General features: G+C 38.0%; 7 protein-coding genes across 9 annotated transcripts in view; 4 read left to right on the top strand and 3 right to left on the bottom strand.

The window, feature by feature from the left end:
- The first annotated feature begins 11,995 nt into the window (after window positions 1-11,995).
- LOC122092036 (protein ELC-like) lies at window positions 11,996-13,474 on the top strand. Its single transcript, XM_042662328.1, has one exon. The coding sequence runs from the start codon at window positions 12,242-12,244 to the stop codon at window positions 13,232-13,234; it is 993 nt and encodes a 330-aa protein (XP_042518262.1). The 5' UTR covers window positions 11,996-12,241; the 3' UTR covers window positions 13,235-13,474.
- Window positions 13,475-17,578: 4,104 nt separating this feature from the next.
- On the bottom strand, window positions 17,579-20,691 carry LOC122092035 (GDP-mannose 3,5-epimerase 2). The gene is made up of 7 exons (XM_042662327.1): window positions 20,534-20,691; window positions 19,351-19,761; window positions 19,036-19,129; window positions 18,819-18,948; window positions 18,596-18,728; window positions 18,072-18,279; window positions 17,579-17,972 (listed from the first exon to the last, which is right to left on the bottom strand). Exons 2-7 carry the CDS (start codon window positions 19,758-19,760, stop codon window positions 17,817-17,819), a joined length of 1,131 nt encoding a protein of 376 aa, XP_042518261.1. The 5' UTR covers window position 19,761; window positions 20,534-20,691; the 3' UTR covers window positions 17,579-17,816.
- Window positions 20,692-26,032: 5,341 nt separating this feature from the next.
- Window positions 26,033-30,782, bottom strand: LOC122092031 (probable serine/threonine-protein kinase PBL3). 2 transcript variants are annotated; one of them, XM_042662321.1, is made up of 7 exons: window positions 30,465-30,782; window positions 29,280-29,459; window positions 28,809-29,155; window positions 28,587-28,722; window positions 27,491-27,627; window positions 27,243-27,366; window positions 26,033-26,839 (listed from the first exon to the last, which is right to left on the bottom strand). In XM_042662321.1, exons 1-7 carry the CDS (start codon window positions 30,538-30,540, stop codon window positions 26,385-26,387), a joined length of 1,455 nt encoding a protein of 484 aa, XP_042518255.1. In that variant the 5' UTR covers window positions 30,541-30,782; the 3' UTR covers window positions 26,033-26,384. The 2 variants fall into 2 exon arrangements, with proteins under 2 accessions (XP_042518255.1, XP_042518256.1); XM_042662322.1 differs by having other exon boundaries at window positions 28,809-29,149; window positions 30,465-30,781.
- A 3,029-nt stretch (window positions 30,783-33,811) lies between these two features.
- On the top strand, window positions 33,812-41,638 carry LOC122092032 (armadillo repeat-containing protein LFR). Its single transcript, XM_042662323.1, has 8 exons — window positions 33,812-34,064; window positions 34,766-34,935; window positions 35,163-35,305; window positions 35,429-35,685; window positions 40,381-40,486; window positions 40,564-40,702; window positions 40,845-40,972; window positions 41,119-41,638. The coding sequence occupies exons 1-8, from the start codon at window positions 33,884-33,886 to the stop codon at window positions 41,378-41,380; spliced, it is 1,386 nt and encodes a 461-aa protein (XP_042518257.1). The 5' UTR covers window positions 33,812-33,883; the 3' UTR covers window positions 41,381-41,638.
- A 1,190-nt stretch (window positions 41,639-42,828) lies between these two features.
- LOC122092030 (guanylate-binding protein 4) lies at window positions 42,829-60,354 on the top strand. The gene is made up of 17 exons (XM_042662320.1): window positions 42,829-43,772; window positions 47,078-47,180; window positions 48,890-48,959; window positions 49,098-49,136; window positions 49,285-49,402; window positions 49,494-49,551; window positions 49,680-49,744; window positions 49,862-49,868; window positions 49,974-50,034; window positions 53,683-53,742; window positions 53,845-53,864; window positions 53,941-54,006; window positions 55,804-55,971; window positions 56,196-56,453; window positions 58,992-59,204; window positions 59,417-59,688; window positions 59,829-60,354. Exons 1-17 carry the CDS (start codon window positions 43,684-43,686, stop codon window positions 59,968-59,970), a joined length of 1,809 nt encoding a protein of 602 aa, XP_042518254.1. The 5' UTR covers window positions 42,829-43,683; the 3' UTR covers window positions 59,971-60,354.
- Window positions 60,355-63,539: 3,185 nt separating this feature from the next.
- On the top strand, window positions 63,540-65,410 carry LOC122092034 (DJ-1 protein homolog E). Its single transcript, XM_042662325.1, has 4 exons — window positions 63,540-63,939; window positions 64,038-64,481; window positions 64,597-64,971; window positions 65,068-65,410. The coding sequence occupies exons 1-4, from the start codon at window positions 63,769-63,771 to the stop codon at window positions 65,242-65,244; spliced, it is 1,167 nt and encodes a 388-aa protein (XP_042518259.1). The 5' UTR covers window positions 63,540-63,768; the 3' UTR covers window positions 65,245-65,410.
- Window positions 65,411-66,143: 733 nt separating this feature from the next.
- The window catches only part of LOC122092028 (U-box domain-containing protein 43-like), a 4,965-nt gene continuing 698 nt past the window's right edge, over window positions 66,144-70,410 (bottom strand). For both annotated transcript variants that reach the window (XM_042662317.1, XM_042662319.1), the window contains exons 2-4: window positions 69,193-70,410; window positions 67,911-68,229; window positions 66,144-67,762 (exon numbers count right to left, since the gene is read on the bottom strand). The exon at window positions 69,193-70,410 is cut by the window's right edge and continues 71 nt beyond it. In XM_042662317.1, coding sequence (XP_042518251.1) covers window positions 66,279-67,762; window positions 67,911-68,229; window positions 69,193-70,410 — 3,021 coding nt within the window. In that variant the 3' untranslated portion in view covers window positions 66,144-66,278. The remainder of the gene's footprint in view (window positions 67,763-67,910; window positions 68,230-69,192) is intronic.

Below are 70,410 nucleotides of genomic sequence, written 5' to 3'. Positions count from 1 at the left end.
GCATAAGAGGGCAGTGAATTCATTTCATATGAGTACGAGAGATAGACATAAAGATACTAGCATAACCTAGCCTAGCGGCTGAGAAAGAACCTTCTACCAAACCTTAATTATTGATAATAAAAATTTTTGTTAGGTAGTTGAAAAATTTTTATTTTCATTAAAATAATAGAAAATCACGTAGATTATAGTAACTTTTCTTTTATAAGTTAGGAAAGCTATGTTTATAAATACAAATTTATGTAAAGGTTTGTTTTGGGGGGGGAGAGAGAGAGAGAGAGGGAAGTGTAGAGGTTTAATTTTATTAAATAATAAAAAAATATATTCTTAGCAAACTGCTTAGCTTGCGCCTTACGCTTCTTTACCTGATTTTTTTTTTTTTTTAAGATATCTTACATGGAAATGAAAAGAAACAAAAAAAAACTACGTACTAGGCAGCTGCTTCGTGCAATTGATAATTCAGAGTATTGTCATTTGTGCTTGAAATGCTTAACTCTCTGAGTATTATTCCACATGTCTCTCTACCTTCATTATCCCCTTACATTGTAACGGAAAAAAAAAAAATAGATAAGTGTTTTTTATTCGAGAGTAGCTTTTGCGCCTAGACACAAAAGAACATGTTCCCAGGAGGAGGGGCATGGTGGTCATTATGCACCCCCGTATTGTGTGATACATGGCCACTCTTAGACAGAAAACTTGATCCCAAAAAAAAAAAAAAGAGAGAAGTTTGAGATTTACACCATCATATCCTTCTATATCAACTTAATTTTTTATTGGATAATGTCATTCTAGTGGCTCCATACTAATACTAAAAGTGGTATGTTGAAAATATTTAAAAAAAAATCTGAAAGGAATAATGATTTGTACATAAATATTTAAAAAAAATATCCTAGATTATATAAGTCAATTAATTGTTTCTACTAAAATAAAAAAAGAAAATCAAAGATGCTTATAATGTAGGCCTTGTATATTATATTCAAAAAAAAGAAAGATAGAGTCGATGATCATAAAACTGGTCAATGGGTCTGGCCCTTTTTTTTTTTTTTTTCGTTGCCCAACAAAAATATATAACAATGGTTCTGAGTATATCCAACATGCTATTTGATCATTTGCCGTGATCCAACATTTGTGATACATTCCCACCCATGATCCAAGAAAACATTAGGATAGACACATATTACCAACAGACTAGATTATTTTATTTTATTTTTAGGGTGCACCCTTGAGAGATCAGCCATGATATTGCATCAGGTTTTTTGTTTTAAAAGAGCCATAGGGAGAGCAAAAAAAGTTGGCAATAAAAGTTGTTAATTTGTTACTCATGTCACAAGGGTTTGTGATGTTTTTCAAAATCATAAGATAATTTGAGCTGTCTTGGTTCTTGGTTTTTCTAATCTTAATATCTATTTTTACTTAAAGTCGGGAGAATGTATGATAATGGCTAAATCACCAACATATACGGATGTGTGTATATGGGAATATATTGGAGAATTTGATTGAATTAAACTTTGAAATTTGACATATAACTAATTTTCACAGTTTTTAAGAAAATTATTATTAAAGTAGATCAATTTTTTTATTTTGAATTTTCAAATAAATAAATTTCTGCTATCTAGTCAACCAAAAATTTTCCACACGACATTTCAGATGTGGACCCAAAACATATTGAGAGACACTGTAAAATAATTAACCAATCATCACCAAAATATTAGAAAATCAAATCTAACAATGAATCAAAATCCAAAAAGAAAAGAACGAAAGGATGAAATCTATCAACGGATCATGAAAATTAGATTAAAAATAGCAAGCCATCAGAAAATCCCGAAAATCACAAATGAAAGCTAAAAGAGTTCATAATCATATTATACAAAAGTCCTATAGAAAACTACATGGACATACTCCAATTCATTGCATCCCAAAAAGCTAAAGAACCCACAAATTTCTTTATTTGGGAAACGAGGGAGAGGGGAGGAGGTGGTGCCTTACGACACAAGCAACTCACCATTAATTGTGCTAGCAATTGTCTTCGTTGGTTCATATTGTAGGCCTCATATGTTATATTCAAAAAAAAAAAAAAAAAAAGATAGAGTCGATGATCATAAAACCAGTCAAGATTTTGGCCCTTTTTTGTCCCTTGTCCAACAAAAATATATTCCAATGGTTCTGATCATATCCAAAGTAGACAGTTAGATGTTTGATGAGGTCCAACATTTGTGATACATTTCCACCCATGATCCAGGAAAACCTTAGGATAGACATATATTACTAATAGACTAGATTTTTTATTTTATTTCTAGGGTGCACCCTTGAGAGATCAGCAATGACATTGCATTGCATCAGGTATTTGTTTTAAAGGAGCCATAAGGATACCAATAAAAGTTGTTAATTTGTTATTCATGTCACAAGGGTTTGAGATGTTTTCAAAAATCATAAGACAATTTGAACTGTCTTGATTGTTGGTTTTTCTAATCTTAATGTCTATTGTTTCTTAAAGTCGGGAGAATGTATAATAATGGATAAATTACTAACTTATATGCATGGGTGTATATGAGAATATATGGGAGAATTTAATTGAATTAAACTTTCAAATTTGACATATGATTAATTTTTTACAGTTTTCAGAAATTTGTTATTAAAGTTGATCAAATTTTTTTATTTTGAATTTTTAAATAAATAAGTTTCCGACTTAATATAAATCCAATTAGAATAGCTATCTAGTCAACAAAAAAAAAATTCAACATGACATGTCAGATGTGGACCCAAAACTAGACAATCATTACCAAAATATTAGAAAATCAAATCTAACAACGAATCAAAATTCAAAAAACAAAGAAAACGGAAGGTTGAAATCTATAAACGTATAATGCAAATTAGATTAAAAATAGCGAAGCCACTGGAAAATCTTGAAAAACACAAATGAAAGCTAAAGAAATCCATAAGCAACTCACCACTAATTGTGCTAGCAATTGTCTTCGGTGGTCTATATAGGATTCAATTTTTTCTGACTTGTGCTTCTTGATTTGCTGTTGCTATGACAAGTGAAAATGAATAAATAAGAAAAGACCAAGGCTGTGTATGGTAATGTTTCTGGAGTTTTTTCATTCTATTGGAACGAAAAAACAGAATAAAGTGTTTGGTGCATTTATGGTGTGTTTCATTTTTATTTTTTTTAACAATATAAATATAAATATATATATATATATATATATATATATAAACGAGAATTGATAGAACAACAAAAAGTATTTCCATCGTCCAGTTTTGTTAAAAAAAAAAAAAAGGCATTTTGATACAGAAACTGAAATTTTAGTTTTTGACATAAAACATCATTTCTAGAACAGAAAAAACTATTATAATTCGGCAGTCACTGAGAGAGGGCGAATCAATGATCCGAGTGGGTGAATCAGTGAGTCCAATTTCGATCCCCAAAACCTGTCCAATAACTGACACGAAAAACCTTGATACACCTGTCCTTATACCTATCCCTGTTTGCACACAGTCATATGCACACTCAGCCACTCATAGGCACTTCCAAGTGTGCACATCCATTCGGTATTCCACGCACTTCAATAAATATAATGCAAACAATAAGCACACCCACAACATAGGGTTTTTATTAAGTTCAGCAATTTGCCTACGTCCCTGGAATAATGCCATTAAAGGCTTCTTACCTACTCAATACGCTACTTTTGACTGCACCCATAGTCGGGCACACCCACACCCTTTTCTCAAGTCGAAGCTGAGATGATACTTACAGTGCCAGTACAATGTGTAGCACTCACTCCCAGTGTTTAGTACACACTAAACACTCAATAAAGAATACAATAAATTGGGGCTTATATCAATATTCTACAGTTAAACTCTGCCTAGCATATATATCCACAACTAGCTAGCATGCTTGCAGTTCATCCACAACTAACTTAATATGTATACAATTCATCCACAACTAACTCTAATATACATATATACATATAATATAAATCAAAGGTTAGGGAATCTCACAACCGGTTGCCTGGAATGACTGGGAACTTACACTGCTCACACCTTTTCTTTCCTTGGCTTCTTGCTCTTCAAAGTAACAATAAGTGAACCCATCCTTGCTTTCTTCTCTTTCTCTTTGGCTTTGAGTTAATGTATCATCAACACACCTCAACCACCTCTTTTACCTCCTTCAATGGCCTAAGAACAATTATCATCAAATATTCATGTTTATTCAAGAACCAACAAAGAGGGGGAAGTTTCTCTTGCCAAAATCGTAGTGTCACGCCCGTTCTCTTAGAATTAAACGGGTGATTAGGTTCCCTCCAGGTAACCCAAAACTACCAAGATCATCTGATACAGTAACCATAGCACAACAAGCCACACTTGTTCACTGGATTGTAATAACATAATACAATGAAAGTCTTGTCATCATTAATAACCTGAAATTCTCATATACTCTTGATACCCAAATTATTATACATAACAAATTTACATGTGGGCCCATAGGTATGTTATTTAACAAGAAATAACAATTTAAATATTGAGAGCGCAAAAGAAAAATATACAAATATAATCAAAATGTACAGCAAATCGAATCTATCATTGTTGCCTAGCAACACAACTCTCACACGGGCAACCTTCACCATGTTCAAATCCTTTGGGAACCCACCAATCCCCACTGGGGTTTCGTCGATAGAACCCAATATGGGTTTTTCTACTGAATAGCCTGCAAAATCATCTAAAAAGATGTGTATAAGAAGGGTGAGCTCACTAGCTTTGTAAATGAAAAGAAAGATGCACACAAGCAATCGTAAGTCAAATGATCCTATATGCATAAGATTCATTTTATTCCTATTCACCTAAACAAACATACTAGGTCATAAGTAACGTGTTACTCACAACCACAGTGCACGTATGCCCCGGATCCGAGATACTTTCTCTATCCAGTAATACGCCCATAGGGTTGTTAGAGAAGGCCCACCATGAGCACTAAAAAAAATAAATCGTAGACGAACCACAATAGAAAATAAATCATGGTCGAACCACAGTAGAAAAGTAAATCGTAATCGAACCACAACAGAAATTAAAAGCGATACGATTAGCCCTCTGAATATATCACCAAGGTTTTCAACTGTCCTAATGATCAGCCACGCGTACATCTAACCACCATGGGGGTCTACGAGCGATGCTTCCCCCTAATGATAACCCAATACGATTAGCCCTCTGAATATAGCACGAGGGTTTATGAAATCCTAACCATATACTCTTACATTAGATAATACAATTGCATAGTTCTTCCGTGTACCATTCCACGATGAACCAATGCATTTGTTTCTAAGCCGACTATGGCATCTATTCTAGAAATCCCACATATGTTCGGTAATCTGACATCATAAATATCACATGATAAATCCATTCACAAGATGCAACATATAACAAGGCATATGGAATTTAAGATATACAGGTTCAGTTCTAGATGCAACATTTGTTCATCAATCATATGCATGAGTATGGCAATTAGAATGTCAATATAGTCCATGAATGCAAACGATGCTAAAAACATTTCAAAATTAAGAATCAAAGTCCTTTCCCCACTTACCTTTTCTTGTGGAAGAATCAGCACTCATGACATGGGTAAGATCTAGAGTGAAAATATGAGTTTTCTCAAAACTTAGCACAAATAATGGATTTAGAAATGCGTCCAATCGGGACTAAAATCGACGTAGGATATAGACATGACGATTATAATAGTGTGAGGAAGGTCGTCGGTGAGTTTGAGCTCAATTGGAGTTTATTTGAGGCACAGTGGGTCATACAAGTGGGTAGGAGAACCCACCTGTGATTTTTGCCTAGAACGGCAGGTCATACAAGCAGGTCAGAAACCCACTGATCTTACCTTCCGGTAGAACTAGAGGTGCAAGAATAACTAGTAGGTCACACAGGTGAGTCAAGCACCTACCGGTCTTACCCGCTATTAGAACCCGAGGGGATTGGTGTGACTAGTAAGTCACACCAGTGGGTCAGGTACCCGCCTGTGGAACCCGAGGGTGCAAGTGTCACTGGTAGGTCTCACCAGTGGGTCAGGCACCTGCGGATCATACCCATCGATTCTCTTGGACTGTTGTTTTTCTTCTTTCTTCCATTCCAACTCTTGAGACCCCAATAGGGTGATTCCCACACGTTCTAAACTTCATTTACTTGATTATACCATGGATCTAAGACAACAACAAGATTTGGGGGAAGAAATCATATCTTTACTTATAAAACCCCAAATCTTGGAAATCTTCTTCTCAGCCTCTAATGTCACCTCAAAATCCTTAACCATTTGTTTCCCTTATCAAATACATCAAGGAAATCACACATTGGCTTCATCATCCTCTAGATTCAAACGTATACAAAGAGGGTTTTATCAAATCACGAGGTTCATAGTATTCCTTACCTCAAAACGAAGACTCAAGTCACCGATCACTATTCTGACGACGGACAAGCAAGATGAGGGAGAGAGATCAAGGGTGAGCCTCCTTTCTCCCCTTCTCTCATCCTTCCTCTTTCTCCCTCCTTTTTACTCCTCTCACCCACTTTTGCTAGAAACCATAAATGAGGGAGAGAGAGAGAGAGAGTTATAGCTATTTATACCCTAGTGTTATAAATATCTACTAGGGTTCATTTGGTATTGCCCATTTATGGACCTAATCGCATTAAATTGTGTTTCTGGTAAGATAGCCAACATCATCGGGCATACAAGATCTCATTACGACAAAGAGGCCGAGACACACGTGCTCATCCAAGCCAGGTATGCTGAGGTTCACAAAACCCCAATAGGTGGGTCACACTGGTGGGTCTCACATCTACCAGCGATACCCATCAGTTGGCCAAACAAGCCAATCTTGTTGTATTTTAGAGGAAAATGGAGTCTTAACACGCATTTCTCTTTCCCCACATGTTGTGGATCAAGTCCCAACCATTCAAATACGGTAATGTACCTTTCCTACTCATATGTAGCCTTGTGATATGTGCAATGGCATGGCTTAGGCGTGCGGATCATCTGGGGTACTGGCTCAATCTCATCCGACCACCCCGAATTTGACGTCACCCTTGCCATTATGTACCACAAAGCACGGGTATCAACCCATTTCGATTCAGACCTTGCAAGACCAAACCGAACCAACCAATCAATAAATCGGGTTTAAAGAGCAGGGCTCTACACATAGCCTTCCTTCACTCAAAACTCTTTTTTCTTCCTTCCATTGTGTAGAGCTCAAAAAAAATGAAGAGATAGCAACTGGGATGGACTCATTTGGAGTTAGGGTTAGAAAGTTATGGCATTTTCAAGTTGGGCCAACCAAAACACTCAAAATCGAATCTTTGAAAGAATAGTGTAGGCTACGCCGGTGGCGTGCTCAAAGAGGGTGAAATCTGAGCTATAAGATTCACTCTAAATCAAATTTTAATCTGAATCGTTAAATATTTGAAACAGCTAATACATTTCCACCACAGGATCAGAATAAGGGAATTAACTGATGATGTCAACGTGACATAGGCACTGACATCATCAAACACGTTGTCGACACGCCATTGGCCGCGTCAGCGCAAAACAATGAGGCTTGTCGGCTTACTCTCATAAATCTGAAACGACTTTCAGCCATTGGATTGGCTTCAATTAAACCAGATCTAATCAGATCTAAGAAAAGAGAATCAAGTATGGTGCACCATGCACATGCGCCACACTCTAGCTATACCTGATCCAGTGAAGCGCCATCCATTATATGTAATACACTCCACCAATGAGAAGCCTCATGTAAGCATCTTCAATGCTAGCTCTTGCACGAAACGTCAGATCTGAATCTGACTGATATGCTTCAATCTGAGCCATGTATTAATAATCCTTCTGATTCTTTTATATACACATAAGCCCCCTGCTTATATGTTTCTAATGTTAAACCCTTATCAACTCAAACTTTTAAAACCTTAAAATTACGCAAAAACCCTAGAAATTAAAATCTGAAAAATCCTCCCAACACCGAGAGCAAATTGGGATTTTTTGGTATCGAATTTTGAATCGACTTCACGAAAACACGTGTAATATTTTCATATGATTTCCAATTGAGACAAAACAAAGTGTGTTGGAACCATGATTGGATGCTCTAAAACTTTTCAAAAGACCTGATCATCTGAATCAACCATGTAAAAAGACCAAAATGTCCCTGAATATTTTTAATTATGCATCTTCCTTATACAGAATCGAAATATGATGAAATTAGAACCGTTGGAAAGATATGATTTTTTTCGTATCGTTACATGGAGAAAACTTCTTCCAAAAAAGTCATCTTCAATGTCAGAATTGCTCTTGACTATCATAAACGTTGTAACTTCTTCATACGGTATCGGAACGCGATGAAATTAGAGGCACTGAATTAGATAAATTACAATCTATATTTTTCAGGAAGAAACGGTCTTCCAAAAATGTCATTTTCACTGCCAAAAATTCCCCCAAGTGTAAATAGGCTAATTTTGTCCCAAAAACCCATACCACCTTCCATGGATGAATCAAACCATTCCATGCACACAATGTGGCTATGTTATTTCATCGATGACACTGAACGCTGTCATGTCATCACTTTCAGCTACGTCACCCAAACTGGCAATATCATCAGCACCACATGGTCAGGTTGTCAACAAGGACAACCGTAAAACAACAAAAAAGGATAAAGCGTTTGGTGCATTTTTGGTGTGTTTCGTTTTTTTTTTTTTTTTTAACAAAAAAAATGTTGAAACGAATTGACAGAACACAGAAAACAAAGGTATTGCCATCGTCCCAGTTTTGTTAAAAAAAAAAAAAAAAAGAAGGTCATTTTGACACAAAAACTGAAATTTCCGTTTTTAACATGAAACATCGTTTCTTGAATAGAATCATTATCAAATGTAGCCCAGGTTTTCCTAAGGTTACAAAATCCTTTCACTTTGACACTTCAATTGGGCACGAAGTAAGGGTATTAAGAGAGTTTTTTTTTTTTTTTTTTTTAATACTGATATAGGGGTTTTTGAAACCTAGGATTATAATAAATAAATAAATAAAAAGTATTTTTTAATATTAAATTTTAAAAACGATAATTCACGTAGTTGAATGGAATATCAGTTTTTTTTTGTTTTTTTTTTCAATTGGACCATAAAGCTTGAAATTAGCATAAAAATATCCAATCTCCTACCTCTCACTCATTTCACTAGTTAAGTTTTAATATTAAATAAATATAGAAAATGATTAAAAAGCAACTTAAATTTTTGTAAAATTACAAGATTGCCATTTCACTGTGAATGAAATCTAGAAGCACCTTAATAAGTATGGGATGAAATCCCCAATTGATTGGGAATTTGGATTCTCCTCCAGCCCGTTGAATCCTCCAATCCCATCTCACACCAATCTATAAGCATTTTAATAATTTTGTGATGGAAATTCTCCAATTGATTGGGAATTTGGATCCTCTCCAATCCCATAGGGTTCAGCAGGCTGGAGAGGATCCGGGCTCATAGGTTGGAGCTGAAGCTTGACGATTAAGATGCCATATCTGTGGCATCCCAAGCTTGTGATGGAAAGACACAGTCCACAATCAAACGTCCCTTGTAACATCACAATTTATGGCTTTTTAATGGAGCAAGGCCTTCATGTCTATCGAAAACCCGGGGGTTTTGGCTGGCCTAATGTTTTATTTGATGCGGGCATGCCTGAACCATCAGACCTACACATATGGACTTATTGTTCCATCCCCAAGCCTATCCTAGGCTTTTGATCCAGCCCAGTAAAATAGATCAAGGAATCCCACATATAATTAGTTCACATTTCTAAAATGAGTTCTCTATCTATCCAATTTTTCATCACTCATGGTAAAGAGAGAATCTCCTCTCTAAGCTTGTGTTTGGTATGCATTCTTGAAATACTTTTTAGGCCAATTTCGTATTCTAAGATGATAAAAACAACATAGAATGCGTCGACCAATAATGCATACCAAACGCAGCCTAAATATAGCTCTTCATCAGATGAAGAAATTTTCTTTATCTTTTGGGAGAAAGAATGTTTCTCGATCTTGTGGCATGTTTCTTGATCTTGTGTGTTTCTCAATCTTGTGGCCCTTGCACCAGTGTGGAGACCAATGAGAATGTACGCTCAGGCATACAATAGGATCATTTCACCTCCTATGTCTGGGTGCAAAAGAACAGGACTAGACATCATTCTTTCTACCTTATTTTGTTTATGGGTAAATGTTCCCCACGCTGCTGGTGTGAGGAAATCTCCCATGCCATACCAATCAAAATGTGTGAATATGTTTCATTAATCAAAACAGGCCCACATAGTCAGGAAGTGGAGTGTGTGTTAAGTGAGAGGATGTGGAAAGAATCTCAATACCACACCGTTGGCGTGGAGATCTTTTTCCATTTTTTACATAAAAGATAAATGGGAAAAGAACAGTCTCCAGTTGCATGGCCCCTATGCTGATGTGGAGGCCAATGAGAAAACACATATCAGTATAGCCGGGGGGTGTTTTGGATTTTATAGGGGTGGGGATGTCTTTTTCCCACCCTCAGTATCTGGGCGCGAAAAAAAAAATGAAGAAGAAGAAGAAGATGGATAATTGAAAACAGCCTATTGGGCCCAGAGCTCTGCATTCAAGGGTGGCCCAGGAAAACATTTCCAGCCCAAAATTGACATCTGGGCTATAGTTTGGGCTTGCCTTGCTCAAAGTCATGAGATGCTAGCTTACTCTCCCCATGCAGCTCAGAGAATTTGTTCCCATTGTCTTATACGCAAAACCCTTTCAGTTTTATCTCCAACATGTAAAAGGTGGTAAGTTTACTTGCTTATAAGGAAATATGGAAGTGCTCACTATGGGGTAGCGCAACCTCCGCCATCTCCCTCACAATCTCTTTCCGCTCCATGTGAAATGACTTATATGAATAGAGAAGACAGATAACCTATAGGAGATAGCACATGGAAGTACTAATAAAGGCTGCGCTCTCCTCCAAAGAACATTTATCCAAAGGAAAATAACTCATGTTGGATTGCATTTATTTTTCTGGAAAAAAAGTTTCTCACAACGACATCGTGATATTGTACTATCACCAGCCTCCACATCCTCTATAGCCACTGCATGGGTACAATAAGCATCCAGTGGTTGGGAGTCCCTTGGGGTATGCACCCAAATGCCACCCGATGCTCACTGCAATGTGGGTCCTATGAAAATGGGGTGGCCTTCTTCAACCTAAAAGAAAGAAAAATCCAAGATGGGGTGGTCTTCTGTTAAAATTGGAGAAGGTTCCAATTCTGAAGTTTGAACATGAAATTTGGGTTGCCTTGCTTCGCTAGAGCTACGCACACCCAAAAGCAATGTTTTGAAAATTGGACCAAAACTTGGCCGGTCGATCAACGGTTCAACAACTGTCAATAAAAAAAATAATTGATATGTATGTAAGATATAATCGTGATCGTACACGATCTGCCTATTCAAATCCAACGATCTATTGACTTTTAAATGTTTTCAAGGATTAGTGGTCAGCACCTAGAGATGGATTATCCCTCCAAAAAGATTGATGGTCTAAACGGTCCAAATGCAGACCAACCGCCTGGTCCAATGATCCTGGAAACATTGCCCAAAAAGTCTAAAGGAAGCCTACTTAAATCTGAAACGATGCTCTTTTTGACTTCTTCAGCTAATGAACCCACCAACTACTCTGCCGTCGTCATTCTCAAATCTTTTATGATTTTTATGATCATCACTGCCCTCGTCATTATAGTTGATATCACCTACTATTGTCATAATTTTCTCATTATTAATGTGTTAAGACTTTGTCATTAAAAGTTTATAACGTGGGAAGCAACTAATTTTTAAAAATTAAAATTAATCTCAACTTGATGCAATTAATGAAAACTTTCTTATAGAAAGTTGGATGCATATAGAGAAGATCCCAAACACTGTAATACAAACTCTTAGATCTAATTGACTGCTTTTGTCAACTGAAATGGAAATCCCTCCACCCCTTCTTCCAGTCTCTGTTCTAACTTGCTTTCCTTGTCAAGGAGCCTTCCACCCAAGTTCCACCCACTAAATACTCGTTTACCCATTTTTCGGGATGATTGACTTAGTCCCCTGTAGTCTTCTTGTATGAAATTTGGAAGAAAATTCTCTAAATGACAATTTATATACAGAATTAGAGGTCAGCTTTTGATAACACAGTAAGATCCTCAATTCCTCTGTGTCTATCTGGGTTATCAATGGCACCGCCATCTTCTATCCAATTTGTTGATGCTGTTCTTTCCTACAACAATCATTCTGCACTCTCCTACACAGACCCAGATCAAAAGTTGCTCATCCGTGACCACCTCCTCTCCTTACTACAAGAATTCCCCTGTTTCAAGCCCTCAACAGATACCTTTATCCATAATGATGGTACTACTGTCAATCTTCTAAACGCCAGTGGCTCCCTCCAGGTTTCCCACTCTTCTCGGCCAGTTCCTCTCACCATATGGCTCCATCAAAACTACCCCTTTTCAGCTCCAATTGTATTGCTGTCCTTGGATCCAAGCAATCCAATTCTTCCTCACCACCCTTTTGTTGATTCCTCTGGAACCATCATCTCCCCATATCTTGAGACATGGTGCTACCCTCGCAGTAGTCTCTCTGAATTCGCTCACAACCTCACCCTCCTCTTATGCCGCCACTACCCTTTCTTCTCCCCAACAAGCTCCATCTTCTCTAGTGGTACTCATCCCTCCTTCATGTCAAAAATGGAGGCCCTCGACCGCCTTGTTGCAACCCTTCACCAGGACATGGCAGCTTTACAGACTAGAATGGAGGGGGAAATAGAAGGACTATCAGTGTTGCAAGTTGAGATGGTCAAGCGGAGTGACACAACCACATGTGTGCTACTGGGTCTTGAACATGAAAGCATGCGTTTGAAAACCATTGTGAGGGAAACAACAGAGAAGGCTGACTTTCTATTAAATTGGTTGAGAGCTAATGATTTGAACTCTGTTCATGAGGTGGAGGAGCCATTTGAGGCTGCAGATGAGATGTCAAAACTAGTGCTTTGCCACTCCGCCGAAGACCTGTCCATAGATGATGTGATGTATGCATTGGATAAGGCACTAGAGGAAGGGGTAGTTACATTTAGAGAATATACTAAGCAGGTAAGGAACTTGGCAAGAGAGCAGTTCTTCCACAGGGCTAAGGTGATCAAAATTAAGGAACTCAGACATTACACTTAGCAGATTGAATTGAGTCATTTCTCAAAGACTCAATGTACAGTTGTGAATGACAAACTCAACTGGTTTTCTTCTTCCTTCTTCCCTAAATGGCTTTGTGTTTTGACTCCATGAGAAAAGTGAGTATTGTTTTGTTACAATAGACATTTCCTCCCCTGTTTATACTTGTATTTTATCACTCTTTTTTTTTTTTCAGTTATTTTTGTTTCTATTCAAATGGGGGGATAACAGATTGCCTACCTAGAAAGGGAAACAGATTGACTTCCCTTGTACTTTTGTATGTTGACAATAAATTGAGGTATCAGTTATTCTTTGTAGTTGGATAACAAAATTCTGCCCCCACCAATGAAAAGAAGAGAACTCCGAAGATAATCTTCCTTCATATGGTCAAGACAATGAATGATATTTTACATGTTCAGAGGGTTAAATAAAAAATAAGAGGCTGACTGGTGGCTACTCTGAAACTGTGTTCTCAAAAACAGTGACTCACCCTGTCCAAGGGCAGGCAAAGAAGCACATCTTATTTTATTGGTTGGTAACATTGGTCCTATCTTTATTCTTGTTTCTGGTAGGCGAGGTTGTTCCAGTAAAATGGAAACTACTAGCAAAATAATATTTTCAGTGGGTAAGATCAATTAAGATCTCTAGTGGCAGTGAAATGGAATTCACTTCTACCTTGCAAGAAAATAATTATGTTCTACTCAAAGACCAACAGTGAGAGTACTTTATGTAAGCATTTCAAGGTAATTTGGCACTAAAAACTTGCTGACTCTACTGCATTTGTTGTGCAGATAAATTACCAATACTCACTTGTCTGATGCTTATGGCTGCGATAAAGGAGTTCACAGAGAATCCACTCTCCTGCAGCTGTATGCACCTTGAACATCCTCCATTACCCTAACTACCACAGATAATTCTCTGAACACTCCTCTTTAATTATAATCTGTTAAGTTTTTTATTTTTATTTTTATTTTTTTGAAAGTCCATTTGAACATGGCTCTTACAAACTAGGACTTACACTCACTCAGATAGAGGAGTCAAACATGATCTACTGGGTAATCTTATAGCTGGTTGATAACAAAGTTGAGTATGAAACAGAAAAGGGAGTATGACATTGTTTAATTACTTTAGATGCCATTAGTACTTAAGTAAGAGGGAATTTCCTTAGAAACCCATCCATCAAGAGCCTTGATCCAACTTCCTCATGCTCCATATCACCAACACTGGCAATCAAAACTTTGGACCACTCCTCTGCTTCAGTTGGAACAGCAAATTTAAGGCCATTGATGAAAAAATGGAGAGAATTAACTCTACCATAGACTGGGAATCGTAGGTTCAACTCTGTTGGGCAGCAGTTGTCAAACAATTCCTGTCTGTTCTGAAGACATATTCTCTCCAAAATGTACTCAAGGTATCGACGCTGAATCTAAACTAACAATGGCTGTTGGATGATTCAATTCCTGAGAATGTAATTGACCTGTTCTCAGTAGTATGCATCCCCAAACTAGTAAAAGTCATCAATTATCAGGACTCCCCAGCTTCTAGACTATTTATGGCTTGTACAATATTCAAAAGAACATGATATGGAGCGACATTTCTAATTACAGGATTCATTACCATATAGAAATTTACTAAATTGTAACACACCTGTAAATCTCGTTCTTCATGCCTATCAGTCTCTCTGCAAAACCAAATCCTCTAAGCTGCTCATAGATTAGTTTCATTATGAACCAATGCTGGTTTTTTTTTTTCAACAACTAGCTCTATCAGTAGCCCAGCATTCACAAGTTTGACTTGCATGAGGAGATAAAGACCTAAACCGGGACTATCTTACATTATATCATCTTGGTTTCAATCTGTTTTGGCTCTGAATTTGAATAGAGAGAACCCTTGCCAATGGTACCAACTTCCAAAGGGTTCTGAACATTGTAAACCAGTCCTTTTCACCTAAAGCCTGTCCATATAGTGACAGACCTCATGGTCATCTTCTAACTGCTACTCTCCAAGGTGCCTAGGCGACGCCTTGACAACTATGCTACACATAAAGCCACATCTGTTTTGTGCATTATAGAGTTCCATCATCCATGAATATGTGCTTTGGAATCTCTCATTCTCGTTTTCTTTTGTGGTGGAGTTGGATCAGGACGAGGTTTAATGTCAAGTACAGAAATCCCAGGTTCCATTCCATTCTTCAATGCTGGAAAATGGAAAAAAAAATAAAAATAAAAATTACAGATAAATTGTTGGATTGTACCTGTGCAGTCATTCCATTGAATGAAACTCAGGTATCTCATTATGTGAGTCCACCGCTATGTTTAGAGAACCTTCGGCTTCTTTGCGTCTCTACCTCTCCATCATGGCTTAAGTTGGCAGTAATCTGGGCATTTCAATTCTTGTTAAGAGTCCCTCTTGCATATATTTTAGTTCTTTTCTCCTTTTATGGGGTAGCAAAGTCTCCCTCCTTTTCAATTTTTTTTGTACCCACGGCCACAAGCATATATATGAGATTTCTTTCATCTAGAGAAGAGTGCATCTCACTCTCACCTCCACAGAACTTGTGATACAGGATGTCAGGAACATGCAAAGCATATTAGGATGATTCAGAGGAAGAGATTCATCAAGGTGCTGTCATCATCTATCACCCTCCTAAGTCCCACCTCGTATAAAACATGGTGGTCTTTCCACCAAGTCTATTCATGTGAGGTTCTTGCATCGGCAAGTTGCCAACCTGCTCATCGCAAGTTGACCACAATTGATAATGAAATTAGATGTGTAGGCTTTTGCTAGAGTGAATGTTGTATGTTATTAAACATTTAGGTTAGTTATTGGATTTCTTTCCATCACAGGACTGGCATACAGGAAGAAATACCATACATGACAACCATTGTGAGTCATGTGGCAAACTCATGGAAACTTCAAAGAGTTCACCTTACATTGTCCCTAAAATTTCAAATCCTAGCCCTTCAAAAGGTCAGGTAAATATAAAAGTAGTTTGATCATGAGAATTGATATTTACAACCAAAATATATATATATATATATATACACACATAAGAATACATCAAATACATATTCATATGCATAAGCTAGTACTGAATGTAAATTTAGCAAATGATTCCAAAATTCTTGAAAAATCATTGGATGTATATGTAACGATGGTCGTTGGATGTATGTTGGATCTGCAGTTCCCTGCTTTGTTCAAGATTTTCTTGTATCTTTTCTGCCACAGGCATCTTACCAGATAGAGAAGTTCATAACAGAGGTACCTTCTACTATTTTCCTTTCAGATATGAAATTTGAAAAAGAATCACCAAATTGCATATCAACATCACAACATGGTATGATCCTATTCATGCCACTTCTCTCTCGTGAGGTCTCAGTCACCCACCTTAATAGATATTTTCCCTTTTAAGATTTTGACATAAAGAATGGATGTCTTCTTAGGAGACTAATTCATCTAAACTTCTGAAAAGCTTGTTTATGAATATATTTTCCAAACTGCTTAAATGTCATAAGTTTGACATTTTTTTTGGCGCCAAGGAAGTATAAGTTCAATTCACTTATACATAATTTGGCATTCTAAACAAGTGTTGTACCTATATAGCAATTACCGCTGAACCGAGATAAAGTCCCACAGGCATATTGTTAAGAGTCTAAGTTACCTAGCTGATGAAGCAAATTCAAAAAGTGGAAACAAACTAAGGTGATCCCATGGAAGTACATCTTCTTGGTTATGTTTCATAAATGCAAAACTTACTTTTTCACTCCTTATACCTGTCTAAGTTGGCTAATAACCATTTGTTGGGTAAGTTTCCTTTCTTTTCATGAGTTTCCACTTTCTGTTGAGAGTTCACTTTCCATGAATCTTTTCCATTTGGGAATAGATGGGTTAGGTTATGGATGACATGTATTATACCAGCTTCTCTAATTGATTTCTTATGGCACTTTTGGATTTTTAAGAATCCTAAGAAACTTCAAAAGTGAGTGATGACCGGTAACAAAATGCCTTTATTTGCAACATTGAACATGATAAACAAGTTTATCCTGTTAAAACCTAAAGCCGTACTGTCAACTAGATCAAAACTTAATACCAATTGCCACATTTATTTATTTGCTTCTGAATCTCTTCCACAATGAATTATGCTGTTTGACATCCTAATTAGATCCAGTCTCCATTACCAGCTATTAGTGATGAGCCAGTGTATATGCTCAATTGCGATGGAAGGTCCTCGGACAATTCAGGGCCATGAAGGCATGGATAGAGAATCTAACAAGGAACTAGAGTTCAGATTTTCTGCTAGCACAATAGGAAGAGAAACAAGTGAATAAAAAGTTGGCATACAAAGAGTAACAGCAATAGACTTTCATCCTTGAGCATTAAAAGGAAATATATACTCGTAGGATAATACACCATCCTACTACAGAGGACCAATATACAGGGAATAAAAATATATCCCTTCCATAAATAACATATAATAACAACAGGAATCAACATACTGGCCTGCATCTTCCGATACCCAAAGTGTCATCTGGTACTGACCCTAAGACTAAGAGAACCAGGGACGACTACTTGGTTCCACCACCCCTCATTCTTTACCATCAGCTGCACGAAGCGAACCCAGCTGAACAGGTGCTTGTGTTCCAACCACTTTAGATGAACCATAAAGTGACAGGTCGACTCCTTGAACCTTCTCTTTCTCAATTTGTTCCTTGATCCAAAAGTAAGTAACTCGTAACCCATCCTAATACATCAGGCAATTTCCAAGATCAGTGTCTCACCAATTGGTTAAAAGAAAGTAAAATTGACCAAATTAGACAGGCTGATGTCTATCTGTATTTACCTTCAATTTCATCGTAGGAGCCCAACCAAGCTTCTCCTTAATCAGAGTGTTGTCAGAATTGCGACCTCGCACACCCTCTGGGCCTGGAATGTGATGAATGGGGAGCTTCTTGTTCTCAAAGCTAAGCACAATTTCAGCCATCTCATTCATGCTAACCATCTCATCACTTCCAATGTTGACTGGTTCCCGGAAGTCAGACTTCGTCAATCTGAAAAATAATACAAAAAGAAACCAATCGGATAAGCATGCATTATTCGGCACAAAAGTAAAATAGGTAACCCTAGGAGTCAAGATTGAATATTCAATTTAACGTTTTCAAGCTACAAGATTCTGTGCTAGATTCATTCAATTTATTTCTTCACAATTTTTTTAATAGAAGACAACCCATGAACCAATGCTTACAGCACTAAGCTCCATCAAACTAATAATAGGTTTTAAACGCAGCACAACTATACAAATAATATAACAAAACTACAAGGAGAATGTAGTGAGCTAGATACTTATGGAAGATTTATGGCCATTACCTTAGAACACCTTCCACACATTCATCAATAAAAGTGAAAGATCGTGTCTGAAGACCATCTCCCCACATCTCAAACTTATCAGTGGCAGTAAGTGTCTTTCTACAGAAAGCAGCAGGTGCCTTCTCCCTCCCACCTATATGCAGTAAGAGCATCATATGTTAACAGAAGCAAAAGAAACAACATAATGCAGACGTCCCTGGGATTACCACTAGTTAGAGCTTACCTTTCCATGTTCCAAAGGGGCCATAAATGTTGTGGAAACGTCCAATCCGACACTCGATTCCAAAATCCTTGGTGTAGTGCTTGCACAGCTCCTCCGATGCTAACTTCTCTAATCCATAAGCATCTTGAGGCTACAACATTAGAAGAGTAAAACCCTATAAATAATGTCACTGAATGGAAATTAATAACAATAGATCCAACAGTTAAAGATGGCAAACCTCTGCAGGCCACGCGTCAGACTCCTTCAAGCTCACATTAGTGTCCAACTGCTTAAATTCAGGGTATATGCAAGCACTGGAGGCATAGAAGAACCTGCAAACCATAATAATCAATTAAATTTACAAATTTACACAACGTATAAGATAGTAGCATTAACTGGGGAACACGTGAAACATGACAATTTCTAGAGAAAGGTATGTGAATACACAAGCATTAGCCCAACATTGGTTGAAACAGATCATAGATTTCAGAACCCAATTCCCTAATCAGATGAAACTAAAACTAGATAAGGACAAATTTGCAGCAAGATAAACCTTTTAACTCCATTGATTCTCGAGGCCTCAAGCATGTTGAAACTGATCATTGTGTTGTTGTACATGATTACAGAGTGGTTGGACTGTATAAATCCCATCCCTCCCATATCAGCAGCAAGGTTAAAGACATGGTCCACCCCACTTGTGACCTTCAAACAGTTATCCATTACCCGGAGATCAACTAGGTGGAACTCATGACAAAACATGTCTTCAGTCATGTGTTCATTCTTCTTCCAATCAGAAGCAATGATATAATGTCCTTCACTCTTCAACCTTCTGGCAATGTGAGAAGCAATAAAACCACCAGCTCCGGTAATGGAAATTCGAAGCTTCTCCGACGGCCAGTATGGTTCCCTCTCCAGATTCTCATAAGTGTAAGCGCCATAATTTGTCCCGTCGGTGCTCCCCATTCTGCAGCATTCGAAGTAATTCAAAGGGGAAAAAAATCAGAGTCAAAATCAACAAATTCAATGAGATATACAATTAAAAGACTACAGCAACCAAAAATCAAAACCCAGTTCCATACTGTGAGCACCCCATCCACCAAGATTTAAAAACGCAAATAAGAACACAATCGACCCCAATTGACAGTTAAATCGGGCACTACCAACGCATGTGAACAAGAAAAAATGAACACCGAAAAGAAATCCTGCCCATTGATTTCTAAACCAGATCCCAACAAGAAACCATTAACAAATACTATCAATACCCGAACCAAAAAATAAAAAAAAAAAGGGAACATTTTGAAAAACCAAATGAAGATAAAATAATCCCAGCCGGTAATGAAATTTTAAAGCATGCCCACGAGTTCATAATCATCTTTCCTTTCACAAAGCAAAATAGAGAGTCCATTTAGCAAAAGAGTTACTAGGGAAGAGATATTACGTTCTAAAACCTAGTGAGAAAACCATCAAATGGACTCACCAGATGAAACGCAAGGCTAAAAAATAAATTAAGGTCGAAGAAGAAACAGGGCATCCATGGAGCTGGCTCTACAGCCATCAAACAAACAAACAGAACTGAACCCACTAATATTAACACTTCAAAACCAAATCTTTGGGCCGCAAAAGAAACCGCAAGCCAAGTAGAGAGAACTCCAAAACAAAACAAAACAAAAATCGCAAAAGTAAAGCAACCAAAGTGCAACTCAAATGAGACCAGAAGAAACGGCAGTTCCTTTTACCTCCAAAACCCTGAATTCAAGCCTCAGTCTCAGCTTTCAAACGAAATCGGGAAATGAGAGACGAAGAAGAAGAAGAAGTGTTATCGCTCGGAGAGAGTCGAAGAGTCCTCCTATAAATAGAGCTCTAAGAAGGACCTGTAGCCCCATATACTATCCAGTTGGCCATTTTGCAGTTTTTTTTTTTTTTTTTTTTTTTTTAATACTCTGATTTTATTTACTTACTAAATATGCCACTAACTACATTTAGGAATAATGGTTTCTATGGAAAGTGTGGCTAAGAGGTGAAAAGATCACCATTGACTTGCCCCAAGTCAACATAATGCTGCAATGGTGTAATGAGCATCGACAGTTGAGAGTATCTTAGGCCACACCCTAAGGGCCTTCCAGCCACGGATGCTCATTACACCGGTGCAATGGCTACAAAGGTTGTGGAAGCCCTTCCCTCATGAAATTCAAAATGATCACTCTCATGATACTTTCATCAGCACTCTTATTGGTGCCCATGCACACACAAGGGCCCGCATTTTCCCTTAATTTTATGGATAAAAGAATGCTTCCTAGTCACACAACCCTAAGCCAATGCTAAGCGATAATGTGGGACACTCATGGACATAAACAAGAGATAGATTTTTGGGTTTTAAAAAGATGAAGGTGACATTTCACCACCCTCTGTATCAAGACCCAAGAACAAAACGAAAGAGCATTCATTTTCCCTTTATTTACGTGCTAATAATCCACAAAAATGGTTTTCTTATTATCACTCATTATTATCTCTTTTCAATAACAAATTTTGGACCATTGGTGAGCATAGCTAAAAGCCTGAAATTCATAAACTAATCTTTGATTTGAATTACATCCAAGTGCCTTTTTTGCCCTTGTGGGATTAATGCCTATTTTTAGCACAAGGACCTTGGTCACTATAATTCCATATTGTTGGGTGAACGGAAATTTTAAAAATTTTATTTAATGTGAAAGTATAGTACATAATCAGGTTAAAATTACGAATTAAATTTTCAATTAAATTCTAAAATTTCACACTAGTTTACTAAATAAAATGCAGCCAATTCTACTTTAATATTCATCTTCATTTTTCTTCTATCTTTCCTTCCCCGCCCTTTATTTGTTTTTATAGTAGATTCCCACTTTTATGTATTTGAGTATTGGAGTGTGACATTTTTATTTTTTAAGAACCGTTATGAATCTAAGAATTGAGAGTTATCTAACCGCATCATGAACCATACAATTAGAGATAAAATTCATCTATAAAAAAATGAAACTACCTAGATTCTTTCACCAAAGAAAAAGGTAGAGAATTGCCCAAATTCTCCCTCATTTGTAGCAAATATTTGCCAAAAAAAAGTTACAGAATAGTGAAAAATGTCAATTTTTATTGTGTTCAAAATCATAGCAACGATCTACAATTATCCATGGGCTAAGGGTTTTGTGCATGATCGTGCACTAAACTATTAAATGAATAATTGAGTATGATCATATATGATAAATAATCTTTCATTCCGTCCACCAGTCATGGATGTGCACAACACTTCTTCCCTTATCTAAAATTGGAAAGTAGAATTCCTACCCAAAAAAATTAAAAAGTAGAATAAAGTTATTATTTTAGGATTATATAACAAATTATGGTAAGGTGTAATGCCGTAATGGGGTGTAGTGAAAATTTTACCAACAAGTAAATGGCAATTTTGTAAAACAACGGTAATAGTGAGAGGGTTGAATTGAATTATGTGTCCACATGTCGGACAGATGGGGTAAAATGGGAATATTCCATGAAAGTTGGGAACAACCGGCCCACATCTGCACATCCCACATGGAAATAATGCATTTGCATATGCTTATGCTCCTTTTGTCTTTAGGGCCTACCCGAGACTCGATGTGAAAGATAATCTCTCCCTCTCTCTCTTGCCATAAAAAGTCTACGATGACTATCACTCTATCAGTATCATTATTCACATGCATTGATGATGTCATGATGGAATAAAGTTTATTTGGCGACATTCATGAAAAGGATCTTTGTTTGGTGACCCATCAGCCCATCATGATCTACCAAAATTTCAACATGTGTTTCATTATCCCATAATTTCATCCAATCAGTAGACTCGTGGGTTAAGAAATTCTTTATTCGTGGGTGAAGGAAACTTAATCTGCATAGCTAACATGTTTTTTACATATCCAGAATTAGGGCCCTCAAATTCCCCCCCCCCTTTTTTTTTGGGTGGAAGGGCCCTCAAATTACTTACGTAAGGTTACAGTCATGCAAGTGAGGGAAATATTTTTGGGGTTTTTCTTCCCTAATATATGTTTTAAGTGTGGAGAGATAGTGCATTGGCATACATGGTCATTGCATAGAAGTGTGTATGGTTGAGTCTGGGTTTGAAATTTGATGTGTGATCAATTCATAACATTATCTAAATATTTATATGATTTTAAGTTGCCACATCATTTTTCAAGCTACGGAAATTTTGGTGTTGGTGTAGAGAGAATGTTAATAATATGTTATTTTTTGCATAAATAGTTGATCTTATTGTACAATTATATTTCTTAACTTTCAATGAAACGTACCATATAATAAAAAAGATAATCTTATAACCAAAATGGTGAACTAAGAAATTGTAACCTTACTTTTTAACTATTTTAAGATAATAAAAAAAGATTGAGTTTCCTTGCACCTACGGTGAATGGGAATCCATTCATTGCGGGGTGTCCAAGCCGCTCAAGGGGTGAAGTAGAGGGCTAGCATGCGAGTCTCTTCTATTAGAGATGCATGCGGTAAATTCACTGTGTGACTAAAGCAAACTTTGTCCATAAAAAAAAGTTTTTCTATCCATGAAAGACGGTTCATCCACCATCCAAGAGTTAACAAACCCCTAAAGAGTTTTAGTACCTTCCCAAAAATAATGACATCAAATATTTATTTAGCCGCTTATAATAATTTTCAGTATATTTCAAAGAAGATTTAATATTACAAATGACTCCCTAGCTAAGAAGGTGTTATTGATGACAAATATGATATCAAATATTTTGGGATTATCAGTGGTTAACTTAATGATTTTGTTTTTCACGCACAGTCCTGACATGGTATTGTGTATATCACATACTGATATCTGAAACAAAGCTTTCTTGGTGGGGGCATAGGAGCCACACCCAAACACATGCGCCCCTAGGACACACAAAAAACACTTGCCCTTAAAAATATAAAGGATATGGTTATATAAACCGTTGGGTAGGGACATAAGGTACACTAACACTTACTTATCTTTCTCCTCCTTATATGAAATGACCTCGTTGCCTTCCTATGATGGATATTGTTTTGTAACAATCCATTCATTCACTCCCCTTTGTCACTTGCTCAAAGAACCCTCTCCCATTATTGAGTGATTCCCATCAAATATATGATATAAGAAGGTAAAAAGATACCTTATTGTATGCAATTTCACTTGCTGTACTCTGGCCTCATATTGTACTTGCATTCATCATTATAACAGACCCAGATCATCTCCGACGACTGATGCTCCAACGAGTGTCAAATGATCCGGATCCAAGGGTTGGGATGGCTTGGTCACGTATCCCAACACTTGGGGATGTGCGCCCAAACAATCCCAGCTCTTGGATGGATCGTTGGACGCTCATTGGTGGTGTTGGAGACGATCTTTTCTCCATTATAACATCTCCCACACCAAGCTAATAAGCATACACCGGGAAGAAGTGCTTCGTGATTCGTATATAAAGAGACTCAAGTTGTTAAGGAGGAAAGAGTCTCAGGAATGAGAGAACGTTGAAAGGGCATGTACATTGGCAGTGTGTACATCATTTTCCCTGTATATAATGAAGGGGAAACATGCATGCCTGATGCTTATATACAATTAGATCACTTGTATCATACTGCAACCATGATCCAGTTTGCTTACACCTCTAATGCCAAGTTTTAAAAACACATAATCAAGCATAAGATTGGCCTCCACCAGTTTCGATTTGAATCAGATTCGAATCCATGGAAACCCTAAAAAAATGGATCAAGATGAAGGAACAAAGATTTTCAAATAGAATGTTCCTCTGGAACTAACAAGCATAAGAAGTGGAAGTAGCCATGTATGGTAAGTGGAGAGAGAAAGAGATCACTGCCTACAAAGCACGCTACAGAGTACAAAACCCAGATCCCTCCATGGCTTGGGGTGTCGAACTGCACAATTTGCAGAAAAAATTAAGAATGGACAAGGCAGAATTAGCAGCTCTAGATCCAAATTTGGATATCTAATCAATAATAAGGTTGGGTCTCAGCCCATGTTTGTAAGTTCAAGCTCATTTGCTGGATAACTCAGACCACTATCTATAGGGATCAAATACCAGCTTACCATGCAAGATTAGCTTCAAACAAGTTAATTATCAAAGGTAAGTTCTTAGATTAAGGCATTAACCCTAAAATCTTCCTCGTGGTGAATCAAATGGGGTTAAAATTTTGTTGACAAATAGACTTGAAGATCACCTGTTCACATGTCAAGTTTCAGCCCAAACAAAGGTCTGTCAGTGGGCAAATGAGTTTTGAAAGATCCAAGGCTATATAGGCGGCCAGCTCCACAGCTAGCAATAGAGAAATCCTAAAGAAATCTACATCTCATTATCTTAGGGCACTCCCTTTCAGTGGTGCATTTCATCAGCTACTATAGCTTTAAATAAAGTAAAATGGCAGCTAAGGATCTTGCAGCAACCACTGGAACAAGGATTACTTGGATTGAGTTTGAGGGTTGACAAAGGCTGGGGAAAAGACTAAAATGGATCAAAACAGGTAAGATTATGTTGGATTTGAACCAAAATGTGATTTGAGGGGGAGACCAAACATGTTAGCTGCTGTAATCATCCTTTCTGAGACTCTATGAAGCAACAGCCAGTCCCAACACTGGCTGTTCAATGGACCTTGTACTCTTCCTTTCTGACCCTCATCGCAGGGACAGTTACTCAGTTAGATACTTGAGATATTGTGATCAGTTAGATACTTAAAGATATTATGCAAACAATGCAATACAACAGCCTCTCCAGCAAAACAGGGGGGTAAGGCTGCGTATATTTGCCCCTCCCAAACCCTGCAATAGCTGGAGCCTTGTGCACTGAGTTACTCTTTACATTCAGATGATCTTGTCAAGCCAGTCACACTCCTTTGATGCCATGTATGCCACCCATGACCCACACAAACAGCTGACATGGTTATAGAGTAGTCAATTATAAACAAATGAAGAGCCATTGTACCTGTAGTACCTAGTTCTCTCCATATACTATGTCTATGAAGAGAAATGAAAGAAAGAATATTTGTGTAAAGAATGTTATTGTGGTGTGTGCATGTTTATCGCATACTCCAATATGGGGACCAAACACATTAAGGTGGACAGCCGGTTTTCATGGGAAGAGGACAAGTTAACACATGATTAGCAAAGTGCTTGGCTGAATATAATATGAATGAAAAAACTACCATTTTCTTGGAAGCAACCATGGTTAAGCTAATCAACAGCATAACTATAGTATTTAATTGCAAATAAACAAAAATAATCACATGGATTGAAAAAGAGCACCATGTACAAGGCAAGGTTCCATCTATCAAGACCTCACTTTATCAAAAGCTGAGCAAATCATTGAGAAAACTAGCAAACAAGGTGGGAAAATGTAATTTACATCAACTACCAGACTGGATGGAAAAATCTACTGCCCTAGCGTACACAAGGGAACTCAATGTTCCATCTTTCAAGACTTCACTTTATCAAAAACTGAGAAAATTATTTCAGTGAACTAGCAAGGTGGGTAAATGAAATTTACATCAAATACCAGAGTGGATGGAAATATCTACTGCCTAGCGTACACATTGGGATTGCCGGGGGGATGGCAGCGGAGAACCACCGGGTGGCAGATTGCGAGGCAAATGATGGTATCTTAATGGCGATCTGTGGATAGGATTGGAGGCCACTTGCTTTTCAAATTGAGAGTGTTGGGCAGTACTCTTTGAGGCTTGAATTTTTTCCAGTAAAGCTAAAACCTCAGCCATACGTGGTCTGGCTTTAGCACCATAGCTTAGGCACTGTAAAGCAAGGGTGGCAGCCATGAAGGCTCCTTTCTGGGAATACTGCCCTTCCAACTTAGTGTCCATAATACGGAATAATTTGCGTTTGTCACCCAAATATGGCTTGGCCCAGTCCACCAGATTTTGTTCTACACCAACTTTTGTTTTATCAACAGCACGACGGCCAGTCAACAATTCCAACAATACAACTCCAAAGCTGTAAACATCACTCTTTGCAGACAGCCGACCTGTTTACCATTGGGAACATTAGTAGGATATAAGAGATGATCCAAGTGTAACTACGTTTCAAAACAGACAAGCGCACCACATGAAAACATCACGTTTTTTGTCCAATTTACAGTTATCATCTTGTTTTACACAATAAGAGATAGTAATGCTATGAAATAAAAAAGAATCATGAAGAGAAAGAGAAGACAATACTATTTAAGTAGGAAAAATTAGGCAGAATCAGTCAAATCAGCAAGAAAGGGCCAGCAGAAAGGAAGAAGAAAAGCTTTTTTTAACTGGCCAAGCATTCTCAGTTTTCAAAAATAAAAATAAGAATCAAGATAGATAGCTTGCAGATAAATTAAAGAATAAAAGTAAAGCAAGCAAATAATACAAATCCTGGATAGGCGAGAATGGATGGACCTGTAGCAATATATTCAGGTGCAGCATAGCCATGAGTACCCATGACTTGAGTGGAGACATGAGTCCTATCACCAGTAGGGCCTGCTTTGGCCAAGCCAAAATCAGAAAGTTTTGCATTGAACTCCTGCATAAGTAAAAGCATGACAAATTGTTGGAACATGTAAGTAGATAATGTTCACAGCAAGGTCTGTGCTATGGTATATTCATCAAAAGGGGAAAAAAATATGCTACTCTTTTGATCAGCATACTGCATCTAGCAGAATATTAGAAGCCTTGAAATCCCTGTATATGACTTGCGATTCAGCATCATGCAAGAAAGAGAGACCTCTAGCAGCGCCTATGGCCACTTTGATCCTTATTTCCCAAGATAATGGCTGGGTCCCTCCTACAAAACAATAGATCGCTTGGAAATTAATGACAAAATTGTTACTCTTTGCTTTGCAATAACCGAAAGAAAAGCACATGATCTTTTCAAGTCCATTTATGTCTTTTTCAGAAGTTTCATCATGCTACAATAGCAGTCTCAAGTAGTGATAATAATAGTAGTTCTAACGCATTGTAGTTCAATGAAATTAACTACAACTGTGGTCATTGTACTACCAGGCACAAAGCCAGATTGAAGAAGGTGGATGCATCTAGTTGGCATCTGGTACTCAAAAACCATTAGTAAAACCTTTCAAATATTTCAGGAAATGATCAAAACTATCCACTAAAACCAGAGTGTGGATTCCATAAGACGAGTTATAAGACCTGGCTTTAATGTTGCTGAAAGTTGTGGTGAAGATGCTGAGATGGATGGGTGGCTAAAATAGGAACAACAGAATTAAAAATGAATGAATTCAAGATATTTAAGAGTTGCACTAATCAGTGACAACTAAAAATGTTAACCACTATGATCAGGCCATGCCTAACAAAGGCCAACAATTGCATGCAAGTTGAAGGAATTGAAAAAACAGGGGGAAAGGTAGTGGTTAGAAATGTGGCCCTAATTAGATTAGGCAGAAATGAACTTGTGTATCCTACTCCAAGTAGTTAGGAACTTGATAAGGTTTGGTTGAGTTGAGTTCTTGGACTGCATCATAGCCTATTAGACTGTTTGCTAAGAATAATATCACATGACATCCAAGCAGGAAGATGCCATTCAATGCACTTCACCTCATATAATCCCAAACCTCACTAAGATTGTAATTCAATCACTCCAGATAAAATGTTCCTTCCTGAAATGATCATAATGGGCTATGGAAAATTTCATTGGAACAATTTCCAGTGGCGCATCACTAGGACTCACTGAATGATGAGACTCATATGTGGAAGCAGCAGAAACTGTTCAATACACAGACTTACTTCTAAATAGATGATTCTCCAAACTGCCTTTTGGCATGAACTCATAGACCAACAGCCGATTCTCCCCATCCAAGCAATAACCAAAAAGTTTAACCAAATTTGGATGATGAAGTTGGCCAAGATAGTTAACTTCTGTCTGCAATCAATCAGCATTGGCAATCAGCGAAGCAGTGAGATTAAAGGAAGAGACAGAAAAATAGTGAAGCTGATGAATAAACCTACCAACCACTCCTTGTGGCCTTGGAAACCTTCTGGCTTAAGCTTCTTGACAGCAACAACCATTCCAGATCCAGGCTTTGCAGCAGAAAGGGTGTGCTCATCAAGCCATCCTTTGAATACATAACCAAATCCTCCCTCTCCAAGAAGGCTGTCTGGGCGGAAGTTTCTAGTGGCATTCTTTAGCTCACTAAAAGAGAAGGCTTTCAAATATGGCGACGACAATATCTCACCTTCAGACCTAGGCATAGGAAGCCTCCCAGTGGTGCTTTTTTCACTGTAAGATGGAACTGGAAGACTAGAAACTGCTGAAGTCGGTTTAGTTTTGCTGCTAACTTCTGAGGCCCCTGAAGCTTGAAGGGAAAAGCAGAATCATTATTGTCATCCATTGAACAGAAGACAATTTTCAACAGCAGAAGAGAAGAGAAACAATTAAGCTGCACTTCACCTAGGACCCTTTTCAGAGTGTTTTCTCACCTTCAGAATTAGGCATAGGAAGCCTTCCAGTGATTCTATTTTCATCGTAAGATGGAACTTCCAGACTAGAAACTGCTGGAGTTGACTTAGTTTTGCTGGTAACTTTTGAGGCTCCTGAAGCTTGAAGGAAAAAGCAGAAAACTGCTGAAGTTGAGCAGGGAACTTTTGAGGTCCTTAAAGCTTGAAGGGAAAAGCAGAATCATTATTGTATCCAATGAACAGAAGTAAACAATTTCCAACAGCAGAAGAGAAACAATTCTTTCAAATGAAAGCTGCAATTCAACTAGGTCCCTTCTCATAAGTGTTTTCTCTTAAGTTAATTTTAGAAAAACAATTCATGAATATGTCAACGAATTCCCATGGCTAAATAATATATTGAGATATCTTGAACCCATTTACAAAGGGAATGATTGTTCAAACTGGAGGTTCAGCTGTTCAGTGCAGAGACCAAACATTAAAACCTAGCACATGGTAAACAGAAATAAAATATGCAAGGACTGTTTTGTAAACTTCAAATTATGAGGCCTACATTCAAACTCCTGCCTGAGTTCATATTCAAGGAGTCAAAACCCCACAATCCAAGGCTGCAAAAATACCCATTTTACTTGGTCCATTTAAAAAATCAATAGAAAGCCCCTGAGAAAGCATAAACAGAGATGAGACCAGAACGAAAGCCAAAAATAGAAAATTTGCTTTCAACTTGAAATTAAAAGAACCGAAAAAAGAGGGAGAGAGAGAGAGAGAGAGAGAGAGAGAGAGAGAGAGAGAGAGAGAGAGAGAGAGAGAGAGAGAGAGAGAGAGAGAAGAACAATCATCAGAAGCATAATTTTACTATTTTTGGCACAACCAATCTGCACCCACCTGACACTGAAAATTCAGGCAAAGAAATTCCAGAAGCTAAACAATCCATTCAGAATCAATGGTTCTACAGGAACAAAGGCATGTAAAAAAAGACTCATATAAAAATTTCCTTCAGAAAAAAAAAAAAAAAAAAAAAAAAAAAAAAAAACCCAGAACCGAGCTCTTAATTTGTTCCCATTTTGAGGGGTAAGCAGAAGAGAACTCAAAATTGAAAACAACCCAGAGTGGAACATGATATTTCAGAGCTGAACTATCATAATGAGAAACAAAAACAGCTTAATCACAATGAAAAAAAAAAAAAAAACCAGATTTGAGAAACCTTACCAGAAGCAGTCTGAGTGCTGTGAGCGTTGCCTATCCTGGCAGGAGCATCCAAGCAGGTACCCATATGGTTCCCCATATGGATTATGGATGCTCTAAACCAAAAGGAAGCACAGTACTCTCCAGAGTGAGAGATGATCAAAAACCCATCACCGTATTCATACCACTAAAGAAGACAAATCTCAATAGTGGTGATGAGTCGGAAGAAGGGATTGAATGAATCTTTTTACAGAGACAAAGGAAGAAGATGTAGTAGAAAATCTGGAAAGGCCGGAAAGATGAAAGCCAATTGGAAGCTTTGCCACCACCGTAGCGTAGAAACAACAAACTTGTGGGGCGTCTTTCGATGCCCGTTAGTGCTTTTTGTGGACATCGAATTTACCGTTACACCCTTTCTAACGGTTGTCTATTAATTGAAGAGAACCTCCTTTTTGGCGTTTTTTGTTGTCTGAAGCATATAATTAGTCAAAAGCGCGGACAACTGAGTTTCACCTGTCTAATCCTATCAGCTTGTTGGGAAGAGAGGCGCAAATAAGGGTGTCCATTGGTTGGATTTCAATATTCAGTTTAATTTTGATTTGGTACAAGAGAGTGTCAGTGTAAATCAAAATCGAATTGTTGGTTGGAAAAAGTTTATTGAATGGTCAACTAATCGCATTTATATAGGGCATGGTCATGTCCGAAAGAATGATTTGATTAAATTGAAAAAGCTAAAAGGATTAGGGTCATGCGTAAGTTAATCATAAGAGAGGTGAAAAAAGACATTCATAGCCTTAGCCTTCTATCATTATGTATGACTTCGAATAATTGGAATACTAGGATCCATGTAGCTGATATCATTTGATTGCGATAAGATTTTGTTGTTGTCTATAACAATATAATAGTATGATAAAATCTAATACCAACATCAAACTAACAATTGAATTGTGATACTAAATTTCATAACTGAACTTATTCGATTTGATTTGACTTATTTGGTCTGGTTTCAGTTTTCAAATTTTCAATTTGACACCTTAGGATCAAGCCCTAGGCCTTGGTCTCAATTTCGAGTTATCCCACCCCATTTCTAGAGATGGTTGTTACTCCCACAGACCACAGTACCACACCACTCCTTGGATCCCACCTTCCAATCCGGGCCACTTCTTGGATGCCCACCTAGAGGCCTATGGGTTATGGTTAAAAAAATAAAAAAATAAAAAGCTTATCCTCCAACATTTTTCCCTTATCCCATAGGAGAAAGGGCCAAGAAAAACAAATGAAAACCCTACATTTTCTCTTGCCCCACAAAAGAAAGGGCTAAAAAAGAAAACAGGTGGAAACCAACATATGGAAACCCTCCATTTTCTGTTACCCCATGAAAGAAGGGCCAAAAAAGGAAAAAATGTAAATCAACAAATGGTAACCCTCGTTGTCTCTTACCCCTCAAAAGGAGGGTCCGAAAAAACGAACAAATAGAAGCCCTTCAAATTCGTGAAAAGGGCAGTCATCACAAGTATATTTCCGGTACAAATATAAAATTAATCAAAACCAGAGCTCAAACAACGACTCGCTAAAACTAAGGGTGTTAAATGGTTTGGTTTTGGTGTATACGATGTGGTTCCATTCAGTTCATATTTATTTGGCTGAAACTAAAATCGTAATATTTTACTAAATGGTTGCACTGTCTGAAACCGCAACCTTTTAGCAAATGGTTTCTGTTTCACAGTTTTTAAACAATGTCGATTTCACAGTTTTAAACAGTTTTGATCACGGTTTATTCTATATGATTTTTTAACAGTTAGCAATCGGTTTACTATTTTATTCGCATACTTACTAAAATTTGCTTTTGTTGATAAATGCTTCAATTTTGTATCAAATTAAATGAGGCATTGAACAAGCAAGGATTTAACTATATAACTATATACTAGGAGTAAATTATTGAATAGATTGTTGGACAATTTCTATGGTCCTTAATTCTTATCTAAATTAAACCATTATGTTTTGTTAAGACAATCAAATATTTAATCATTAAACTGGTTAATCGGATCGATTTTGATGGTTTAAACGATTCAATATTCATAGTGTCAATTCGATTTGAAACCAACTGATTAAATGGTTAAAATCAACCCAACCCATTTAACTAATCGGTTTTAAACTTGAAACCAAAACCAAACCATTAACAATAAATGGTTTGTGATTTCAGCATAAATAGTTTGATTTGATTTCGATTTCAAATTCACATCCTTAGTTAAACCCTATATCAGAGAGAGAGAGAGAGAGAGAGAGAGAGAGAGAGAGAGAGAGAGAGAGAGAGAGTATATGAATGTAGGTCATTAGTTGGTGTTTGAAAATTATTACTCTTGGCTTTGATAATTTCTGTTTCTAGCAATGACAATTGAAAATTTGATTTTTCAAGTTGCATCGATGGAAATTTGCTTGCCCAGAGTTAATAATAATAATAATAATAATAATAAAAAAAAAAAGAAGAAAGAAAGAAAGAAAGAAAGAAGTAGATGGTGGTTTAGGATTTTATTGTCCATTCAAGGAATGTTGATGGAATTAGTGCTATACCGCTATTTGATAACATTTTAGATGAATTAATTGGAGTTTTTTTTGTTTTGTCTTTTTTTTTTTTCCAGTTAATATGATACAATAGGGAATGAATGAATGACCATGGGAGGTGTTTCCCCTCTTGATGGATTATAAATTTTTTTTGCAATAGAGAAAGGTTAAAATTAAAGAGAAAGAACAGATGTTTTCTATTATAGCATATCATGTAGCTCAATGGGTTAGAATGAAAAATATTAAGTACAGGATGTATGATACATTAAGTTGAGAGGATTAATGACAAGAGTTTTTAAAATCGATGAATTGAATTAGGAATTGGTCAATTCACTTTGGAATTGACAATAAGCGATTCGAGTTAAATCACACCAATTCGGTCTGATTATGTCTAGTTCTGATCGATTTAGAGGTCAATTCCAAGTTTTAAAACCTTGATTTTTATCGAATTCTTTATTTCATGGAGTCATAGACCTCGTGGCGGCAAGTGATGGGAGAGCAGCTCCAAGCCTTTTGGCGATCTCTCACGGTGTCACTAACACCAAAACCAAATCAAATCAAACCAAACCAATTTCAAATGAGTAAACCAAATTGAATACAAACCGCTATTTGAAACCGGATACTTTTTAGGTTTCGATTCGAAATTAGAACCGGATAGAATTCGGTCCAATTTCGCATTTATGCCTTGTTCATCGTAAACTGAATCGGCGCCCGCCCATTGGTTTGGGATTTGGAGCAGGAGATGCCAATATATGCAAGCAGCGTGTAGATCCCTTCCCTAGTTTTATTTTAGAAAGATCGCAACGAAGTTCTCTTCCTTGCCGTGAGAGATACAATCATACAAGGGGAGTGTGGTTTTTCAGTCGAGAAGACAGGGAAAAATGCAGAAGAGGGAGCTAGGCAAGGTGGGCGGAGCCACGGGTGGCGGCACCCCTCTGACGGCAAAGCGAGGTCGTCCTTTCGGAAGCAACAACGCCGCTGCTGCCGCCGCCGCCGCAGCTGATTCCGCTGCACCGTCAACTCTTCTGGGTCCATCTCTTCAAGTTCATAGTTCTTTCGCCGGTAAACCTTTTCAAAAGCTACTTCTTTTCTGAAAACCCACTTTTATTTTATCGAAGACCATGTACTGCGGATCTGTTCTGACCGTATTACTCCATAGATTTTGTGGTTGAAGTGCTTGAGTAACCATTCAGCCGAAAAATGGAAGAAAAAAATGGGGAGGAGGTTATTTCTTTAGGTATTATATATGTGTGTGTTAGATGTTTTTAATTGATAAGGTAATTTGGGTGTTGAATGTTTCTCATGAACCCAATTTTGAATTACATTCAATCTGTAATGGGATAGAGATAATTATATATATTTTAATTGAAAAGGTAATTTAGGAAGAAATTAATCGTTTATATCCTTTAATGGGGAGAAATTCGCTGGGAATACTTATTTCTGGCATCAAAAGTTTCACCTATATTGTTAACCATATATCATACACATAGAACATGGAAGATTGAAGATTTCATTCGAGGTGCTTTCCGTGGCAGTTATCTTCTCTGTATATTGGAAAGTTAGGGAAACCATAGTTTTAATTAGTATAATTAACCTCATTTCTCAGTGATTCTGAGTCTTGAACAAGCTGATATCTAAAGGACCTAATCTGTTGCAATATACCAGCATGACTGACTAATGGATTTTCTGCACATAGGATGGCCACCTGATTTGTGCTACTTGTGTGTATGACAACTTTATCATTTGCTTCTCCCTTTTTCCAGACCAAAACAACAAAAGAATAGTTCTGGCTCTTCAAAGTGGACTAAAGAGTGAGCTGACATGGGCATTGAACACTCTCACCTTGCTCTCCTTCAAAGAAAAGGATGATGTACGCAGAGATGCCACCCCTCTGGCCAAAATAGCGGGGTTACTGGATGGCCTTCTTCAAGTTGTGGGTGTCACGAAATCTTGTAGTTTATGAGTTTTTCTTACTATTTCAACTCTACTTTGCATGTTCTTTATTTTCTTACCTCATTGCATTTGTTGTTTGAAAATTATCTTGGAAAAGTTTAGCTAGTATACAGTCAGAAAATTTTAATTTCACCATGTAAGAGTTCTTTTGGGATAAGTGCTCCTTACAATGTCATTAATGGGATACATAATTAATTAATGGAACAGATAGATGATTGGCGTGACATTGCTCTTCCGAAAGAGCTCGTAAAGGGGCCAAGGGTCAGATTGCTGGGTGCAAATTCTGTAGTTTCAGGATTTGGGAATGAATACGAGGCATTGAGTTCAAATGATGCTCTTCCGAACCCTGGGTAATACCAAATATCTTCTATGTTGATTATTAAACCTTATACACAAGGGATTCAGACTGAAACTATTGAACCTAAAGTCATTTCATCCTCTTTCCTTTTCCTTTTTCCCTGGTTTGGTGGCAGCATGGGATCTGGTTCGTCCAGTGCAGAGGGCTCAAGCCAAAAGAACACGATGCGGTCTAGCCCCTCAGAATGGTGGTTTGATGAGGATGGTTTATTTAATCTGGATGAAGAAGGGAGGGCAGAAAAGCAGCAGTGTGCTGTTGCTGCTTCAAATATAATACGGAACTTCTCTTTCATGCCTGATAATGAGGTGATTATGGCCCAGCATCGGCATTGCTTGGAAACAGTTTTCCAGTGCATAGAGGATCACATCACAGGTCGGGATAAGTGCTGGATTTGTGATAAAAAGAGTTACATTATTTGTCAATGTTTAGTTCTTGGACAGCTAAATATTGATTTACCTGGTGTTTTTCTTGTTGAATGCTGAACATTTAGTGGAATCATTAAACTAATTTCTTAGATCCTTGATTGGTATTGAGTTTTCAATACCTTCAACTTGCCAATATAATATGGACTAACGGACCTTGCTGATTTCATAAAGATTGTAGTTGAGTCAATCACTGATTCTATTGAGTTTTATGACGCTTATATCAAAAGGAGTCAATTTGATGGTATTATGATGTTTTCAAACATGAAGTTATGGGATTCTTATCAACATATCCTAAAAGCTAAAGGGCTTGCTTTGTCAGCTGCAGCAAATGGTATGTTTGATTGATTCCTGACCTCAATAACTGCAAAACCTAGGAAGTCAATATTTTATACATGGATGACACTCTTTCCTAGTATTATTGCTGTACCAAGTGTTTCTATAGACTGTTGGGCTGGGTGGTGAAACTTTTTGGGTTGTCTAGGCCAGCATACTAGAACCTAGGGTTTCTGGATCAGAGTTGAATATATTCTCATAGAGTCTCGGACGACAGTTAGAATAGGGCTCAGATATAAAATTTCAAACTAATTAGATAAATAGATCGTCAGATATATCAACTACAATCTAACTGGAAATAGGGGTTAGAACAGGGATTCTTCAAGATAATAAGCAATAAAATGAAGAAAAAGCAAAAAGGAAAAAAAATCACCTTCGGCAGAACCTTGTAATTCACCAAGCAACCATTTGGAATTCTCCCTGATAACCATTGAACCCGCAGCAAGTTTCAGACTTAAAACTAGAAATTTTATTTGCATAAAAACATTTGGGTGGGTTGTGCCCTTACAGCTATTTATAGTCAGTATTAGGACTCAAACAAACTCAAAATCTAACTAGGAATTTCATCTACAACTGAGAATAGCCTCAATTCAACCGACCGCCATCTATAGGGAACTATACTACTCCATCAAGGACTCTTAAAGCATAACAGTGACTTAAAATGAAACTGAAATTTCCCATCTACTTTATGACTTCAACTTGGATTCAATAACAGAAATTAAACAAAATAATGACTGAAAATAAACCCCATGACCCTGTCTAGGAAAACTTCCATCTGGCTATGGAGAGAGACACATTAACCTATCCTCCTGTTCTTGCCCGTGGCTGGATCATCCTCATCCAAAAGTCATCTTGCTCCTAGCAAAAGGTGAATATGCTACCATCACATAGTGGAGGAAAATTTACATGTCAAGATGAAATAGCCATTCAAAGCTTGCACACACAGACATACAGAGCCAACCAATAAGATTCAGGAAACTTAAATCTTATAACCATTCCAAGAGAGAGAAGAAGAAAGGAGAACTCCTGATGTTGAACATAAAATTGACTTACATTATACACTGATACTAGATGTTGAAAACCAAACTCTTTAAAGTAAGAGGTTGGGACATTGAAGTCACGATGGTATGGCTTCATTCTTTTTGGGATTAGATGCACCTTCTGCTACCTTTAAATGTGGAAGATGGAAGATGGGAATATGGGCTCTGAGGTCAACCTGTAGTTGGTAAATTCGTGGAAGGGAAAAATATGGTGCTGGATACATTTGGGTATAATTTGTATTATTGATAACGCATTGGAAATTTCTAAAATATTAATCTTTTCTTAAATATTATTTATGTAAATAATTTCTAAATACATATACATATTAAAAAAAAAAGAGAAACATTACGACAAAAATACAAGAATAATAACCTAAAGTATAAAACCGGCTAGATTTTATATATGTTTGAAAATATGCATTTTGTTCATGGTGTCTAAAAGATATGCATGTTATTTTATTTATTTGCATATAATATGAGGTCTGTTACAGTTTGAGCTAAACCAGCATTGATGGATAGAACTTCTTTTGGGACTCTACCTTGTTTTGTATCTTGGCATCTGGATTATAGCCAATTGTTTTGTTCTTGTTGTGGTATTCTTTGTCTGCACCTTTCCATTTTTCTTCTTTGATAGAATCTGTTATTATACACCCCCCCACCCCCCCAAAAAAAAAAAAAAAAAAAAAGCTAACTATGGTGAATCAAAAAAAGTAGCTCTATTTGCTAAAGTGGCTATAGCAGTTTAGCAATGAAGATCACCTAACTTTGCCATTTATAGCGAAGTGCAGTATTGGTAAAGGCCCTTGTAGGATTGGTGCAGGAAGCATACAATGAAACATCATGAAGAGTTCAAATAAATGACAGCCTTTGAAGTTGGCAATGGTTCAAGAGGATAGATTGTCAGAAGGGCTTATTCCACCCCCCCCAAAAAAAAAAAAAAAAGGTTTAGAAGGGGATGATTGCATATTATATGTCCTAGATTTCACTGGGGCTATGGTGGATCAATGTTTGGATTGGTGAAGGGCTCCGTTAATTGTCTTCTGGTATTGCAGGGAAATATGAAGGGAGCTTTGAGGATTACATAAATCTTCTTCAACTTCTTCATAACTTTTGACTTGGGTACCTCTTTGGAGAATGCAGGAATTTGGAGAGACTGTGCTTATGGATTGTTCATGTTGAAATCAATGACTTCTTATGTAGTGGCCCGACTCAGAATACCATCAGATCAAGACTTTGGGGATCAAATGCCCATGCAGTCAAAGGGTGGAAGTCTTTGCCTATGTTCTTTCTCAGAATAGGGTCTTGAACCTTGAACTGCTAAAAAGAAGGATTTTTATCTGAGCCGGCCAATTTGGATGGGAGGGCAAAGGAACTACACATGTCCTATTTGTGAAATGTGATGTGGCTGATGTGATTTGGCAGTAGTACTTAGGAATATTTGGCAAGGACTTAAAGGAGCTTACAAATATATGAGAGGAGACGGATGCCTGGTTTAGAAATCAAATCCTAGCACAAGTTGATTATAGTAACGCTTCTTCTTCTTCTTTTGTTGTGTGTATACAATTTAAAGCTCCAGCTTACATTGACATGCAATGGAACTTTTAAGACCTTTTTATTCATTTGCATAATTTTTTCATGATTTAAAGATGATTGAGTAATGAAACTTTGGGAATTTTCGAGAGAACTTGAGGAACTTAACTTCCCAGAAATTTCCTGTGAGATACACGTTTATAAGTACGGATTAAGGTTGACTTTGGGAGAAACAATGAGAAAAAAAAATGCATGGTTTAGGGTTCACAACAAGTATGGCTTTGCATAGAGTTGGATGGCGAAACAGGATCCATGTCACCAAACCATTTAGTTGGGATAAGGCTTAGTTGAATTGAGTTTGTTTTTGCATAGTCCGCTTCCACATTGGTGGCTTTCATGTTGTTCTTTGGCTTTTATTTTATTCTTTTATACTACTATATGAAGTTTTTTAAATGATTTCATTATACCGAAACTATCACATTGTAAGTTGGAAGGAAGAGGGGGGGGGGTGGATAAAAAAGCAGAACCAGTTCTACATGCTATTGATTTGTTTTCCTGAGGTATTGATGGCATTGAGGAGCATGAATGTTAGTTGTAATGTTGTTTATCAGTTTTTGTTATAAAGAAAATATGTACTAGAACTGTTATAGTTGATTTCTTGTGTAAAATAATCCGTTGCGTGTAACAGTATATTTCCATTGTTTTCCTAGTGTTCCATGGTTTTCATATTTCTTACTTTCCAAGAATTGCCATGAATTTTAGCAATCAATTCCACTTTCATGGGATTGAAGTTTGAAACCATAGTTGTCACGGCGCCAAGGCGAACCAAGGCGGTGGAGGGTTGTCTAAGCGCTTAGGCGAGAAGGCGCCTGCCTTAAGGCGAACTAGGCGAACAAGTGTTATTTTTTATTTTTTCTATTTTCTAACATTATTTAGTAAGTTATATATACCTTGTATCATAAAAAATCAAGATTAAGCCACATCAAGTCATTAAAAATCAACATTTAGCCACATCAAATCATAAAAAATTAACATTAAGTCATATTAAGTTATAAAAAATCAATATTTAGAGAAATGCTCTTATTTTATAATAAGTTTGACTGGTCAAATGATTTTATTTTTACATGAGACTTTTTGTATTAGTTATAATATAAAACCAGCTTTCTAACAAGTCTAAGATTACTTAAATCTGAGTTGCAATGACAAAGTTATGCTTCAGTCAAACTTATTTTTAAGTGCGCGAATACTGTTAAAATTGTCTGAATGAAAATAATTTTATGAATATCAAAATAAAATATTTTTTTACCGGACTTTTGGTTTTTAGCAATGTTTTAACATGATAGAATTTATAAAATTTTCATAATTGAGAAAAACCCTAGCATTTAAAAGTTGAAAATCGTCCCTATAACCAAAATCCAGTTTTTGTTCTTGGACTGGGGGGTTGACTTTTTTTCCTTTTGGAATTTGATTTTTAAACTATTTTTATTGGATTCAAATAGGGGGTATTTGCTTATTTATGAATAATATCTTAAGTAAATGAAATAAAAAATATTATTTCATTTACTTGAATGATATTTGGCATAAATAAGTGCCGAAACACAAAGCGATATGCAGTGCAACAAGGCGGCTGTTGCCTAGGCCCCAGGCAAACCGCCTGGACGCCAAGGCGTCGCCAAGGCGACGCCTTGACAACTATGTTTGAAACCTTGATGCCTCTAATTAGTTTTCCATTTTACCAGAGGATGAGGAGCTTGTGACAAATGCCCTTGAGACAATAGTAAATTTAGCACCATTGCTTGACCTTCGGATCTTCAGCTCATCAAAGCCATCCTACATCAAAATAAGGTAATAATTTTTACTGTAGCTTGTGATACTCTTACCTTTTGAATTGAAAGTTTGTAATATTTCTTTGACCAAACCAGTGAGAAACGGGCAGTTCAAGCCATCATGGGCATGCTGGGATCATCAGTCAGAGCCTGGCACTGTGCAGCTGCTGAATTGCTTGGTCGCCTGATAATAAATCCAGATAATGAGCCATTCCTTCTTCCTTTTGCTCCACAGGTTTGGATTTATTTAGAGATCATACTTGTTATAAATAACCACATCTGACTCTTTCCCCATCTTTAATTTTGCCTCCATGTCCCCTTTTGCTACAGAAACTTCTGTACTCTAATGCTTGGCAAATATCCAATTGGTGATGCAGATATACAAGCGTTTAGTTGATCTTCTGAGCTTACCAGCAGCAGATGCACAAGCAGCAGCAGTTGGAGCACTTTATAACCTTGCAGAAATCAATATGGACTGCAGGTTGAAGCTTGCAAGTGAGAGATGGTGAGGCTTTCTAAATGTTGTACATTCAGAATACAGTACAATCTATTTCTAAATGTTGTACATTCTGAATACAGTGCAATCTATCTTTTTAAAAGAATGCCCATGTATTATCTCCTGAACCCTCTATGATATTTAACTTCAACCAGGGCGGTTGATAGGCTACTGAAAGTGATCAAGAATCCACATCCTGTACCTGAAGTTTGCCGAAAAGCGGCAATGATACTGGAGAGCCTTGTCTCAGAGCCACAGAACAGGAACCTGCTTTTAGCTTATGAGAATTCCTTTGCTGAGATTGTCTTCACAGATGGCAGGTATTCTGATACTTTTGCCAGGATCTTATATGAGTTGACTTCTCGACCTAACAACAAAATGACTGCAACTCGTGGTGTTTGGGGCATGTCATCATAGTCATTATTTATGCCGATTGGATGCTGGGGATGGTGTTTGTCTAACTAATACATACTGGTTCTGATGAGATGTACAAGCAGGCTTCTGTTTTTGGTTTGTTAACCTTTCTCATTTATTTATCAAAGATAACTGTTCTCATCCAAAGCAGTCTCAATGTGGCTCTGTAGCTTTGCGCACAATACTTTTCCTGGTCCCTCCCAGTTGCTGTTACCTTGCTATTGTATATTTTTGAATTTATGAGATTTCCATTTGTGTCAATCAGTTCACAAGAATTGTAATTGTGTCGGCTTGTATATGGGTCTTGGTTCATACCATCAGTTGCATTGGGTCGGGTCGGACTGTCTTGTCCCAAAATATCAACACTTGAAAGGTTGTGTTTTTTTTTTTAACCGTTTTATCTTCCCCTGTTCAGATACCACCAAAATAGTATCGATCATGTAAATTGAAACCATGGATGAACCCAACTCCAAGTACACCAAATATCATTTGGCAAAAGTAAAAAAAAAAAAGGTCCTTGTCACCAAATTTTATTATTATTTTCACCCTCAAAAAAAAAATCTTTGAGTTGGTTACTCCTTGTTTTATTACTGTTAAGAGATGTTGTTTTGCACATTTTTTCGAGATGTCATGTAATAGGACATGATTTTACCTTTTTTTTCTGTAAAATGTATCATACTAAATGGAAAAAAATGTAATATTCTAAGTTCTTTTTTCACCAATTTTGATTAGAACAAGATTTTTCCAAAGAAACAAAATATGAGTTTATGCTTTGGGGGATTAGGGACCAAGGAGAATGAACTTAAAGACTTTTTTTTTCCTTGTAGGTATGGGAGGGGAAATAGATATCAACTATTCTCCTTGTGAACATGGGTATTTTACACACCATAGTTCACCAAGGCAGTTGTTATCTTCACCCAATTTTGGTTCCATTTGGTCGAAAAAGAAGTTAAAGTGAAGAAAATTGAAAGTTTAACATATGATTGGATTCCTCGGCAATGTTTCAATAGTAAAAAAGAAGTTAAAGTGAAGAAAAGTGAAAGTTTAACTTATGATTGGATTCCTCAACAATGTTCCAATAGTAAACTCTTGCATCCTAACATATGTTGTAAAAAGAATCCTCCCTTTCTAACCAAAAAAAAAAAAAAAATCCTTTCTCAATCCATTTCAAAGGTCAAATGCCATAGCTTTTCTCTTCAATCGTCGTTGAAAGAAAAATTGATGCACTCCAATATGCCTAAGCAAAACAACACCACGCCACCCCCGTCCCCCTCTCCCCACCCCACGCGCCCCCATACACCCGCCCCCACCAAAAAAAAAAAAAACCTGTCGCCTTTTGTGCATTAGGCTTAGTTCTAGGCATACGTCCCTGGATTATTTTATCATATATACTCCCTCAAATGGTTGGGTTAGGCTCTTTCCTGCGCCTGGATAATCCACCACAGAACAATAAACCTGAAATGTTAAAACTGAGCTTTAACCTTTCTTAACAACATATTGTAATTGATATCATCTATGTGGTCTTCTTGTTACTGTATTAATGCTCTTCTCTTCTGTTCTAGTCACCTTAAGACAATCATACTGTAAATTGAAGTGAAGAAAGATCTTTTCCCATGTTGATCTCCTGCCGAAGAGCCCAGAAGGGCCAGAACATTATCGAGTCCTTGAAGCTTTGCTTTTCATTTTCCATGGTTTCTTCGTTGAATACACAAGGTACTGAGATTACGGAAACGGCCTTAATTATGCAGTTTTCTTACCAAAGGAGTACTATTTTTAGGGAGTAGGGAAGTCTACACATTTGAAGGAGTAGAGATTTGGGTCTGAATCACGGAACTTGCAGTAATTCCACCTTAATTGCTTAGTTGTTCTCTTTGAGAGACAGAGACACTGAAGCTTCTGACCTTTTCTAATCTCTGCCCGTCATGGAAAAACCACACTAATATCATAATCATAATCATTGCTTTCTCCTTCCTATCGAAACCCATAATTATTTATTCAGTTTTCACTGCACCGACCTGTAGTTTCTATTTGGGGTTTCTTCTCTGGAGCAACTATAAGCAAACCCAAAACGTTGGGTCTCTCTGAAACGCAAGAAACCATTGAAAAAGCGGGAACTGGATACTTCATCTGCGAATAATTCTTAGCTTCCTCAGATCCATCTCCCTTCCGTGGGCATGCCTCCCAAACCAAATGGTTCTCCTCTCCTTAGCCTTTCTGTGGTCACGTTCTCATTGGCCTTACAGCTTCCATTGCTCGTCTGTGATCTCCTCTCCTCCGAAAGATAAGCTTCTCTGGTTCGAGAAAAAATGAATGTTTCGAGATGGGTTTTTGCTGCTTCAATCATACTTTGCCTCACAGCATCTGGGTTGTCTTCGATAGAGAACTTCCGACAAGCGTAAGTCGTTTCTTTTGTTCACATTCTTTCTTATATAATGGTTTTCTTGGGTTGTAAGGTACTGCTAATCTACGTTGATGGTCGATTCTTATGTAAATTTGATATTATAGCGAACTTCCTTCTGTTACTTGGAATTTAGGTTGGACACTAAATTTTGTGTTTTTAATTAATTTAGATTTTCTTCTGTTCTTTCTCCTTCTTCCCTCCCCCCACCCAACAATCTTTCTTATATATGCTCTGCTAATTTCAGTTTATGATGGGATCAAATGACACTTCGATTTAATGTTACTGGACCTGAGTTAATTGGATCTATAATTCTTTATGGTGTGATGAGATGTGCCTTAAGAATTCTAATTAACAATGTTGATCAGACCAACTGCTCCACTGCAGTCATTGCTTTTTTGTGATGGTGGTTATTTATGTTTTTGCATAGGATGACATAAGCTGTCATTGGCATTGCTTAATTGTACAAAACAATATTCACAATATTTAACTGAAGTCATATGCTAATTTAGAGGGGAAAAAAATAAGATCATGTATAGTAGGGAGAAATGCACCTTCTGTGCATTGGGGTGGTGATTTTTTGTGTGGGACAAGTTCAGTGGCGCTAAAGGATACATCAAATTACCAAACATTTTTGCTCTCTGCCAACAAACTTCAATGGCCTTTGCTAATTTGTAATCCTGCAAAGATACGCCAAGTCCATTGAAAGAGGATGTATGGAGTTGTAAGCAGATAGCTAATGCTTATACTAGATCCTCTTACACATCTTTCCATCATCAATGACTAGTCATTTCATTCAGTTTTGGAAATAATCCTTTTTTCCATCTTAGACCCACTCCTAAATGTTGGTTCGTTTTGCACTATCTCAATTGATGTATTTGCGCTTATCATCGCATTTATGTCCTTAAGTTGCATTATAGCACTCATTCCCACTATTGCTTTCTCTGGTTTTCATTGCACGCTTCCAAATCTTGTTCATTGAACTCCAGTTTCTTTTTATCACCTATTGGAGCCTTGCCTTGGTCTCCTGCTCTCTCTCTCTTGCTCTCGCTGGATGTTCTCATTCCGTTTTAATAGTACTTGGGCTCAGTTTGCTCTACAAAATTATTTTTTTACTAATTTTTTTGAAGTGTCAAACCATTTGTAATTGAGTATGTCTTTTTTTTTTTTTTTTGGAGAAGGGGGCAGGTATACCTTTTGCGAGTCCCAACCATGAACTAAGTGGCCAAGCTTCTAATAGACAGAATTAAAGCAGAAAATTTGTATAACTGCAAATAAAATACAATCTTGGTGCAGTTTTGGCTTAAACAATTCAACCAATCAAAAGATTTTCATTCTATTAGCAAAAATCAATAAACAAAACCAAAACATTACATGTTGGATGTTCCTGCATCCCCCTCATAAAGACTCTTTTTGGCCCTATTCAAATCAGAACTGGTAACAGTAGAAGAAAGACCAACTTATAACCCATGTTCATACTTTCAACTGAAAAGACACTCCAATCTTAGGTTCTGAACTTTGGTTTCAGTATGAGCTTGGGTCCACACTGAGGTGCAAATAATTTGTGGTAGTTTATGCAAATCCATTGAAATTTGTGGAGTTGATAGAATTTTTAGACGATCCTTCAGTATATACTCAAATAAGCACCAATTATATATTTAGAAACCACTATAAAAGCAAAAGAACCATTTACAATGGTTTAAAACGATCAAGCTAGTCTGAAGATAACCACTTCTGAGTTTAATCTTAAAAACACATGCAATCCAGACAACGTTTCTAAAATGTCATCCAGTTGTGGGATTTTTAACTTAGATATGATATTACACATCTAATAATTTATGATATAGATTACGTCCAATTGTTTGGGTTGTAGACCCCAAAATTATGTTTTTCATGTTCGATAAATCTTTCCTAAACTAGCACAATTTTTTACCAGATTCTATTGTGACCTTCACTCTATTGTGGATATGGTAGGGGAATTTGGTTGTTTTGTTGGCTCAATCAATCCTATCCGGGTATCTGATAGGTTAATTAATCTGTGGTTCAACATGATCATGATCTTGAATATTCTTGATCACGATTGAATCACTGTTTGATCCCCATCATGTCATATATATGCTAGACATTTTGTTTATTTTTAGGGTTAATGGACCTCTTGATGTCTTGAACACATTGAAAAATCCTTCCTTGGCAAAGACATAAGAAGATCCCATTATGACCATCACACCATTAATATGTCAAAGGCAATTTATCAATTTAGAGGCTAAGTAGACCTTACTGATATGTTTGTTTCATTGGCATCCTCTCTGGAAGTTTGGTAGTTTTTGTGTTAAAAAGTATAAGGTTTTGGTTGAAGTTTACCAAAGTTTGACCAAGTTTTGTAATTCGAAGTCAGGAATACATTGTGTTGGTCCCAGTGGAAGTGGAAGTAAGTTGGTCCACCTAGGGTGGTTTGGGGAGACTTTTAGGACAATACTCCAAGAGTCCCTAGTAATTTAAATAAAAAAATGTTTAAATTAAAAAGATCAAACCTTTTTAATGTCAATGTTGATTTGATGCATAATGCCTGTGGCATCATGATGCTACACATTTTAGTTCTTCCTTGATGGCTTCCTAAACCTTGATCACCGGCACCGAATTGATTCCAAACTCCGAGGTATTTATGGTCCTGCTAGGATTGGGTAAAACTTTCTCTTATGTGTGACATAGGCAACTTGGTCCGCTATCTTTATATTTCCAGGCAATATTTCTCAAATGTTTTGTAAATTATGATTCCATTTAAGGGGTTTATTTGGCGTTGGTTTTGAATAATAAGATAGAAATGCCTTTGCATTATATTTCTTCTTTTGCTTTCTTCACTCTTATTTGTGTTGCACTGTCGAAGCCCTGTATGGGTGTTTTCTTGTTAAGCTTTAGATCTGTGTTTTGTCTTTCTTGTTTTATTTTTGTTAAGTATTCCTCTGCTATTGCTTGTTATTTAGATGAGGGGACTACAAGCTGATGTTAAATCTGTTGTCATACTGTTATCAAAATTATAATATCTTACAACATGTCTCTCATGTTTTATGTTCTTTGTTGATTTGTTTTAGATGCCGACCCCATTTAGCTGAGCCTGACTTGCTGGGCTGTACCTCTATCCCCTTACTTTCATTTCATTTCATTTCATTTCTCATATTTTATTGTTACCTCAGTTTTCCCTTTTGTGTTTTTTCTGGGGTCTATGTAGACAACCCCATTAAGTTGGGATTTGTTTTAGATATAGAATTTGTATTTCTTCAAAAGCTATCTTCCTATACTTGCAGGTTTCCTATTGTGGAGCCTGATTCTGGCCATACAAAACTTCGTCTTGCAAGAGAAGGCTTGGAGGCAATAGAAAGACTAACAACCCCAATTTCAGCTGTGGCAGTAAGCTTGATATCGGTTACCTAAACCCTTTTTTTATCTTTATTTACTGCTTACCTATATGAAAATATATCTAGTTGGTTCACAATTTGCGTGAAATAAGATTGTGAGAATCTGGAACTACCCATACTTGGAAATGCCGGAATAATACCTTCTTACCTGCATTTGGGAGGCATGTGGCACCTACTTTTTGGGGCTCTGAAAAAATAAGAGATGTTGCGAAAATGAAAGGCTATAAAGCTAGTAAGAGGCCTCTCTTATTTTCTTTAATAAAATGTCTTTCTTGACTTGGAGAGTTAAGTTCCATATTTTCTATAAATAAAATATTTTAATAATTTTTTTTTTTAAACTTTGAATTATTTATTTTATTTTATTTGTAAATTACTTGATTTTGGAACTAGTATCATTCAGATTTATTGTTAAAGTTTTTAATTTATTATAGTATGTCGTTATAACCGTGTGGCTGTTTTGTAGTGGTGCGTCAGGTTGACAGCTGACACTTATTATAATTAGCTATAATCTGTCAATCTTTTTGCATGGAACCCCGTGCTCGTCTTTGCTTGGAATCTCCATGTAGCCGACCCCATTAAGTTGGGATAAGGTTTTTGGATGTTGTTGTATAGTGAAGGGTCATTCCAATGCTGGTCCTGGGCTCGCACCTATGCAGGATCTTAGGAGGGGTGAGTTTGGAGACGGTCCTAACCTTAGTCATTTTTTGCTTAAAATGACCGCTCTCAAGACTCAAAACTGGCATTTTCCCTGGCAGCCAAACCTTAAACTATTGCTCCAATTAATGACCCCCATTATTGGCTAACATAGTAAAGTATAAAATTTAAGTTATTTTTGGGGGATCACATCTAATTGCTATTATATTATTTTTTTCTGGAATTCACAAAAGGAGATTGTTATTCCAAGTTGAAGACATTTTGACAAAAGAGGACCTTAGGTAAATACAATTGAGTGGGGGTCATTTGGTGCTGAAAGATATTAACAAGAATAGGCTTCTTTAACCAAAATCAAGTGCCATTGAGAACAGGATGGGATGCGCTGGTCTACTTGTGGGGCCTATGGTATTTGCAGATAATGCAAAAGAAGAAGAAGAAATATAATGAAGTGACCGGGGGGGGGGACGAAAGAGAAAAAATCGTTTACGACTGGTGTGCATTGGACACTGGACATCTTTCTTTTGGCACACCAGCCCCTTTATTTCTTAGAAACTCATCCTTTTGTTGGTTGGTACCATATTCTATATTTTGAGGCTTGTGGAAGGAAATATTAGATCCTTGAGGAGATACACTGTTGCAAACATTGTTATGCTAGACTTAAGAGCCTTAAAGATGGATTTGTCCTCTATCAGGAAAGAACTATATGGCTTGATATGGTTGTTCCAGGGATTTTTTCTTCCCGGGGGGGGGGGGGGGGGGAGGGGAGGGGGAGGTACAAGTTACTAAAAGGAAGGAAAGAAACGAAAATCAAATGTCTGCCCAAAAAAGGAGGTGCATTTTTCCAAATGGAGGTGTGTCACAGTCATCAGTTATGAGCATCTTGTCATGGTGAACTTGCATAACCTATGATAGGCTCTTAACCTGAAAGATGTCTTTTCTTTTGTGCACTCATGCATTAGTTTTCTTAGCAAGAAGTTATATCCTCCTGCCACCCTCCTTTTAGAAAAGGAAACATTCTTGACTTCATTTTCATGTTTGCCTTCTCAGGTAATTGGTCCATACCGCTCTGGCAAATCTTTTCTACTGAATCAACTTCTCTCCCTTTCATGTTATGAAGGTACTTTTTTCTAGTTATATCACCTTAGTATCTTCCCCCGTCTTAAATCACTACTTCTCACGCTTTTATCTATTTTTTATTTTCTGTAAATCTCAGCTGCTTTATCTTATAATCAGTTGGAACTTGTCTTATGTACAGGATTTGGTGTAGGTCACATGCGTGATACCAAAACAAAAGGTTGATGCATATTTCGACGAATGTACATGTGCAGCCATGCAAAATCTGAACACATACACAAGCATGCACCATATTGGCTTCGTTAACCCTCATACTTCTTACTGTTACACAAACGAATATCCTTGACATTTGTTTTTCTTTGTTTCAGGGATATGGGTTTGGGGGACGCCACTAGAGTTAGTTATAGATGGGGTTAAAACGTCAGTGCTTTACCTTGACACAGAAGGGTTTGAAAGCATTGGGAAGTCAAATGTATACGATGACAGGCAATTTTCTGATATACCATATCTTCCATCTGGCTTCTGTGGTGGTTCCATGGTTCTCAACGCCAAACTTTCCAAATTTTTGTGTTCACAGGATCTTTGCTTTGGCAACTGTTATGAGTTCTGTGCTAATCTACAACCTACCTGAGACGGTCTGTCCTTGGCCCATAACTGGAAAAGATGCTACATGGGTCTTTTCTCTGTGCATGCATGGATTCACCATACATTCTACTCTCATACTAATTTGTTCTGTGCTTCTTGTATTTTTTTTTTTCCATAGATCCGTGAAGCTGATATATCTAGGTTGTCATTTGCTGTTGAACTTGCTGAAGAATTCTATGGAAGGTTAGCAAGCCTTAATGTTTCTTTAATAATGAACTTGTGGCAATTATAGTCACCTTGTTTTCATGACTGACACCAACTTGTTCTATCATTTTCGTGTCGCTTAAACATGGAATATAGAGTGGAGGTAACCAACTAATCACTTCCATTTTTTTTTTTTTTTCTAGTATGTGTGGTTTGTTATGGTTTACCATTTGCTATATGTCTAAAACTCAAATAAATTTTTTCGTAGGGGAAAGATGTTGCATTTGAGCCTGCCAAGTTGTTGTGGCTAATTCAGCGGGACTTCTTACGTAAGTGCTGAATTAAACTCCACATAAATCATTTTTCCCTGTCCTTTCTGGAAAAGGGAAGTTTAAGTAGCTGTCTGGTAATCCTAAAGAACAGTTCCTAGAATACCAGATACAAATGATGAAAGGGTTAAGAGTGTGAAACACTAAATTAATCAGTTTAAGGAGTACATGTCCTCAATTTTAAGGCTTTGGATTCTAGAGTATAGTGGTCTACTCTCCTCTAGTTCATTGGTCATGAGAAACAGATCCTATTCTGGTAGTCTCATTACACATCCCACAGAACTGTTCATATCACATCTCCTCCCTTCATTCTTCTATTAAAGTTGTTCTTCCTAGATTAAAAGTTTAACAGAAGGAGATAATTTCCCACCGTAAATGCTCCTAGAATGCCAGCCTTATTCTTTTCTGGGCCATCCAATGGTGGTTCCTTTCTACACTCGAAGAATGTATTTTAACTATACTATGCCATTGTTGGATGTTTGAAGTCTATGAGTTGTTTTGCTAAAATCCATTTTCTCGAAGAGGTGTAACTATTCTTGGATCAAGGGAAACAAGATTAGGGATAAGACTTAGATTTATCCTTTCCTTCTATTTGTTTTTTGATTGGCAGTAACAAACCAAAAAATAGAAAATGTTTGTATTTCAAGTATGTGCAAGCATACAAAAAGTCAGCTCACAACATTTACTTGTCATCTGTGACACCACACGTCATAGGTATATGCGAAAGGTTGGAGTGGCTGAAGTTTAAAGAGCCTTGAGAAAGATGAAAGTAGGTAAGTCACCAGGCCTAGATGAGGCCCTAATAGTAGTGTGGAAGAGCTTAAGATGATGTGGTGCATCTTGGCTAACTAAGGTTTTTAACAATATTATGTACAAGGAAAATGCTAGATGAATGGAGGAGAAGCATTTTAGCATTTTAGTTCCAATCTACAAAAATAAAGGTGATATTTAGTGCTGCAATAACTATAGGGGCATAAAACTAATGAGTCACACTATGAAATTATGGGAGAAGGTTGTTGAAGCCCAGCTAAGAAGAGAAACCACTATCTCGAAGAGCCAATTTGGTTTTATGCCAGGTAGATCCACAACAAAAACTATTTACCTACTCAGGAGGATCATTGGAAAGATTCAGAGTTTGCAAGAATGATCTCCATATGGTCTTTATTAACCTAGAAAAAGCCTAAAACAAAGTTCTTAGGGAGTTAATCTAGCATGTACTAGAGAAGAGAAGGGTGTTGAGTAAATATGTGGATATAATTAAAGACATGTATGAGGGTGTGGCAGCTAGTGTGAGAACTGTTGGAGGTCAAGGTAGTGAATATCCCAATTACAATTGGGTTACATCAGAGATTAGCTTTAATCCCTAATTGTTTGTGCTTATCATGGATGGCTTAATCAGGAACATTCAAGACGAGGTTATGTGGTGTATGCTTTTTGTTGATGATACTGGTTTGGTGGATGAGACAATAATAGGGATTAATGTTAAGTTGGAGCTATAGAGATCAATATTGGAATCAAGAGGTTTTAAGATAAGTAGGACGAAGATGGAGTATATGGTGTGTAACTTTAGTCACACTAAGATGAATACCAAAATGGTGAAACTTGAGGAGAGAGAGATACCGTAAAGTGATTAATTTAGTTATCTGGAGGTCAATCATTACAAAGAAGGTGATATAGAAGATGATGTTTCTTAGAGGATAAAAGCAGGATGGATGAAGTGGAGAGGCGCATCCAGAGTGTAGAGTGACTAACGTATTCCAGTAAAGTTTAAAGGAAAATTTTATAGGACAGTTGTAAGACCAGCTATGATTATGGCGTGGCATGTTGGGTAGTCAAGAAGCGTAATATAAATAAGTTGAGGGTAGTATAGATGAAGATGTTGAGATGGATGCGCAGCAAAATTAGAAGGGATAAAGGAATGACCGTATTAGAGCTGATTTGGGAGTTGCTCCATCAAGACAAGCACTAAGAAAGTTGTTTGAGGTGATATGGCCGTGTTCAATGGAGGCCTTGGGATGCACCGATAAGGAGGAGTGATCAGATTTAGATGGAAAGAACTAAAAGAGCTAGGGGCAGACCCAAAATGACAATAGGAGAAGTAGTGAGGAAAGACATAGAGAGTTAGGTCTTGACTGTAGTATGACCTCAAATGGAATTGTTTGGAGGGCAAAGATCCATTTGCCGACCCCATTTAGGTGGAATGTTTCTAAGGTGTTCCTATGTTCCTGTGTTCCTTTATTATTATTAACATTATTAATATTGTTATTATTATAATTATTATCATAGTTGTCACGGCGTCAAATCGATCGAAGGCGGTGGAGGGGTGGCTAACTGATTTGGTGATGAATCGCCCATTATGGCGTTGCCATGGTGGTCAAATCGCCCATGTGTCATTTTTTATTTTTCCTATTTTCTAAAGTTATTTAGTATGCTACTTTTTTAGTTCTCCTATTTTCTAAAGTTATTTAGCATGCTACAAGCCTACAATATATACCCTATAACATATAAAACCAACATTAAGCAACATCAAATCATCAAAAATCAACATAGCCATGTCAAAATCATCCTGCATTTTACAAAAAATAACCGCCTAGTGAATCAGGCATGGCTTGGTGTCCATGGTGGGGCCATGACGACTGCCATTTGTGAGTCATGTAAATCGTAGCACTGTCATGAACTTCTTTTTCCGCCAGGACGCCAAATCGCTGCCTAGGCGACGCCATGACAACTATGATTATTATTGTTATTATTATTCCCTCTCTTGGATCCATGTAGCAAACCCCATTTAGTTGGGAAAAGGCTGAGTTGTTGTATGAGAAATTTTTTTCAATACCCCTAATAACCATCAAACATTTTCAAAGTTGATCTTTCCACTCCTGAGAATTTTTTGGTTGAGATCCAATTAATGAGAAACGGTCTAATTTTGGTTTGGTTTTGTTAAAATATATTTTCTATCTATTTTTTTATTGATCCAAATTATACAAGAGAGTTGGATTGTTGGATTACCCTATGCTTGGATATGATTTTGTACTTTTCAGCATAGTTGTCATGGGGACTAGGTGACCCAAGGTGTTGAAGGGGTGCCTAGGCGACAAGGCGCCCACCTAGGTGCATACAATATACTCCTTGGTCGCACCATCTATGCCCATACACAGGTGGGTGTGAGAAGACTGCCCTGCCCCGTGACCCATGTGCTGCTCGATGTGTCCGCCTGCCCTCCCATTGGCCCATGCGCTAGCACAGTATCCACGCGACCAGAGAGCATTCAATTGCCCATGACCATATGCAATATAACAATGGGAATTCAGAATTTAATATAATTATGCTTATATGCAACACATAAGCATATCAATGCAATATGATAATTATACTAATAATGACTAAATATGAGAAAATGAACATATAATAAACAACGCATAAGATATAATGTAAGCTTATTCATCAATAAACAAAACAATAAATGTAAATCAACGTAAAATCGTCAAGTGTCAGCAAGGCTTGCTATCGCCTTGGACCCAAGAAAGAGCTTGGATGCCTAGGTATTGCCTTCACAAATATGCTTTTCAGTTGTTTTTTTTTTTTTTGGGTGCGGGTAGGGAGGGGGTTGCAATGCGGCGTGAATCCTGACATGTTGAGGCTGTCTTACAGAAGGGAAAAGTGTACAGCAGATGGTAGATGAAGCTCTTCGGCAGGTCCCTAACTATGATGGTTAGTTTTTGTCATCTATTTGCTCTTATTTACCTGACGAGTTTGATTTCAGCACCCATATTAGATCAGACAATTGATCATGAATGCCAATTGTGACTGCAGGAAACAGAAATATTGATCAGGTATTGTTCTCTCTAAACTTTCGTTTTTCAGCAAATATTTTCATTCTATTGCAATATTCTTTCTTGTTTGAATCAGGTTAATCAGATTCGAGAATCACTGGCCATTATGGGTGATAACAGCACAGCCTTTAGCTTACCTCAGGTATGGGTTGCTCTTGGTGTGATTCGTGTGAGTGAAATCTACATATTTCGCTTCTCTTCTCAAATTTTTTTGTTGATTTGATTTTCCCCACCAATCTCCAATCTCCAATCTCATTCAAACTGATGCTTAAATACCTCTGCAGTGATAATTTGTGGTTTTTCCTAATCTTGAACCTTTATTCTTGAGTATCCAATTCTCAATTGAGCAAACCAAAACCGAAGTAGACAGTGCAGCGGTCTAGCTGAACGATTTCCCTGATAAGTCCTGAGTTGATTTGTTATGAGAATCCTGTTCATCTTATCTCACAGTGTTTGAAAAAATATATATTTTTTCTTTTAATTTTTTCACTCTCACATGCAAAAATCAGCTCTCACATGCAAAAAGAGCTACATCTTTTTTCACTCTTATGTTTGTGTTTGAGAATAATTTGGGATGCACATAATTCTCCAATGCCATGCATTCTGGCCCTTTATACGTTTAATGATAATTCAGATACCTTCAAGTCTTCAAAAAGATGTAGCTTAGTGCCATTTCAACTTGTGCAAAGAACAAGTGAGTGAGGGCTTGGATGATCATGTCCTTTAGAGCTCGCTGAATCCTAAAAACCTTGTGCCCATGTCAGATACTGATGACCACCCCCATGTCCATGTAATGCTGTACTTCAAGGTCTAAGCCATTAAAATTGGAAGAGAAGATAAAAACTTGTAACAACTCAAGAAAGGAGAAATTGAAGTAACCTGGTCACTGCTAATGGTAGGCAGACTTAAGGTGCTGCAAAAACAAAACAAATATTGAGAAGAAAATGAAATGAAGTAACTGTATTGTGCATTTTCCCTTTTCCTTATTGTAATAAACAAATATGGTTATTGGAAGTCTGAGCAAGCCATACCTGTGAATGATCATTGTTTGGTGTTTGCTCTTGTGCATTCATTGCTACAAATAGAAGTGGTTGCCTCTCATTTCATTTTTGCCTAGTCTCTCTATCTCTCTCTCTCTCTCATGTGTGATTTCTTGGGCTTCACTCAGTCCTTCTGTCTGGAACATCCAACTGATGAGTTTCACCTTTGTGATATCCTGGCCAAAAAAAAAAAAGTCATATTATCTTCACTGAATGTGGTATCTTATAGGCTATTCTCCATTCTGTTAGAATCCTAGAGAATCCATTGTACGGCTGAATCATGAACATACTTGTCAAAGTAATCCTAGGCAACACCTAGGTGCTGCCTTGGCGGTCAGGTGGCCAGTCACTTTCAGCATCTAGGTACCCTGCACTCAAAGGAAAAAGAGGGGAACAAAGAAAAATTAAGAGTAGGAAGAAGAGAGCATGTATGGTTTCTGGTGGTGAACCTGGTAAGGAAAATGATGACAAAGAAAAAGGAGGAGAGGAAGAGGAGAAGAACCTGGTTCCCAGATGGGAATGCCATTGTCACTTTGAGGGCTTGTTGACATTTCTGCCCTTGTCTTTGTTTTAAATTACTTTGAGGTCTTTGTATTTTTTTACTTGTCTTTAATGCACTTAGTTGCTTATGTCATAAAGGCTGCCTTATTTGATATTGGTGCAGGAGCGTGCCTAGGTGTGTGGCCATTGCAATGGCTTGCCTTGGCACACGTCCTTTATGATAATGAATTTTCTGTGATGAGAGGTCTAAGATCCTCCCCACTCCCAGGCCCCGCCCTGAAAAAAGATGTGTTATGGTCCAAATTATTTTATTTTTTTTTGGCATATGCCCAATGCACTTCGTCTAGATTTATACTTTGGAATGAGCTTATAACTCTTTAAATTGAACTTGTTTACAGCCTCATCTCCAGCGAACCCAGCTCTGTGACATGAAGGATGCTGATCTTGACCCAAGTTATGTTAAGAAGAGGGAGCAGTTGAAAGAACTTGTTGTTTCTGTTATTCGTCCAAAAATTGTGCAGGGTAAACCTCTAAATGGAAAGGAGTTTGTAACTTTTTTGGAGCAGGTGCCTTTCTTTCATCCTCCTGCACTATAGTTGTAAATGCATCAAATCGTTATTAGAGTTTCCATCATTGTAAGTTAAGCTAATCAGGTTGTGATCCATTTTTGCGCACTGAGGTTTTGGGTTTTCAACCCACCTTATCTCTTCACTATTCTCACTGGAGAAGGGGAAAAAATAAAGAGCTAAAAAGCATTACCAGGTTTAATGAGTTATGTCTTATGTTTCAGATTCTTGAAGCCTTGAACAAAGGAGAGATCCCTTCCACTGGCTCTCTTGTTGAGGTTTTTAACAAGGGAATTCTTGAGCAATGTTTGAAGATATACAGTCATAGGATGGGTGAGGAAGGGTTACCACAATCGGAGCAATCTCTGCAACAAGCCCACTCTGCAGCAAGAGAAGAAGCCATGAAGGTCTTTGACGAGCAGCATTTTGGTCACCACCATTCTAAGAAATCAGTTGCTAAATTGGACATCGAAATACAAGAGGTATGCCAGGGAGGTAGTCACTTAATTATGTGTTAAATTGGAAATTGGAGCACTAGAAAGTCTATCTAGTATTGGCCTTAAACTAGCACCATTTCATAAAAGAGAGTAAATAGAAGTAAATTTCTAAATCTAAAGCATGAAGAGCTCAGTTTCTTGAAAAAACTTTGGATTTTTCAACTGTTGTAGCTATGAACTAACTACCATTGGTTGGTCTCCCAACCCCCTCCCCTCTTTCTCTTCTCCATAGACAACGAGGTAAAAGATCAATGCTGCTAATCACTGCAGTCAAGGTTTGCCTGTAAATGCCTTTGCTACCTTGTAACGAGTTAGTTCCTTAGTGACAACTTGGAGTATATTTATCAAGAAAAATTTAATGCTTACTAGGGACTCAAATCCTTCAAGGACTCCAGATGAAAGCTCAAGGATGGGTACATATCCTACATTGAACAGAGCACAACCATGACCTAAATCGACATTCTTATTATTCTTAATTTTTTATCCTCGCCTCTTGCAAGTATCAGAAGGGCTGATGGGGATCCCAGATGCTCATCAACAAGTCTGTCATCTTATCAAAAATATTTTCTACTCTTAAGGGGCATATCCAAACCACTCAATGATGGCATTTGATGAGTTGGCCTTTATCTCTAGGGGTTAATTTCCCGCTATTCCAGTGCTCGTCACTGTCTTAGCCTCATTCTGAGTCCAGCGCCAAGTGGACAGAACTGAGTTTCAGTTATTGGTTGTTACTGCTTTGGCTTCAACACTCTTTAGCTTTATCTGGTTAAATGATCCCATGCTCTTGCATATCGTTCATGCTTGATTTCTCACATATTAGTCTTGGAGTCTTTAGAAAAGTTACCCATCGTACTATTTCTGTAGGTAACTCTTTTGTGTAACTTTTAATGCTGAGGCCTCTCACTGGAAATGGCATTTGCAAAATGCCTCGGGGATATGAGCTCTTGATATTATGGCACTAAGATCATTCTTTTGTGCTTTGTTAAAAAATATCTTCTTCTCCTCCTCCATATTCCCCCCCCCCCCAAAAAAAAAAAACCCCAAAAAAAAAAAACTAAAAGAAGGGCTAGGTTACCAAAGTTTATCTCCCTCGCTTCTGCTGAAGTGTATGGCAATCCTGCTATATAGGTCACTAAACTAACATCAGCATCCCCCACCCCCTGTCCAAAAAAAAAGAGATGGTGATGCACATCTTTCTCGGCCTTACTTCACACCAAGCATTCATTGTTATATTATGTCAGATGTTGATTTTGGGTTATTTCATATGGGTCTGGTGCCTCTGTGCAATCACTAGGTTGAGTGGCCAAATTTTAAATTGTGGGCTTTTTCACATTTATTAAATGTTTTTACATAATTACATTTTATGAACTCTTTCTGTTCACTGCCCACGTCATCTTTCATTGTAAACAGTTTGTAGGCATACACGAATATTATCCTGGCAAACAACACTCACTGTGGGTTTCTAGCCTGCCCCTGATTCTCTTATATCTTACCCTGAACCAAACAATTGATGACTTAAATTCACTATCATATTATTCTTGATTATTTAACCCCTTTCCACTTACAAGTATCATTCACAGTGCTTTCCTGTTTAAAAAAACATTTCCATCAACTCCTTGTACCCCAGCTGGCCAAGGACCTTCAGTAGAACAGTTTTCAATTACTGCTCTGGCTTCAACCATCATTGACATTATCTTGCTAAATGATGCCATGCTCTCACATCAAATTCGTATTGAGTTCTCAAATACCATCTTAGGATTGTTGGGTTGGTAAATTAATTGCATAGATTTTATGCTGATGTTCTCTCTTCTTACATGTAACTTCATACTTGTAAAGTTATTATTATTATTTTGGGAAAAAGAAGGCTGCCAGGCTGCATGGCGCCTGCGCCCAGACACAGGAAGGGTGACATGACCACACACACCCCCCGGGGTGAAATGAAAAATCCCACCCCTGTTGGATGCCCTTGTGCACTTTCTCATTGGCCCCCGCTCTGGTGCCAAGGGGTCATGTAGCCTGGCAACGATCCCCCTCACTTTTTTTTTGAGGGGAGGGAGTGTCCCCAGCTCTTGAAAATGATCACTATTGAAATCATTCAGTTTTGCATTATTGAACTTTCACATGCCCTTGATATCCCCATAATAAGGTGTTTGACAGTCCAAAGTTGTCTTTCCCAAAGCTGCTGAAGTGTGAGTAAATCCAGCTATAAGGTCTGTAGAAGTTTCCCATACTTTCTGCACATTACTGGGGCCTGCCACTGGATGCTGCAGGGCAAAGGAATGAGAAAGAAAAAAGGAATTAGCGCACATCTTTCTCAGCTTTGCAGCACACCGAGCTTTTTATAGTGAATTTTGAGAATACAGTGTCTTTTATTTTGGGTCACTCATATGTGTGAGCTAATGTGAAGTCAAGTTCAAATCTGTTAATCTATGTTCTGTTTCACCTTTGGAATTAAATGCTATAAATTTTGGAAGATCTTGCTCTATGCTGTCCACATCATCTTTTATTGGAAACACTCTGTAGGCGTACCAGAATTTTATCTTGGCAAACATTTATCAGTCTTCAAAGCTGTGTGAGGCACTGTATACCAAGTGTGAGGACAAAATGGACCAGCTTCAAGTCCTTAGGCTTCCTTCCATGGCAAAATTTAATGCAGGTTTCCTGCAATGCAATCAAAGCTTTGAGGCAGAGTGTATAGGGCCTTCAAAAACGAGCTATGAGCAACGGATGATGAAGGTTGATACTGATCCCATTATACTTATTAGGCTTTCTGTTTCAATGAGTAGTTCAATTTTAGTGGGCAGCTAGTGACATTTCTCCATGATTAGGGTGGACATATAGTTCAACTTGGTTTCTTGAAATGTCATTCTTCTTGATCTTTCTGTCTCATTTACATGTGATTTCTATGTTCATTTTCTTAAGTGCGTATAATGCATATGTTCATGCAGATGTTGGGGAAATCCCGGTCGCTTTTCATTAAAGAATACAACCACAGGCTTTTCAATTGGCTGGTAGCCTTCTCTCTTGTAATGGTGGTGGTCGGCCGGTTTGTTATAAAGTTTATCTTGCTTGAGATTGGAGCTTGGATATTGTTTATCTTCTTGGAAACATTCACAAGGATGTTCTGGTCAGCAGAGGCACTTTATTACAACCCTGTATGGCATTTTATTGTGTCTACTTGGGAGACATTAGTTTATAGCCCTATTCTTGATCTGGATAGGTAATAAGAACTAGCTTCTCTTCCACTCTCAGTATGTTTAGAAATTAGGAGAAGAATATATTGACATTGTGGGGTGAGTGTAAAGCTGAGATTTGACAAATAGTTTGTATGTATGTGTGTTTTTTATTTCTTTGTGACAGATGGGCCACTCCCATTGGTATGATGCTAATAATATTTGTTCTCTACTGGCGGTGTTACGGGAGGAGCAAACTTGGGGCTCGATGGCAGTTGCCCTTGTACAACAACCACAAAGGGAGCTCAAATCATCGGAGATCTGAGTAGAAAAAATTCTTTGGGGATCTATTGAAGGTTAATCCATGATTGTAGTATATCCTTCACCATTCATATCCTTGGGCGGGTCCATATCTTTACTGTGGATGGAGGTTGCCTGGGGTTTGGCGTCGCTGATCAAATCCTTTTAACAGCAATGGTGAACAGAGGTTGAAGGATGAAATGATGAATGGAGAATGCCTAATCGTATCTGTAACTATTGTATCTAATACTGTTTTGAGCTTTCTGACTTCTGTTGTGAATTTTATTTTTTGGCTTTTGATTGTTCAGGGCCTTCTATTTGTTCATTCAATTTGACATCTGGCAAGTGCCTGCAGTTTGTTTGTGTTGTATGGGGGTGGTGATCCAGAGTGTGGCACTGTGGATTTCAAGTTCCTTTTCTTTCTGTTGGTTTTTGCTTTGTTTCTGATGGTGGGTTGGGGACTTATCCCTCAAAGTGATCAATAATTGTTGATCCTGCATTGCCCCATTTGAACGGGAATATTCATTAGACTAATTACACAGAGAAACAGATAAAAGGAAATGAGATTCTCTCGTCATTTTTTGGAGAGAAAAAAAAACAGAAAAAACAATGAACTGGGATTTCATATGTGCAACCCCCTCTTTCCTTGTGGGGATTAGGATATGGTAAGCCATGTAAGCATGGATGGTGTGATATTTTCTACTAGCTTTGCTGTTGCCAAGGTTCAAGGAAGCCGAGTTTTAAAACCTTGCTCTCAATTCTTAATGTTAATAGATGATTTAGATTTAAAAAAAAAAAAGAAGGGAGAGGGTTAAGTATGCTATCGGTGTAAGGTAAGCTAGTGGACAATACCGATGGGATACATGATGGGGTATCATTCATGAAGGATACGGGAGTTATTTCAAAAAGGGTAAGAGAGAGATAAGACCCAGCGGCTGCTAGCTTAAGGTATATTGGCAGCATATCAAACCTTTTCCTAAAAGGAGAAGGATAAGTATGCTATCGGTGCACGGTAAGCCAGCGGATAACACCAATGGAGGTATATGATGAGATATCATTCAAGAAGGATATGGGGATTTTTTTATTTTCTTTGGGTAAAATATAGAAATCATTTCAAAAAAGGAAAGAGAGATAGACAGAGGGCGCTAGCTTATGGTATACTGGTGACATACCCAACCTTTTTCCAAAAGAGAGAAGGATAGGTATGCTGTCAGTGTATTGTAAGCTAGCGGACAACACCAATGGACGGACGCATGTGCTGTTGGTGTGTAATAAGCTAGCGAACATATCCAGGAACACGTACCTCCCATGTAATGACTTTTTAAATTATTTCCAAAGGGGTTGTGAGCATAAATTTAGGTATCAATATTGGCATCAGTGTATGGGTCATTTTTGCCTTGTTTAAAAAAAAATATATTTTTTTTTACTATTTTACCCTTGAAACAATACGGGTAACGGATCTAGATCAATCAAGTATTGAGCATCAATTTTAGCCAATACCAATACGATACAATCGACTTAATAACCAATACTTAAAAACATGGTTGGGAATGGATGTTTTCTGTCAGTGTTGCATACACTCTTGGACTGGAAACAACAACAACAACAAAGCTTAGCCTTATCCCAACTAAATGGGGTCGGCTACATGGATCCGCAAGTATATGAAAAAAAAAAAAAAACTCTTTAGGGCATTCCACTCATAACCCATTTGCAACTCGAATCCTAGCCTTCCAGGTAGCCCTGTTAGATGTCCTACTTGGGTGAAGACTTAACTTTTGCATGTCTCTACTGACTAACTCATCAATGGTCAATTTTAGCTTGCCCCTAGCCCTTTTAGCTCCACTCATCTGGATTTGGTCACTCATCCGTACTGGGGCATTCAATGGCTTCCTTTGGACATGCCCAAACCATTATAGCTGACATTCTCTAAGCTTATCCTGGATAGGGGCAACTCTTAAATCCGATCTAATTTGGTCATTTTTTATCCTATCTCTCAGGGTTTTGCCACACTTCCATCTCAACATCCTCATCTCAGCCACACTCAATTTATCTATGTTACGCTTCTTGACAGCCCAACATTCTGCACCATACATCATAGCTGGTCTTATGGCGTCACACTTTCTTTGTTTAATGTAGAGCCCAAATATCTGAAGCAGTCACTTTGCGGGATCTCTCCCCTCAATTTTCACTTCCTCATTATCAATCCTCGATCTACTGAAATTACACCTCATATATTCCGTCTTCATTCTACTTATCTTGAAATCTCTCGATTTCAAGGTATGTCGCCATAGTTCCAACTTATTATTAATCTCTGTCACTGTTTCATTGACCAGAACAATATCATTTGCATAAAGCATACACCATGGGCCCTATATCTCTCTTTTTCTTCATCTTCCCTAGTCCTTTGCCAAGTTTTAAAATTATCTTTCTTAATCTTGATTGCAGTCTAAACCTCCGCATCCCATCACTAAGTCCCTCTAGGGGCCAACTTAGTACCCTTAGCCACCCCTAGAACCTCCTTAGCAACTTTCTTAATGCATTATGTCATTACATTCCACATCGTGTTGGTGTCCCCTTCCCGATCCCACTTTTCATGCTTCACCATCTTATCTCTAAAGCATCATTCTGACTCTCCTTTCAATCTCCACCACCTTACCTTAGGGCACACTTGATTCCTCGTTTTCTTCTTCTGTAAATTGAAGCACATGTCCAAGATCAACAATCTATGTTAAGAGGTTAAACTCTCCCCATGTATGACCTTACAATCCTTACACATCCATCTGTCATGTCTTTTAGTGAAGAAAAAGTCAATTTGACTGGAATGCTATCCACTTTTGTAAGTAATTAAGTGTTCTTCCCTTTACCTATCAAAAAAAAAAAAAAGTGTTCTTCCCTTTTAGCGAAAAGCATGTTAGCAATGGATAGATCATATGTGGTAGCAAAGTCTAGAACTGAGGTTCTCTCCTCATTTCTCTCATCAACTCCAAAGCCTCTGTGCACCTCTACATAATCTCTCCCATCCTTCCCAATGTGTTCGTTCAAATTGCCTCCTATAATAATTTTTTCATCCGGTCTAAAACTATGCATCAATTCATCCATATGTTCCCAAAATTGTAGCTTGTAACTCTCATCCAATCCTGCTTACAGAGCATAACTGCTAATAATGTTGACCACTTCTTTATCTAACACTAGCTTTAATGATATAATCTTGTCCCCAACTTTTTTAACATCTACCATATCACTCTTTAATTCTTTATCCACCACTATGCCAACTCCACCATTTCCAAAAATATATATATATATATATATATATATATATTGTAAGAATAGATGGTTCAGATTAATATTTAATCTTGCTAAAGAAGAACAAGAATCTTTTGATTTTCGGAAATATCACTTTCCAATTATTACTTACTTCGATAACTACCCCCATTGTTTATATTTTTTTGAGCTTTTTTTTTGGTGGGGCAGAGAGCAATTTCTATTCACTTTATTAGTATTTTGAGCAAAAATGCTTATCTACTATATTGGTGAGCCAAAAAACAATAAACAAAAAACAAAAATGTCATACTATTCGATTGAGTTAAGAATTTCCCAACGAGCTTCCCGTGGGATAGTCTGAAGTTCTGAAAAGTGTGACCATCTTAAATGGTTATTGATTGATCTCTGTATTGCGCTAAAGTATACATTCTCAAGCCTCCTCCCCAAAAGGAAGTCCTATATCCGGAAGAAGAAAAAAGAAGAAAAGATCATCTCTTTTTTATTCTCATTTCAGTTTTCCAGCAGGACGGCAGGCAGGTCATCTGGGCTTGGCAGCAGAAACGACGATGACCCGAAAATCGGTATTGATGATATGCGGGGATTACATGGAAGACTATGAGGCTATCGTCCCCTTCCATGTCCTTCAGGCATTTGGCATCCGCGTCCATTGTGCATCTCCCAACAAGAGATCCCGTGATACCTGCTTCACTGCTGTTCATGACTACATGGGCCACCAGGTACTTCTCATCCACAACTACTTTGATTTGATCTCCTTGCAATCCCAAAAATACTGAATTTGAATGAATCAGTCATGAATCTTACTCTTTATGAACAGCTATACACAGAACTGCAAGGCCATCACTTCACCCTCAACGCCAATTGGGACGAACTCAACCCCGACTGCTACGACGCCCTCATCATCCCTGGAGGCCGATTCTCCGAACTCTTTAGCGCCCACAATGGGGTCCTGCGAATCGTTTCCGAATTCGACAAAGCCCGCAAGCCAATAGCAGTCACTTGTCATAGCCAACTCATCCTAATCGCCGCCGGCGCCCTCCAAGGCAAGAAATGCACCGCCTTTTGGAGCTTGAAGCCTGTTATCAAGCTCGCCGGCGGTGTTTGGTCAGAGCCCGATCCCATCACTTCATCCCTTCTCGACTCCAATATCATCAGCGCCGTTGGTTGGCCTGCACATGCCCAGTACCTCGATCTTCTCCTCCGTTCCATGGGAGCTAAAATCGTGCGACATCAGAACAGAGCAATCCTTTTCCTTTGTGGGGTATGGGTTTTAATTTGAATTCAATAAATTGGGCAGATTGCAGAGGCAGAGCATCAGCAACTTTTGTGTTTATTTTTTGGTTTTGAAATATTTTTTTTCTTTCCTCTCTAAAAAGGATTATGTGGAGGATTACGAGATAAACGTACCCTTCCAAGCCATGGGGGCACTGGGTTGCAGGGTGGAGGCAGTTAGCCCAGGGAAGAAGAAAGGAGACAAGTGCGTAACGGCCATCCATGACCATATCCATGACCCAGAGGGAGTCCAGGTGTGCAGCGAGAGGCAGGGGCATAACGTCGTCCTCACTGCTGACCTCAGTGAAATCTGTGTCGACGACTACGACTGCCTTGTCATACCCGGAGGACGCTCGCCAGAGTTTCTGGTCATGGACGATAAAGTGGTGTCACTTGTGAAGGAATTCGCTGACAAGAAAAAGATTGTTTCAGGAATAGGCCATGGGAAGTTACTCCTCGTTGCTGCTGGTCTATTGCAGGTCTGAATCTCTTCTTTTATAACCCAAAATCCCTTCTTTTGATCTTTTCTCCGGTTAATTTTGGTATTGAAGATATGGTTTTGGTGGGTTTGTCAGGGAAAGAGATGTGCAAGCAGCTGTGCTATGAAGGCTATCGTGATGGTGGGTGGTGGGTTGGTGGAATCTACAGAGGCTGTGGCTGATGGGGAGCTGCTTACCGCGACCGGATGGCCTGCGCTTCCACAATTTGTTTCCCAACTCGCAGAACTCTTGGGTTTCTCCGTTGTCTTTTGACAGATTCTTTGGGCGTGTCGAGGCTTTTGTTTAAGTTGAGCCCCCTGTTCAAGTTATTTGAAATGTATTTGTCACCATTTCAAAATCATCACCGAAGAATTCGGGGTTGTTTGTTATGAATTCGTACTATTTTTCCTTAATAAACCCAAGAACTACATGAAGAACAGAGCATCCCTGTGTGACTGTGATTCTATTTTGATCAAGATTGGGTTATGTCCAGCCAACGTCCTGAAACATTTTGGATCATCTATAAGAAGGTTCCCAGGGAAAGAGAAAGTTGTGGGGATGAGAACATAGTTTTATTTCACAATATCGTATCGGGGTTTTGGCCAGTTCCCAGTTCAGAAACATTTTTGCTCCCAAAGATACTGACACCAACATGGATTAGTTCACCACTCTTGTTGTGCAGGAGGACATTCTTTATTAGCATCTTCCACCATCTCTACATCTTTTTCACAAAATGGGCAACCTTTAGAGTGCAGCTTGCATCCCTCTTAATGGAATCCAAGGATCGTCCCCAAATCTTAAATGATCGATTCTTTTCTATTATCCATGGTTAACCATTAAATTTAGTCTGTTGCCTATCCAGAATTTCACTCATATATATCAAATGGTCAAAGTTTTTTTTTTTTTTTTTCTTGAAAGGGAGAAGGTAACCCGTGGACCACATCAGCATGACTGTGGGTGGCAGAGACTGAGGCAGTTTGAGTTTTTTCACTGCCTGGGCTTACTGGCCAAAACTAAGAGCAAAAATCTCCTATCGGTCTGTCATGAGAGCCTTCTCATCAGAGTCCAATATTTATTTTTGGAAGACAAAAACAATGATTATATTCATATTATACACAAGAAAAATGAACAACATTGTTGGGGTCTTTCTGTTAGGGGGGAGGGGGGGGGGGAGGGGGGGGGGGGGGATGCTATCACTACCTCTATTCTCAGAGGAGATCCTGTGAGCAGTAACCATATTTATTGTTCACCTGCTCCTATATTAGCTATGTTCTTCGAAACAAGAATCCTGAACAAGTTTTTTCCCTTCAATTGAGAGGCATTGATGATGACTTGGAATAGCGGTCAAGCTGTGCCAAGACTCTGGCAGCCTTTCTCCCAAGCTGGCCCTCTTCATGGATGCTTCGGGTGGTCAAGCGAACAAGATGCATCCTAGCTTGCGATTTATAGAAATCCACCATTTCCTTCATTGCAAACACTTTCTCCAAGAGACTTAGAGCTTCTTCCTTTAGGGAGGGTGATCCCCAATTCAGCACCTCAAGTATGGGAAAAATAGCGTTGGCTTCATGCAAAGCATAGGCCCCTTTATGAGATGCTTCTTCCCAAACCAATGTGGATAATGTTTGAAGTGCTTCATGGGCAGTTTCATTAACCTTCTCTTGCAAGAGTTGCACGACTGCAGGCAAAGCATTTGCTGTCAACAGACAAAATGTCGTGTTCACGCTGCAAATGCCACCATGCACTGGACACACAGTCACCTGTGCTGGACGGAAACACCACCAGCTGGTTGATTTAGACACAACCGTGAGTTTTGGACTGTTAGAGGAAAAGTTACCTATGAGTGCTGCTGCTCTTGCCTTGGCTGTTATGGAATCAGATCCCAGAAAGTTCACAATTAAGGGGTAGGCCCCCAATTCAACCACCATGCGCTGTGTCTCAAGATTTGTAGGATCCGTGAACCTGAGGAGTGCTCCGAGGGCATTCTCCTTTGCTTCCATGGTCCCAGATCTCAAGATATGCAAGATTGCTGGCAATGCATCTGATTCAACCAACATCGTTGTGAGTGCTACTTCTGATTTTGGAAGATTGGCTACTAACCCTGCTGCTGCCATTTGTGCATCACTCCGCTTGTCATCCTTAAGAAAATGCACCAAAGTCTCCATCCTCCTCGGCATAAGAAGGAAATCTCCAATCCCCTGAGGCTCATGGATGGAGAAGTGGGATATCAGATTAAGGGCGAGTGCTCGGATTTCCTGGTCAGGGTCATCTAACAGAGGAAGGATAATAGAAACACCATTAGAACTGGCAACAGCCTTCTCCACAGGCTTTGCTTTAGACTTGCAGATTGAAAGCAATGCTTGCAATACAGGCTTGCGGACAGTATGGGATAATCTTGGATTCTGTTGAAATGCAAGCAAGTTGGAAACAATTTTCTCTAAATCAAGGCAATCCCCTTCTGAATCGGTTAGGAACTCAATCCCATGACCGTTTGAAGAAAGTCTCTCCAGGATCTTGGAACAATTCTGAATGACAAAGGTGCTTACATGGGAAGAGAACAACTGATCTAGAACAAGAGGAACCCCTCCAGCAGCTGTAATTAACCTTTTGTTCTCACGACAACTTGACAGCTTAGCTAGAGCAGACAAGGCCAAGTTTTTGCACTCAAGACTTCCCGATACCATTTCCAGTAAGGGGGGTATTACTCCTTCCTCACCAAGGAGTGCTATATTCTGATCAACTAATTCCATATTCACCAAAGTTTTCACCATTGATATCTTTGATGAGTCTGTCCCTGAAAACAAGGATCACAGCACAGGATAAGCCCCAAACGAGAAGAGAAATCCGAAGAATGTACTAATTTTACTAACAAGCAGGATCTTCCACAGTTGAAAATAATAATGTTATAGACACATATATTAAATAAGAAAAACTTTACCAACCTTGAACTAGTCGATTAATAAGTGGCTTATACCAGTTGGCCCTAGCAGCACGAGCAATGTTTTCTTCTTCATCATCGCAAAGCTTTAGCAAGATCTTTTCAGCTTTCTCTGCTGACTCAATAACTGTACCTTTCAGAAGTGTAACAAGGAAGAGAATTGCACTGCTTTGCTGAGAGAGCTTTCTTAAAACAGATATATTCCAGTCAGATCTGTCTTGCAACAACTCTAAGAGAAGCTCGACTGCAGCTTTCGATGTATTTGGATCACGCCCTAAGCAGGGAACCAGGTACTCCACTCCTTGAGACTCAACCACCCTATCCTGAAATTTGGAATTTGAAACTTTCAAAATAAAGTTCAGAACTCAAAAATGTAACTGCAACTCGGTGATATTTACTAGTCCTAGATGATGCAAACCACAGTTAAACTTCCAAATATTATACAAGAAATAATCAGGATCATTGTGAAACCTATCCCAACTACCAAAGTTTGTCTACATGGATCTTATTTCTTCTATTCTCTTCATCTAGGTTCACATCTTCAATGAAAGAACAATATCCTTAATTCATTTTTCTTGGCCATCCCTTAACCTGATAGAGGCTTCAACTTGCCATAAATCACTCCTCACCAGTTTCATATCGGTCTTAGTTATACATGAAGGAAAAACATTTGAAATGCCTCACTCCTAATCTTTTATTGTGATACTTCTACATTCTAATACGGTGGGGCTTTTCCCTCAATTATCAATCTCAACTTTCTGGTGTCAGATATTCTTTTCCCCAAAAGAAAGATTCTTGTTCCAAGGACATGTTTAGAAGTAGTGGCAGATTCTAAATAAAAGTTGGAGCAACATTAAAACAAGGTGCAACTGGACACATATAACAGTACTGGAAAAAGTTACAGCAATGTTCTGAAACCCCAAAGAGAGAGAGAGAGAGAGGTCCATACCATATGTGCTAATGATTGACCAATGAAACACTACATTTCTTCATGCTATTGGTGATAAAGTAATGAGTTATGAATTCACAATCCAATGCTTCATTTTATTACCACAGTAGACAAACTTGATACATTTATAGAACAAAATCAATATTTTCCCTGAATTTTGTATCTCAAAACAATAAAATTGATCGTAGTTTATATTAAACTGTTTCCTGACATAGCCTATGAACTATGAAGAGAAAATTGAACCTAAAAGAAGAAGGGAATCATTTAAAGTAGAAAAAATGAATTTTTGTCATTATGAAAGGAGAATATATTAACATGGAATATCCGAGCTGCTAACCTTATTTCTGATGTGCTCTTCTGTAACAGCCTTCAATGTAATTAAAATTTTTCTCTTCACATCTCTGTTATGTGAGCTTCCAAGAATTGAGACGACAATATCGATAAGCCCTGCTACAGCAACCCAGTCCTTGTTGATTGGGTTTTCTTCAATAAGTTCCTGAATTTGGTCAAGAGCCTCTTCCGTGGACAAATCCTCACCTGATAACAGCTTTGCTCTGGCAGATCTGATCTTAAGACAGTAATTGAGTTCCCTCCACTCTTCAATTGACTGCCTCAATTTAAGATTAGACCTCAGAGAAAGGTCATCAAGCAGTTGACCAGTGTCTGGGTCAGTTCTCTCCCCACATTCGAACCAGGCCTTAATGGCCCGTCTCTCACATGTAGTACCTGTGCAGATGCTAACAGGGTCAAACATCACAGCCTTCTCTATGGGACAAAAGAAAGAATTAAACGGAGGGATGTATTCTCCCCATGTCTCATATTTCTCTATAGTCTGAATCCTCTGTAAATACTGTTCCTTGACTCTCTCATGATCATTTGCAGCATCAGCTCGAGAGAGCAGCTCAATGACCTGTTCCAGGAAGAACACTTCTGCCCTTTCCTTACGGGTTGCAGCCTCTTCTCTTTCTCTTCTAAAGCTTTCAAGCTCTTCAAATATTTTTGAGGGTTCAACTGGAATCCCAACTGCCTTTGCTATTTCCTCAAGCATGTCATTTGCAAAGCCTTGATCAACTTTCTGCTCCATAAGACCCTGGTCCAATTTCTCTACAATCCGAAGTTGAGTTTGAGAAGCTTCAAACTCAGCCCTTTGCATCTCATCCTGTAACTTGTTCACTTTTTCAGATATGTCTGACAGAACTTCAGTGCTTGCGAGGGACAAAGCAGCTAGTGATCTTCCAATATCCCTTGTTACATCCTGTACCTCCTTGACTATGCTCCTGCATTTGATCAATAAGTAAATACGAGCCCGGTTTTTGTATTTCTCCACCAAGTAATTTGCCTTCTTAACATCTTCTTCAAGGAAGGTTAGAGCTTGTCTTGCAGCCTGAGAATCTTTCAGCTTTCGCAATTGTAATTCCTTTAAAACAGGTTCAATGTCGAAGAGGTATTTCGACAGAACTTTAAAGCTTTCCTTCTCAATGAGAACATCCTTTGCAGCTTCTGCGGTTTTTATGATATGGTTTGTTAGGTAGGCCAAAACGGTTCCTATTGGCAA

This window comes from Macadamia integrifolia, chromosome 10 (genome assembly GCF_013358625.1).
Source record: "Macadamia integrifolia cultivar HAES 741 chromosome 10, SCU_Mint_v3, whole genome shotgun sequence".
NCBI classification, from domain to species: domain Eukaryota; kingdom Viridiplantae; phylum Streptophyta; class Magnoliopsida; order Proteales; family Proteaceae; genus Macadamia; species Macadamia integrifolia.
Note: the sequence above shows the minus strand (reverse complement) of the source record. Positions and strands in the feature narration are given on the sequence as shown.

Bases quoted from the DNA above. Each gene is read 5' to 3' on its own strand.
- LOC122092032 (XM_042662323.1), top strand. From the start codon at position 33,884: ATGCAGAAGAGGGAGCTAGGCAAGGTGGGCGGAGCCACGGGTGGCGGC. The intron at 34,936-35,162 runs GTGGGTGTCACG...TTAATGGAACAG, and splicing joins TGGATGGCCTTCTTCAAGTT to ATAGATGATTGGCGTGACAT. The intron at 35,686-40,380 runs GTCGGGATAAGT...CCATTTTACCAG, and splicing joins CATAGAGGATCACATCACAG to AGGATGAGGAGCTTGTGACA.
- LOC122092030 (XM_042662320.1), top strand. From the start codon at position 43,684: ATGAATGTTTCGAGATGGGTTTTTGCTGCTTCAATCATACTTTGCCTC. The intron at 49,403-49,493 runs GCAATTTTCTGA...TTGTGTTCACAG, and splicing joins TCAAATGTATACGATGACAG to GATCTTTGCTTTGGCAACTG. The intron at 50,035-53,682 runs GTAAGTGCTGAA...GCTGTCTTACAG, and splicing joins AATTCAGCGGGACTTCTTAC to AAGGGAAAAGTGTACAGCAG.
- LOC122092031 (XM_042662321.1), bottom strand. From the start codon at position 30,540: ATGGGGAACCATATGGGTACCTGCTTGGATGCTCCTGCCAGGATAGGC. The intron at 29,460-30,464 runs GTAAGGTTTCTC...TTTCCCTTCAAG, and splicing joins CAGCACTCAGACTGCTTCTG to CTTTAAGGACCTCAAAAGTT. The intron at 27,628-28,586 runs GTAAGTCTGTGT...ATTGTTTTGTAG, and splicing joins GGAGAATCATCTATTTAGAA to GAGGGACCCAGCCATTATCT.
- LOC122092036 (XM_042662328.1), top strand. From the start codon at position 12,242: ATGGCACCGCCATCTTCTATCCAATTTGTTGATGCTGTTCTTTCCTAC.
- LOC122092034 (XM_042662325.1), top strand. From the start codon at position 63,769: ATGACCCGAAAATCGGTATTGATGATATGCGGGGATTACATGGAAGAC. The intron at 63,940-64,037 runs GTACTTCTCATC...CTTTATGAACAG, and splicing joins ATGACTACATGGGCCACCAG to CTATACACAGAACTGCAAGG. The intron at 64,482-64,596 runs GTATGGGTTTTA...CTCTCTAAAAAG, and splicing joins CAATCCTTTTCCTTTGTGGG to GATTATGTGGAGGATTACGA.
- LOC122092035 (XM_042662327.1), bottom strand. From the start codon at position 19,760: ATGGGGAGCACCGACGGGACAAATTATGGCGCTTACACTTATGAGAAT. The intron at 18,729-18,818 runs GTAAGCTCTAAC...TACTGCATATAG, and splicing joins CCCCTTTGGAACATGGAAAG to GTGGGAGGGAGAAGGCACCT. The intron at 17,973-18,071 runs GTAAATACAGAT...CTGATGTATTAG, and splicing joins CTCCTACGATGAAATTGAAG to GATGGGTTACGAGTTACTTA.